Raw genomic sequence first — 72089 nt, 5'->3', positions numbered from 1 at the left:
AGGAGGACATGCCCGGCAGGTCAGGCTGGCTATATCCTCCACACCCAGAGGGTAAAAAACAGAAAAAGAGGGAAAAAACATTGAATTGGAACTGGAATTGGGATTGGAATTGGTCTATTATTGTCACATGTACCGAGGTCCAGTGAAAAACTTGTCTTGCATACCGTTCATACAGATCAATTCATTGCAACGGTACATTGAGTTGTAGAAGGGAAAAATGTAACAGAATGCAGAATAAAGTGTCACAGTTACAGAGAAAGTGCAGTGCAGGCAGACAATAAGGTGCAAGGTCATAATGAGGTAGATTGTGAGGTCAAGAGTCCATCTTATCGTACTAGGGAACCATTCAATAGTCTTATAACAGCGGGATAGAAGCTGTCCTTGAGCCTGGTGGAACATGCTTTCAGGCTTTTGTATCTTCTGCCTGATGGGAGGGGAGAGAAGAAAGAATGTCCAGGGTGGGTGGGGTCTTTGATTATGTTGGCTGCTTTACCGAGGCAGCAAGAAGTGTAGACAGAGTCCATGGAGGGGAGGCTGGTTTCCGTGATGCACTGGGCTGTGTCCACAACTCCCTGCAGTGTTTTGCGGTCCTGGGCAGAGCAGTGGCCGTACCAAGCTGTGATACATCCAGATGGGATGCTTTCTATGGTGCATCAATAAAGGTTGATGAGGGTCAAAGGGGACATGCTGAATTTCTTTAGCGTCCTGAGGAAGTAGAGGCGCTGGTGAGCTTTCTTGGCCGTGGCATCTGCTTGATTTGACCAGGACAGGCTACTGGTGATGTTCACTGCTGGGAACTTGAAACTCTCAACCCTCTTGACCTCAGCACCATTGACGTAGACAGGTGCATGTACACCGCCCCCTTTCTTGAAATCAATGACCAGCTCTTTTGTTTTGCTGACATTGAGGGAAAGGTTGTTGTCACGATACAGAGCTCGAGTTACCCACACCTGCAACCCCCACCCACCCCATCCCCACACACACACACTCACATATACAGTTTTACACATACACATGCATGCACACGCAAACACGCACACACATGTATGCATGTGCACAAACACAGATACAGACGCACACACACAGACACAGACACACACACACACACCACACACACACACACACACACACACACACACACACACACACACACACACACACACACACACACATGCACAAAGTGTATAAAATTATGAGGGGCATAGATAGGGTGGACAAGCAATATCTTTCTCCCATTATTGAGCGATCCAATACCAGAGGGCATGCATTTAAGGTGAGAGGGGGTAGGATCAGAACAGACGTGAGGGGTACGTTGTTTACTGAGAGAGTGGTGGATGCCTGGAATGCGTTGCCTGATAGGGTGGTGGAGGCAAATTCATTGGGGTCTTTTAAGAGGGGCTTGGATGGGCACATGAATGAGAGGAAAATAGAGGGATATGGGCATTCTGTAGGTAGGAGGGAATAGCTATGTCGGCACAACATGGTGGGCCAGAGGGCCTGTCCTGTGCTGTACTGTTCTATGTTCTATGTTCTAATCTCCAGCACACACACACCTTTCCTGTAATGGGGTGACCAGACCTGGGCACAATGCTGAGTTTGCGGTCTGACTAGTGTCGGACAAACCCCATAATATTTCCTCACTTACTATATTTATCCCAGCCAAGCTGCTTTATCCAGTCTGGTGACCTGGAATAAACGATTGGAGGGCACTGTGAAGGGATCTCAGCAAGGTCGAGAGCATCACAAGAACCCACCAGGGTGTAGACAACCCCTGAGTGTGGACAAGCAAACTGTGCTCAAGGATGTAAATGAATTTTGCAGGTTCATTTACAGTCATTTATAATGATTAAGGTCATAGTTGATTTTTATAGACACACCATAGAAAGCATCCTACCTGGATGAATCACGGCTTTGTATGGCAACTGCTCTGCCCGGGACCTCAAGAAACTGCAGAGAGTTGTGGACACAGCTCAACGCATCACGGAAACCAGCCTCCCCTCCATCGATTCTGCCTACATTTCTCGCTGCCTCGGTAAAACAGGCAACATAATCAAAGACCCCTCCCACCCCAGACATTCTCTCTTCTCCCCTGTCCCATCGGGACACTTGAACTGACCTCGTATGTTAAAGGTGAACTCTTGATCTCTCAATATACCTCGTCGTGGCCCTTGCACCTTATTGTCTGCCTGCACTGCACTTTCTCTGTAACTGTAACACTTTATTCTGTCTTCTGATATTGCTTCCCCTTTTGTACTACCTCGATGTACTTATATACGTAATGATCTGCCTGGATGGCACACAAACAAAAGTTCTTCACTGTATCTCGGTACATGTGACAATATTACAGTGCCAGCGACCCGGGTTCAATTCCGGCCGCTGTCTGTAAGGAGTTTGTACGTTCTCCCCATGTCTGCGTGGGTTTCCTCTGGGTGCTCTGGTTTCCTCCCACATTCCAGAGACGTATGGGTTAGGGAGTTGTGGGCATGCTATGTTGGCGCCGGAAGCGTGGCGACACTTGTGGGCTGCCCCCAGAACACTCTACGCAAAAGATTCATTTCACTGTGTGTTTCGATGTACATGTGACTAATAAAGAAATCTTATCTTAATAAACCAACTACATTCCTGTAGATGCCTGACATCTCAAGCAAAGTGGAGAATGATCATTGCTAGAGTCAGAGATATAGCACAGAAACAGGACCTTTGGCCCATCAAGTCCGTGCCAACCATCAACCATCCATTTACACTAACCCTACAATAATCCCATATTTCATTCTCCCCACATTCCCATCAACCCCCCCCCAGATTCCACCCCTCACCTACACACCAGGGGCAATTAACCCACCAACCCACAGGTCTTTAGGATGTGGGAGGGAACCGGAGCACCCAGGGGAAACCCACACGGTCACAGGGAGAGCGTGCAAACTCCACACAGACAGCGCCGGAGGTCAGGATCGAACCCCGGTCTCTGGTGCTGAGAGGCTGCGTCTCTACCAGGTGCGCCACTGTGCCGCTCCACAGACGGTCCTCTAGAGTTACTCGTTACAGGCAGTGGAAGCAACTTCCCGCTTGTGCTGAACTTGCAGAGTTCCTTGTAAGGAATGGCAAGCATGCGTATGCATGTAGCTCTGCACTGCCTGGCTCCAAACAGACTGGTGGTGAGTGCCATCTGGACTGTCAAACATGGACTTGAATAGATGACAGGAGCTGACATTGATAGGGAAGCCTTATGCAACAAGGTAGACACCTGCGGACCCACTGATATGTCAGACCATTTAGATCTGGTGAAGCCAGAACTTGGATCTCAGTAAACCAGATAAGCAGAAGGGCTGGTACAATGGCAGAGGTCACCATTTCAACATAGAAAAGGGTGCGTGCAGGGACCAAAGGTTTCCTCACCTTCTGCTGAAACTGGTGGAGTCAAGGAGGAGGCAGCTGGGGATGTTTCCTCTTGGTGGCGAAGTCCTACACTATCTGAGGCAAAGGAAACCGGAGCACCCAGGGGAAGGCGCGCCAGCGTCTTTAGTTTCATAGGTTAAGGAGTGTCGGCTCGTCACCGAATACTCCTACAGACTTCTACAGGTGTACTGTTCAAAGTGTCCTGACTGGTTGCATCACGGTCTGGGACGGCAATTCGAATGCGCATGAACGCAAGAAGCTGCAGAGAGTAGTGGACTCTGCCCAATACATCACGGGCACATCCCTCCCCACCATCAGGAGTATCTACAGGAGGCGCTGCCTCAAGAAGGCAACACCCATCATCGAAGATCCCCACCATCTGGGCCGTGCCATCTTCTCACAGCTCCCGTCGGGCAGGACATACAGAAGCCTGAAGTCCCCACACCACCAGGTTCAGGGGCAGCTACTTCCCTTCAACCATTCGGTTCTTGAACCAACCTGCACAACCCTAACCACTACCTCAGTACAGCAACACTGGGACCACTTTGTGCTCCAATGGACTTTGTTTTTTTTTGTTCTAATTGTGTTCTTTCTTGTAAAAATTGCATATGGTTTATGTTTTTCTTGTGAATGCTGCTTAAATAATGCTCTGTGCCTGTGATGCTGCTGCAAGTAAGTTTTTCATTGCACCCGTGCATTTGACAATAAACTCGACTTTGACACACACAGGGAGAATGTGCAAACTCCACACAAACAGCAGCACAAGGTTAGGATTGAACCTGGGACCCTGGGGTTACAAGGCAATGGCTCCACCAGCTAGACCACTGCGCCACCCTACAGATGGTTTTCCAGAGAAAAACTGCCAGAAAGATTGTAATTAGTGAATTGTTAGCTTTACAAATTTGTTGCAAACATTGGACTTATATTGACTGTATTTTATTCATGCCTTTTATCAAATGGACAAAGAAATGTGATAAACTTGGGGCACTTGGACCCATGGACTGTGCTCCTGTTATCACTGCTCTCTGGTGGATGAATAGAAAGTAAAGATGGCTGCTCTTCACGGCCAGCGATTGACCTCACAGTGATGACCCTGTTTAACGGGATACTCAGATCCAGTGAAGATGGTAACAATCCATTCACAAACTCAGCAAAGGGAGGATGATTTCTTGCATTAATCCAGGTCATTCTCTCTTCTCTCCTCTCCCATCAGGCAGAAGATACAGGAGCCTGAGGGCACATACCACCAGGCTCAAGGACAGCTTCTATCCCACGGTGATAAGGCTATTGATAAGATAAGATAAGATATGTTCATGAGTCACATGTACATCGAAACACACAGTGAAATGCATCTTTTGCGTAGAGTGTTCTGGGGGCAGCCCGCAAGTGTCGCCACGCTTCCGGCGCCAACATAGCACGCCCACAACTTCCTAACCCGTACGTCTTTGGAATGTGGGAGGAAACCGGAGCACCCGGAGGAAACCCACGCAGTCACGGGGAGAACGTACAAACTCCTTACAGACAGTGGCTGGAAGTGAACCTGGGTCACTGGCGTTGTAATAGCGTTATGCTGACCGAACGGTTCCCTTATACGATGAGATGGACTCTTGACCTCACAATCTACCTTGTTTGACCTTGCACCTTATTGTCTACCTGCAGTGCACTTCCCTGTAGCTGTGACACTTTACTCTGTGTTCTGTTATTGTTTTTACCCTGTACTACCTCAATGCACTGTGTAATGAATTGACCTGTACGAATATAATGCAAGACAAGTTTTTCACTGTACCTTGGAGCAAGTGGCAATAATAAACCAATACCAATACCAATAAAGAAGCATGGTCTGTTATACGCACTCTTGCAATCACATTCGATCTCTACATACATTGGAACCCTATAAAATAGGAACATCCTCATCAACCCCCAGATTCTACCCCTCACCCACACAGTAGGGCCAGTTTAGGGTGGCCAATTAACCTACCAACTCGCAGGTTTATGGGATGTGGGAGGAAATCGGAGCACCCGTGGGAAACCCATGCGGTCACAGGGAGGATGTGCAAGCTCCACGCACAGATAGCGCCCGAGGTCGGGATTGAACCCAGGTCTCTGGAGCGGTGGGGCAGTGGATCCGCTTGCTGTGCCGTTGCGCCAGTTGGCCTGGGGTCTCACCCGAGAGGACAGATGGAACCACAGTTTTACATTGTGTCCAAAAGATATCCACGGTCAACACAATAGGAACAGGAGGAGGCCACTCGGCCCCTCAAACCTGCCCCACCATTCAACACGATCACGGCTGATCTACACTGGCCTCAACTCCTCTTCTGTGCCAGTTCCCCACAGCCCTCAATTCCTCAATCTTTCCAGACCCAGGTTCAATTCCGGCCACTGTCTGTAAGGAGTTTGTATGTTCTGTTGCTCCGGTTTCCTCCCACATTCCAAAGGCGTACGGGTTAGGAAGTTGTGGGCGTGCTATGTTGGCGCCGGAAGTGTGGCGACACTTGCGGGCTGCCCCCAGCACACTCTACACAAAAGATGCATTTCACTGTGTGTTTCGATGTATATGTGACTAATAAAGATATCTCATCTTATTTTACCTCCAACTTCGCATCACCACAACCCTCTGTTATATCATACAGATAGATACACAACTACAATCCCATGCACTATATCAGTCAAGAAAGCACACCAATGTCCCTACTTGCTCAGAAGGCTAAAGAAATTCAGCTTGTCTCCGATGACCCTCACCAGTTTTCACAGATGCACCATAGAAAGCATCCTATCCGGATGCATCACAGCTTGGTATGGCAACCGTACTGCCCAAGACGGCAAGAAATTGCAGAGTTGTGGACACAGCCCAGTCCACCACGGAAACCAGCTTCCCCTCCACTGACTCTACAATTCTTGCTGCCTTGGTAAAGCAGCCAACATAATCAAAGTCCCATCGGGCAGAAGATGCAAAAGCTTGAAACCACCAGATTCAAGGACAGCTTCTGCTCTACTGTTATCAGACTCTTGAACGGACCTCTCATACACTAAAAGATGAACTTTTGATCTCCCAATCTACCTCATCGTGGCCCTTGCACTTTACTTGTCTACCTGCACTGCACTTTCTCTGCAACTGCAACAGTATACCCTGCATGGTGCTTTCCTTTCACTACCTTGATGTACTGATATACAGTACGTTATTCAAGAGGACTAGAATATAAAAACAAGGGTGTAATGCTGAGGCTTTATAAGGCGTTGGTCAGACCACCTTTGGAGTATTGTGAGCAGTTTTGGGCACCATATCTAAGGAAGGATGTGCTGGCGTTGGAGAGGGTCCAGAGGAGGCTTATGAGAATGATCCTGGAGATGAAAGGGCTAACACATGGCAAGCGTTTGATGCCTCTGGGCCTGTACTCAATGGAGTTTAGAAGGATGAGGGGGGAATCTCATTGAAACCTGCCATATATTGAAAGGCCTGGATAGAACGGACCTGGAGAGGATGTTTCCAGTAGTAGGAGAGTCCAGGACCAGGGGGCACAGCCTCAGAACAGAAGGACATCCCTTTAGAACTGAGATGAGGAGGAATTTCTTCAGCCAGAGGGTGGTGAATCTGTGGAATTCATTGCCACAGACGGCTGTGGACGACAAGTCATTGGGTGTATTTAAAGTGGAGGTTGATAGGTTCTTGATTAGTAAGGGTGTCAAAGGTTACGGGGAGAAGGCAGGAGAATGGGGTTGAGAGGGAAAAATAAATCAGCTGTGATCGAATGGCAGAGCAGACTCGATGGGCTGAATGGCCTAATTCTGCTCCTATGTCTTATGGTCTTATAGTTATGTATGAAATGATCTGCCTGGATGGCATGCAAACAAAGACCTTTCACCGTATCTAGGTACACGAATTGATCCAATCCTGTCGTATGCGCTGAGATATTCATTCCGGAATGCAACTGTTATTTTGTACATTATTACGTGGGTTAATAGAGCAACTGTTTTCTTTTCAGGTAAGTGCCCTGGAGTTTCCAACCGCTATAATAAAAGAAAAGCAATACATCCTGAAATTGAGGCACACCATTCCAGAGCAAGGGAAAACTTGGAAAGCTTGGGTCCTAGTGAAATACACCACATAATGAATATCCATCCCAGATAAAACATACATAACTTTTTATCCTTCAATGAATTGGCAGTGAAGGTCCTACAGTGGAGAGGGAGTATAAATGAGTTTGGGAATGGGTGTGGGAGGTGGTGGTGTGAGGAGGTGGGAGCGTCTGCACAGTTCCATGGATGTTGGAAGGCTCCCAAGGCCTGCTGGCTAAATTATCTTTGGACGTGCTTTATGTTTATCCAAGTGGTAAGTGGTATGTTAAACAGGTCAGTGAAGTAACGCTCATTAATAGATGAATGGGAACGTAGCAGGTTATCGGCAATTGTGCCTTCACTCTTTCTGTACTTCCAGCTCTTTGATGGGAGGCTGATTGATGAGGTGGTTTGGCTCCACACCAGCCTCGTACAGATTTACAGCTCTAAATACTTTAAGAGGTGAAATGAGAGTGAAATGAGTCCTGCTCAGATATAGGGCGTTTACTCCTCGTAAACTTTTAATGCGGTTTCCACCACCAAGGGAAAACATTGAAAAAAAACTGTTTTCAACTCTTAACAGCAGGGCCTTTAAGAACAAGTTGGGTCAGAGAGCGAGGCGGTCGCAAGGAGGATGGGGAAGGGGGCAAAATGGTTGGTGAATGCCCCGGTCATGGGCATTGTTGTCAGTGGGCACAATGGTCAATGAATAGCCCAAGGGCTCGGTGGTCAGTGAATGGCTTAGCTCGTAGGTGCACTGGTCAGTGGCCACAGTGGTCAATGTAAATTGGTAAATTAGTTTATTATTGTCACATGTACCGAGGTACAGTGAAAAACTTTGTTTTGCATGCCATCCATACAGATCATTTCATCACATCAGTACATCAAGGTAGTACAAGGGAAAACAATAACTGAATGGCTCAATAATGCAGGGACTTATTCGGCTGGGGGCCTGTGAGTAGTGGTGTTCCGCAGGGATCTGTACTGGGATCTCTGCTGTTTGTGATGTGCATAAATGACCTGGATGACTATGATGATGGATGGGTTAGTAAGTTTGCAGACAATACCAAGATTGGCAGAGTAGTAAATAGTGTGGAAGTCTGGCGATGGGTACAGCGTGATATAGATCAGCTGCAGATGTGGGCAGAGAAATGGCAGATGGAGTTTAACCTGGACAAATGTGAAGTGTTGCACCTTGATAGGACTAATGTCAAGAGGCAGTACACTCTAAAGGGCAAGATCCCTAACACTGTTGAAGACCAGAGAGACCTTGGGGTGCAAGTCCATGACTCATTGTAAGTGGCTACACAGGTAGACAGGGTGGTTAAGAAGGCTTATGGAATGCTTGCTTTCATTAATCGAGGTATTGACTATAGGAGTCATGATGGAGTTATGATGCATCTCTATAGAACTCTGGTTAGGCCGCATTCAGAGTATTGCATGCAATTCTGGTCACCTCACTATGGGAAGGATGTCGAGGCTTTAGAGAGGGTGCAGAGGAGGTTTACTAGGATGCTGCCTGGATTAGAGGGCATGTGCTATCAGGAGAGGCTGGATAAGCTTGTCTCTGGAGCGGCGGAGGCTGAGGGGTGATCTGTTGGAAGTGTATAAAATGATGAGGGGCATAGATAGGGTGGACAAGCAATATCTTTTTCCCATTATTGAGTGATCCAATACCAGAGGGCATGCATTTAAGGTGAGAGGGGGTAGGTTCAGAACAGACGTGAGGGGTACGTTTTTTACTGAGAGAGTGGTGAATGCCTGGAATGCGTTGCCTGATAGGGTGGTGGGGGCTTTTAAGAGGGGCTTGGATGGGCACATGAATGAGAGGAAAATGGAGGGATTTGGGCATTCTGTAGGTAGGGGGGAATAGCTATGTCGGCACAACATTGTGGGCCAGAGGGCCTGTTCTGTGCTATACTGTTCTATTACAATACAGAATAAAGTGTTACAGTTACAGAGAAAGTGCAGTGCAGGCAGACAATAAGGTGCAAGGTCACTGTAACACACTGCTACAGATGTACTGTTGAAAGTATCCTGACTGGTTGCATCACGGTCTGGTACGGCAATTCGAATGCGCAGGAATGTAAGAAGCTTCAGAGAGTAGTGTATTCTGCCCAATACATCACGGGCACATCCCTCCCCACCATCGGTGGTATCTACAGGAGGCGCTGCCTCAAGAAGGCAACATCCACCATCAAAGATCCCCACCATCCGGGCCATGCCATCTTCTCGCAGCTCCCATCGGGCAGGAGGTACAGAAGCCTGAAGTCCCACACCACCAAGTTCAGGAACAGCTAATTAATGGCAGGATTCTTGGTAGTGTGGAGGAGCAGGGGGATCTGGGGGTCCATGTCCACAGATCCCTGAAATTTGCTTCACAGGTGGATAGGGTAGTTAAGAAAGCATATGGGGTGTTAGCTTTCATAAGTCAAGGGATCGAGTTTAAGAGCTGTGAGGTAATGATGCAGCTCTATAAAACTCTGGTTAGACCACACTTAGAGTACTGTGTCCAGTTCTGGTCGCCTCATTATAGGAAGGATGTGGAAGCATTGGAAAGGGTGCAGAGGAGATTTACTGGGATGTTGCCTGGTTTAGAGAGTATGCATTATGAGGAGAGACTAAGGGAGCTAGGGCTTTACTCATTGGAGAGGAGGAGGATGAGGGGAGACATGATAGAGGTGTACAAAATATTAAGAGGAATAGATAGAGTGGACAGCCAGCACCTCTTTCCCAGGGCACCAATGCTCAATACAAGAGGGCATGGCTTTAAAGTAATGGGTGGGAAGTTCAAGAGAGATATCAGAGGGAGGTTTTTTACCCAGAGAGTGGTTGGGGCATGGAATGCGCTGCCTGGGGTGGTGGTGGAGGCAGGTACACTGGTCAAATTCAAGAGATTACTGGATAAGCATATGGAGGAATTTAAAAAAGAGGGACATGTGGGAGGAAGGGGTTGGATAGTCTTAGGCGAGGTTTAAAGGTCAGCACAACATTGTGGGCCGAAAGGCCTGTATTGTGCTGTACTGTTCTATGTTCGATGTTCTATGTTCTACCTCCCTTCAACCATTCAGTTCTTGAACCAACCGGCACAACCCTAATCACTGCAGTTTAACAACACTACGGCCACTTTGATCACTTTGCACAAGACTTTTATTTGTTCTAATTGTGTTCGTTCTTGTAAAAATTGTGTATAATTTATGTTTAATTTATGTTTTCCTTGTGAATGCTGCTTATCTGATGCTATGTACCTGTGATGCTGCTGCAGGTAAGTTTTTCATTGCACCCGTGCACACATGGACTTGTGCATCTGACAATAAACTCGACTTTGAATTTGCTTGCTGCGGGAGCTTGCTGTGTGTCAGACTTCCAGTATTAAGATACCTACTCAACTAATTAATCAGCTGTGATGCACTTGGAATTGACATGAGGTATAGAAACGTGAGTCAGAATCAGAATCAGGTTTATTACCACTGACATATGTCGTGAAATTTGTTGTTTTGCGGCAGCAGTACAGTGCAGGACATAAAATTACTATAAATTACAAATAAACAGCGCAAAAAAAAGGAATAACGAGGTAGTGTTCATGGACGATTCATAGACCATTCAGAAATCTGATGGCGGAGGGGAAGAAGCCGTTCCTTAATTGTTGAGTGTGGGTCTTCAGGCTCCTGTACCTCTTCCCTAATGGTAGTGACGAGAAGAGGGTATGTCCCAGGTGGTGAGGGTCCTTAGTGATTGGTGCCGCCTTCTTGATGGATGTCGCCATCTTGATGGATGTCCCTCTTGGTGAGGGTTGTGCCCGTGATGGAGCTGACTGAGTCTACAACCCTCTGCAGCCTCTTGCGATCCTGTGCATTGGAGCCTCCACACCAGGCTGTGATGCAACCAGTCAGAATGCTCTCCACCATACATCTGTAGAAACTTGCAAGAATCTTCGGTGACATACCAAATCTCCTCAAACTTCTAATGAAGAAGAGCCGCTGGCATGCCTTCTTCATGATTGCATCAATGTGTTGGGCCCAGGAACTTGAAGCTGCTCACCCTTTCCACCGCTGAGCCCTCAATGAGGACTGGCGTGTGTTCTCCTGACTTCCCCCTCCTAAAGTTTCCATAAATTTCACTCCTGTACCTGTATCCACGGTATAGCAACCTTCACACCAGCTCAGACCCAACAGCGACCCTGCAAAGAAGTTGTCAGAAAGGAATGAACCAGTGGGCACTGTCAGTGATTGCCCGAGGCACTTACAGTGATTGTCAATGTCAGCTGGGCCTACTTGAGCCACGGACTTGATACTACCTCACTCAGGCTACAGGGTGAGACACTGAGGACTGAGATGAGAAGAAACTCCTTCACTCTAGGTGATGAACCTGTGGATTTCTCTGTGACGGCGGGCAGTGGAAGCCAAGTCACTGAATGTATTCAAGGAGAAGCAGCAGATAAATTTCTCAGCTGACGATACATCCTCCCCTCCTTGGACTCTTGTCTTCACCTCTCGCTGCCTTGGTGAAGCAGCCAGCATAATCAAAGACCCCACCCACCCGGGACATTCTCTCTTCTCTCCTCTTCCCTCAGGTAGAAGATACAGGAGCCTGAGGGCACGTACCGTCACGTGAGAGCCTCTTGTTGGCAGCTCCTCTACCAGTCGGTGGCCACCATTCTGGCCTACACGGGATTTGTATCTGCTCACAAGGCGTTCTGGCAAAAAAGGTTGGGGGTGTTGTGGATAGTTTGGAGGGCTGTCAGAGTTTACAGAAGGACATAGATAGGATGCAAAGTTGGGCTGAGAAGTGGCAGATGCAGTTCAACCCAGATAAGTGTGAAGTGGTTCATTTTGGTAGGTCAAATATGATGGCAGAATATAGTATTAATGGTAGGACTCTTGGCAGTGTGGAGGATCAGAGGGATCTTGGGGTCCGAGTCCATAGGACGCTCAAAGCGGCTGCGCAGGTTGACTCTGTGGTTAAGAAGGCATATGGTGTATTGTCCTTCATCAATTGGGGAATTGAATTTAGGAGCCGGGAGGTATTGTTGCAGCTATATAGGACCCTGGTCAGACCCCACTTGGAGTATTGTGCTCAGTTCTGGTTGCCTCACTACAGGAAGGATGTGGAAGCCATAGAAAGGGTGCAGAGGAGATTTACTAGGATGCTGCCTGGAATGCGGAGTGATGGAGGATGAGGGGGGACCTGATATACATAAGATGATGAGAGGCATTGATCGGGTAGATAGTCAGAGGCTTTTCCCCAGAGCTGAAATGGTGGCCTCAAGAGGACACAGGTTTAAGGTGCTGGGGAGTAGATATAGAGGAGATGTCAGGGGTAAGTTTTTTACTCAGAGAGTGGTGAGTGTGTGGAATGGGCTGCCGGCAACGGTGGTGGAGGCGGATACAATAGGGTCTTTTAAGAGACTGTTGGATAGGTACATGGAGCTGAGAAAAATAGAGGGCTATGGGTAAGCCTAGTAATTTTTAGGGTAGGGACATGTTCGGCACAGCTTTGTGAGCCGAAGGGCCTGAGTTGTGCTGTAATTGTTCTATGTTCTATGTTCTAGACAAGGACAGCTTCTACCCCACTGTGATAAGACTATTGAATGGTTCCCTTATACGATAAGATGGACTCTGACCTCCCGATCTACCTTGTTTTGACCTTGCGCCTTATTGCACTGCACTTTCTCTGTAGCTGTGACTACATCTACCTGTACTACATCAATGCACTCTGTACTAACTCAATGTAACTGCACTGTGTAATGAATTGACCTGTACAATCAGTATGCAAGACAAGTTTTTCACTGTACCTCAGTACAAGTGACAATAATAAACCAATACCACTACCAAAGAGCGGGAATATGGTGCTGAGGTAGAGGAAGGGAAGGGTGAGCGGTAGGGAAAGCTCGATGGACTGTGCTTTTGACATGAACAACCAAGCCTTTTTTTTCAAGAGGATAAAAGTAGTTTCATTAACAAGAACCAAATCAACATTACTAAAGAACCGAGACGATACACAGACAAGTCCTCAAGGAAAAGCAATCAAATCTGAATATATAAGAAAAATAGTTCAGGTTTGAAAATTAACCCATGTTACAAAGCTGGTCGGGACTCCGTACAGTAATTGGATTACTTCCTCGCTTTAGCAAGGCCTTCAAAAATGTCCCACATGGTAGGCTGGTCTGGAAGTTTAGGTCCCATGGAATCCATGGAGATCGAGTTAGGTGGATTCAAAATTGGCTCGGAGGTAGGAAGCAGAGGGTGGTGGTTGAAGGTTGTTTCTCGGAATGGAAGCCAGTGACGCGTGGTGTGCCGCAGGGGTCGGTGTTGGGACCCTTGTTATTCATATCAATGATTTGGACGCGAATGCACAAGGCTTGATCAGTAAGATTGTGGATGACATGAAATTAGGTGCTGTTGACAGTGAAGAAGGTTATGGTAGACTACAGGGGGATTTGATCAGTTAGGGAAGTGGGCCGAGGAGTGGCAAATGGATTTCAATACAGATAAATATGAGGCGATGCATTTTGGAAAGTCAAACCAGCGTAGGACTTGTACTGTGAATGGCAGGGCAGGAGTGCAATGGAACAGATGGGCCTAGGGGTACAAGTGCATAGTTCGTTGAAAGTGGCATCACAGGTAGACAGGGTGGTGAAAAAGGTGTTTAGTACGCTGGCCTTCATCAGTCAGGGCGCTGAGTATAGGAGTTGGGACGTTATGTTGCAGTCGTATAAGTCGTTGGTGAGGCCGCACTTGGAGCACTGTGCACAGTTTTGGTCGCCCTGTTATAGGAAAGACGTGGTGAAACTGGAAAGAGCGCAGAGAAGATTTACAAGGAATCTTCCAGGACTAGAGGGCCTGAGTTACAGGGAGAGGTCGGCCAGGCTGGGTCTTTATTTCTTGGAATGTAGGAGAATGAGGGGCGTCCTTATAGAAATGTTTAAAATTATGAGAGGCATGGATAAGGTGGATGGTAACAGTCTTTTCCCCAGGGTAGGGGAGTCCAAAACTAGGGGGCATAGGTTTAGGGTGAGAGAGGAAAGGATTTAAGAGGGACCTGAGGGGCAACTTTTTCACGCAGAGGGTGGTGGGTATGTGGAACGAGCTGCCAGAGGAAGTGGGTGAGGCAGGTACAGTCATTGTATCACTTGGACAGGTACATGGAGGGGCAGGGCTTGGAGGGATATGGGCCGAACGCGGGAAATTGTGATTAGCTGGGTGGGCACCATGGTCGGCATGGACTGGTTGGGCCGAAGGGCCTGTGCCCGTGCTGTATTGCTCCGTGACTCTATGGGAAAGATGCTACATCAGCTCAGCGTCAGAGCAGATGTTGAGTTGATTAGCTCTTTCACAATCACATCATGTTTCATGGGTATAAACTGAGGGCTTAGCTTTAACATACCGATCAAGTGGCATCTAGGAACCTAACCAAGTATCCTCCCTACCAGATGTGGCTGTGGGGAAGCACCGGGTGTCTCTGTTTGCAAGGTGTGGCTGAAGCTGTGCACTCCCCAACAACTCCCCTGACGACTTGTATTGGGAGTAAGTGTAGGGTCGATTCAATTCAGCGCCCTTCCTGTTAACTAAACATCCAAAGCACCAAAAGAATGTCCCCTTTATACCACAAAAGTGGATGGAATGAGAATTTGTTTATTCTTTATTTACATAATTTATTCAGTTATGGGAACCCAGGATCATTTCCTGACTATTCCCCGAGCTCTCATAGTTGGGCACATCTGATTCCTTTCAGTCATCACTGACGGGCTGGATCATAGATTACAAGCCTTTTACAAGTGCGAATTTAAAATAAAAATAATTTCAGATTTGAAATAAGCCAGGGTATTTGTTTTTTCTGGATTTTTCCTCGGGAAGTGTTCCATAATTCATACTGAGGGAGGTGAATGGGGTGTGGTTAATTCTAACCTACCCCTGTCAGTTTCCTGATCATTCCCAGTTATTGCTAAGGGATCGGGAGGCTGACAGTTTTTCCGATGCTCCGCAAAATGAAGTCTCACCCCATACCACGAGCTACCACTCACCCAGTTGTTAAAATTGCTCCTTAAAAGTATCAGGGACTTGCACGTTTTACTTCTTCAAGGGAAGCAGCTACAAGTTATGGTAGGTTAGACAAAGAGCAAAGCCCCCTCTACACCATCTCGTCACACATTCCGAGCACGTGGGATACTGTACTGTCCCACCACACACACCCCAGCTTGGGATATCACAGGCTAAATACAGAGTAAGCTCTCTCTACACTGACCCATCAAACATTCCCAAGGAAGGGACAGACAGGTTAAAAACAGGGCAGGGATGGTATGGGATAGGTTCAAAATTAACCCTCTCACTATAATGTCCTGTCAAAAACTCAGTGGATCATTGGGATAAACCAATGAAGATTGAGAGGGGTTTAACGGGCAGGTGGATAATCGGGTAACCTCCACTTTAATCTATCATACCTTACGGGTCATAGAGAGATGCAGCACAGAAACAGGCCCTTCAGCCCATCGAGTCCATGCCGACCACCCACTTACATCAATCCTACGTTAATCCCATTTTATTTCTCCCCACATTCCCATCAACTCCCCCCAGATTCTACCCCTCACTTGCACACTAGGGGCAATTTACAGCAGCCAATCGGCCCACACGTCTTTGGGACGTGGGAGGAAGCTGGAGCACCCAGGCGGTCACAGGGAGAACGTGCAAACTCCACACAGACAGCGCCGGAGGTCGGGATCGAACCAGGGTCTCTGGGGCTGTGAGGCGGCGGCTCCACTGGTGTTGCAGGACTATGCTCCCTCCACTGAGAGCATTTGACAGGGCAGTGCAGAGGGAGTTTATTGTGTACCTTCCCTGTTCTGTATTTAACCCACCCTGCCCTTCTCCTTGGGGACCGACTGATGGGATAGGGTAGAGAGAGCTTTAGTCCCTTTCATTTTTATCTCTTCCGCACTCTGCTTTGGACATTCATGAAGTCCTTCTTGACTTGTGAGCACGAGCAAATCTACAGGCTGGGAAATGGCAACCCTGCTCCGGGGACAGTTTGATGGGACATTGCGGAGGGAGAACACCAGATTCAGCAGACACTGGAATCTGGAGCAACACACAATCTGCTGGAGGAACTCAGCGGGTCGAGCAGCCTCTGTGGGGGGGGGGGGGAAGGAATTGTCGACGTTTCGGGTCGAGTCCCTGCATCAGGACTTTGAGTGGAGAGGGGAGATGGCTGGGGAGAAGGGATGCCCATCAATCACCTCGGACTCCTGTCTCACCCCTCTTCCTTGTACCGCCCACCTCCCCTCTCCATGCTCGGTCCTGATGCAGGGTTTCGACCCGAAACCTCGACAGTTCCTTTCCCCTCCCACGGATGCTGCTCGACCCGCTGAGTTCCTCCAGCAGATTGTGTGTTGCTCCGGTATAGAGGGAGCTTTACCCTTCTATCTAACCTGTGCTGCCCCTGTTTGATGAACAGGAGTGTTACTCTGCATCTGACCCATGTGCTGCTGCCCTGGAGCACGAGGCAATACAGAGATAAGATCAGATCAGATGAGATTTCTTTATTAGTCACATGTACATTGGAACACACAGTGAAATGCATCTTTTGCGTAGAGTGTTCTGGGGGCAGCCCGCAGGTGTCGCCACGCTTCCGGCGCCAACATAGCATGTCCACAACTTCCTAACCCGTACATCTTTGGAATGTGGGAGGAAACCGGAGCACCCGGAGGAAACCCACGCAGGCACGGGGAGAACGTACAAACTCCTTACAGACAGCGGCGGGAATTGAACCCAGGTCGCTGGCGCTGTAATAGCGTTACGCTAACCGCTACACTACCGTGCCTGCCCACTGACATTGCACACTAACTCTGGATCTAACACTTTCCGTTACCAATTATTATACTTCTGCCTAATCTGTACAGTGCCTGCCTTGGTAAGAAAACGTTCAAGATATAATAGAAGATTATTTCTGGAAAAGCTTGGTGTACTGATCAGTGTAAGAATTCACAGTCTAGCTTGGCTGAGGGGACATCGTTACAGATGGTTCACAGTGAGGTGGTCTTCAACTTCCTTACTTGGACTCCTCACTGTCGACTGACACTTGGAGTGACCACTGGAAATTAAGAGGAATAGATAGAGTGGACAGCCAACGCCTCTTTCCCAGGGCACCGATGCTCAATACAAGAGGGCATGGCTTTAGAGTAATGGGTGGGAAGTTCAAGGGAGATATCAGAGGAAGGTTTTTTACCCAGAGAGTGGTTGGGGCATGGAATACGCTGCCTGGGGTAGTGGTGGAGGCAGGTACATTGGTCAAATTCAAGAGATTGCTAGATAAGCATACGGAGGAATTTAAAATAAAGGGATATGTGGGAGGAAGGGGTTAGATAGTCTTAGGCGAGGTTTAAAGGTCAGCACAGCATTGTGGGCCAAAGGGCCTGTATTGTTCTATGTTCTATGTTCCATGAAATCAGTGGCTCCGACTGTTCTGCTGTGTGTGAATGTGTAAAGTAAATACACTGTGGTGTAGAATCTGTGAACGCCTTGGCCAAAATAAATCTGACATTGAGGGACTTGCTGAAAGCCAAAAACAAGCCAAAGTAGAACCGACTGTGTTGGCAAGCTTGCTCAGTGGAACAGAGCAGAAATCAGACGAGCTCGAGACCACTGTTGTGTCTCCTTTCCAGTCGCCTTTCCTTGCCCAACAAACCAAATCTGCTCCCTGCGAGGACTCCCGTTGGTCCCGTCCTCCCGACACCCGCCACCACGCACGCAGGCAAACCCTCTTCCAGGTGCCCACGAGCTTAATCTGCCATTGCCAAGTGAGTAATTGGAGGTGAACCTTTATGTATTTGTACAGAGCCGTGACAGCTTGTTTGCAGGCATCAACCTAATCAACCTGGCTGAGTCTTTCACCTCCACAAGTTTACAAGTCAGAGTGATGACGAAAACCTGAAGTCTTGTCAACTTTGAGAGAGGTCTGAAGTGAGGCGATTTGGGGCAGGAGTCAATGTCAATCCCAGTGCTGCTCAGGGTGCTGTCAGTCTGTTATGGGCCCCAGACAGTCCGACACAAAGATTTACATTACTGTCACCGGGAGAGATCAATGCAAACATTGCAATCACCTTCACCCCTGCAAAATTACATATAATTGCTGGGCTTTTCTTTCAGTGAGTGTTGCGGGAGGTTTGACGATTAGTTACTGTCAACAAGAGCAGCAAGTGGCCATTCAGCCCACGACGACTGTTCCACAGTGAATTAAATCTGATAATAAGGAGAGGCTGGACAGGCCGGGACTGTTTCCCCTGGAGTGAAGGAGGCTGAGGGACGACACAATGGAGGTTTATAAAATCCTGAGGGGTATGGTCGCAGTCTTTCTCCCAGGATAGGGGGTCCCAAACCAGAGGGTGGAGGTTGAAGGTGAGAGGGGAAAGATTTAAAGATTTTCCACACAGAGGGGCTGGGGGTGTGGAACGAGCTGCCAGAGGAAGTGGTAGAGGTGGGTACAGTTACAATGTCAGACAGGTACATGAATAGGAACGGTTTAGAGGGATGTGGGCCAAACGCGGGCAAATGGGACTAGTCCAGGAAGGCACCTTGGTCAGCATGGGCGAGTTGGGCCGAAGGGCCTGTTTCCGTGCTGTATAACTCAATATAATCATTTTAACAGAACCAATGAAGTACACAGACTACTGTCCAGCGCAACCACTCTGTTCCGTGTTAACGTCTCACATTGGGATCCTCCCCACTACTTAGATTCATTAACAGGCCCTTCAGCCCAACTCGTCTATGCTGATCAAGACGTCTATCTAAGCTGGTCCCATTTGCCCGCGTTTGGCCCTTATCCCTCTAAACTTTTCCTATCCGTCTGCCTGTCCGAATGTCTCTTAAATATTGTAACTGTCCCCACCTCAACCACCTCCTCTGGCAGCTTATTCCACACACCCAATACCCTCTGAGTGAAAAAGTTGCCCCTCAAGTCCCCTTTAAATCTTTCCCCTTGAACCTATGCCCACTCGTTTTAGACCTCCCTACCCTGGGAGGAATGTAGGTGGTGACCTTATGCCCCTCATGATTTTTAACTCTCTATTAGGTCCCCCCTCAGCCTCCTTCACTCCAGGGGAAACAGTCCCAGTCTGTCCAGTCTCTCCTTATAACTCAAGCCCTCCAGTCCCGGTAACATCCTCATGAATCTTTACTGCGCCCTCTCTGGTTTAATCACATCCTTCCTAATAGCGTAGTGACCAGAACAGCGCACAGTAGGTCCCAGTCATTTAACCCTTCCCTTCCTGGCTCCCTTGTGATTTTCTTCTCAAGGTTTGACATCGAGCCCCCAATGGCCTTTAAGGCAGTGGGCCATCTTCAGCCCAATCCAGGTGAAGGGTCTTGACCCGAAACGTCGACCGTCCATTTCCCTCCATAGATACTGCCTGATCTGCTGAGTTCTTTCAGCATTTTGTGTGTGTTGCTCCAGATTCCAGCATCTGCAGTCTTGTGTCTCCGCTGGGCCATCTTCAACCACCGCAGCGAGGCCGATTTAGGTACAAGCATGTGGCTTGTGAGACCATTTCAGAGGGCAGTTGAGAGTCAACCACATTGGTGGGCTGGAGTTACCAGAGCAGGTAGGAGTACTACATCTCTGCTCCTTAAGTGTCTGTGAATCAGATGGGTTTTAATGACAAAATGGTAGTTTGTTGGTTACCATTTCGCATGTATGTCATTAACTGTTTAAAGTCTCCAGCCGAGCTGGATCCTTAGTGAAAGCCTCTAGATAGAACACAAGAGCACAGTACAGGCCTTTTGGCCCGCAATGTTGTGCCGACATTTTATCCTGCTCTAAGATCCAGTTAACACCTCTCTCCCACATAGCCCTCCATTTCTCTATCATTCATGTGTCTATCCAAGAGTCTCTTGAATGTCCCTAATGTATCTGCCCCCACAACTCCTGCCGGCAGTGCGTTCCTCACACCCACCACTCTCTGTGTAAAAGACTTACCCCTGACATCCCCCTTATACCTTCCTCCAATCACCTTAAAATTATGCCCCCTCGTGATAGCCATTGTCGCCCTGGGAAAAAGTCTCTGACTGTCCACTCGATCTGTGCCTCTTATCATCTTGTTCACCTCTATCAGGTCACCTCTCATCTTCCTCCTCTCCAGAGAGAAAAGCCCCAGCTCAACTTGTACTCGTAAGACATGCTCTCCAATCCAGGCAGCATCCTGGTCTCCCTGTAACTGCATCGACATTATTTCCCTCAAACTGAGTGCCATGGGGAACTGGCAAAGCAGAGGAGCCGAGGCCTGGGGCAGATCAGTCATCATCCATACTGAATGGTAGGACAGGCTAGAGGGGCTAAGTGGCCTACTCCTGTTTCCTTTTGTTCTACCACAGATGGCAGTGGTTACCACTGGCTAAAAATTCCTCCTGAAATGTTTATCAAATCAGTGAGTGCTCCCTTGCTTTATTCAGACCACATGGGGCTCTGCATCTTAACTCTATTTTCCCCACTTTGCTGTACATCCCCAACCAGTGTCCGGCAGACAATATAACAGTGATAAACGAGTCCATCAGGTACGAAAGAGGAGTTCCTTCAGGTGAGGGAACTTATTTAAAAAAAATAATAAAATTGGAGCTAGATTAACCAACAAGCACTTTTGCCACAAGGCAGAAGTCCAGAGATGTCCCTCTTTCAAAGGCTGTGGATGTGGATATCAATTGAGATATTGCTGGAAGCTGTCAGAATTATAAATTAAATTTTTTTAAATTAAATTTTATTTACAGCGTGGTAACAGGCCCTTTCGGCCCAACGAGTCCGCGCCGCCCATTTTAAACCCCAAGTTGACCTACCCGTACGTCTTTGCAACGTGGGAGGAAACCGGAGCACCCGGAGGAAGCCCACGCAGACGCGGGGAGAACGTACAAACTCCTTACAGACAAGCGACGGGAACCGAACCCCGATCGCTGGCGCTGTAATAGCGTCGCGCTAACCGCTACGCTACCGTGCCGCCCCAAAATCACGTTCCTGTTTTATACCTTTTTGTTTTTAGGGAATCCAGAGGTAGGAGTTAAAAAAAAATTAAGTGCAGATGGACACGATCTAAGTGAATGATAGTGCAGGTATGAAGCCCTGTAGGTCAGGTTTAAAGGCATGAAACAAAGCTCACATGAAATCTGATTCCAGAAGCTCTTTGGAAGTTGGTCATGGTGCAATACCAGGTGCAGCCACAGGGTGCCAGTAGACTTCACAATTACCATTGTGTGTCCGATCACAACTTATACTGAAAGACCAATTTTGGTTTAAGTACAGATAAGGGAATCTATTTATCCCATCTACTTTGCCTTTATTCTACAGAAAGGTATGGATGGAAGATAAGGTGCTATGTTGGCGCGGGAAGCGTGGCGACACTTGTGGGCTGCCCCCAGAACACTCTACACAAAAGACGCACCTCACTGTGTGTTTCGATGTACATGTGACATCTTTATTAAAGATATCTATCTATCTATATAGATGGTCTGGATAGCTGGGTAGAAATTGGCAAATTATACTTATTTCAGAGGAACAGCTGAAGCATATGGGTTGGTTCAACAAGACGTGGGACCATACATCAAATGAAGTTCGCAGGAACAAGGGAAACTTGGGAGTCCATGTCCCCGATCTTTAAAGGTAGCAGGGCATGCCAGTAAGATGAGTCAGAGAGTCATACAGCACGACCAAGATGTTTATCTAAGCTATAGATAGTGCCGGAGCGTGGTGACTCGTTGCAAGCTGCTCTTTGTAGATCTACTCATTACTTTCACTATAATCGTTCTACTCTTTTAAATTTAAACGCTATGACCTTGCAACCTCATCGTCTGCCTGCAATGCACTTCCCAGCAGCTGTGACACTTTGCTCTGTATCCTGTATTGTTTTTACCCTGTACTACCTCAATGCACTGTGTAATGAATTGATCTGTACAAACGGTATGCAAGACAAGTTTTTCACTGTACCTTGGTACAGATGACAATAATAAACCAATACCAATAGTCCTATTTGCACAGGTTCAGCCCATATCACTCTAAGCCTTTCCGATCAATCTATCTGTCTAAATGTCTTTTAAACATTATAACTATACTCGCCTTTACTGCTTCCTCTGGCAACTCATTCCCACTGCCTGCAAAAGCTGCCCCGTCAGGTCCCTTTTAAATCTTTCCCCTCTCTCCTTCAATCCATGCCCTCTAGTTTTAGACTCCCTATCCTGAAAAAAAAGACCGTGACCATTCACCTTATCTGTGCCTCTCATGATTTTATACATCTCTACAAGGTCACCCTTCAACCTCCTGTGCTACAGGGAAATAAGTCCCAGCCTGTCCAGTCTCTCCTTATAACAAGCCCTCCAGTCCCAGTAACATCCTCGTGAATCTTTTCTGTGCCCGCTCCAGCTTAACAGAGCTGGCTGACCAGAACCGCACACAATACTCCAAGTGTGGTCTCATCAACAACTTGTGACAGGATGTCCCAACTCTTGTACTCAGTGCCCTGACTGATGAAGGCAAACGAGCCAAACACCTTCTTCACCGCCCTGTCTACCGGTGTCACCACTTTCAGGGAACTATGTACCTGTACCCCTACGGTCTCTCTGTTCTACAACACTCTCCAGGGACCTACCATTCACTGTACAAGTCCTGCCTTGGTTTAACAGACCAAAATGCAACACCTCACACTTATCAGAGTTAAATTCCATTGCAATTCTTGACCACTTCCTCAGTTCATCTGGATCGTGTTGTAATTTTAAATAACCTTCTTCACTGTCCACTACACCACCAATTTTGGTGTCGTCTGCAAACTTACTAACCACATTAATGACACTGTCATCCAAACAGTTAACGCAGATGACAAACAGTGGACCCAGCACCCATCCCTCGTGGCACACCACTGGTTGCAGGCTTCCAGTCTGAATAACAACCCTCCACTACCACCCTCCGACTCCTACCAATTTTGTATCCAATTGGCTAGTTCACGCTGGATCCCATGTGATCTAACCTTCTGGGCCAGCCTACTGGGACCTAGTCAAAAACCTTGCTGAAGTCCATAGAGACCACAGCTACTGCTTCCCTCATCAATCTTCTTCGTCAGAACTTCAAAAAACTCAATCAAATTCATGAGACATGATTTCCCACACACAAAGCCATGTTGACTCTCCCTGATCAGACCACGTCTTTCCAAATGCTGGTAGATGCTGTCTCTCAGAATCCCCTCCAGTAACTTTCCCACCACTGATGTTAGGCTCACCGGCCTGTATTTCCCTGGTTTGTCCTCGCAGCCCTTCTTTAACAAAGATACAACATTAGCCACCCTCCACTCTTCTGGTACCTCACCCATGGCCAAAGTATCTCTGCCAGTGCCTTTGCAATTTCTTCCCTAGCTTTCAACAACATTGAAGAGCAGAGAGACCTTTGGGGTACAAGTCCATGACTCATTGAAAGTGACCACACAGGTAGACAGAGTGGTTAAGAAGGCTTATGGAAATGCTTAATCGGGGTATTGAGTATAACAGTCAGGAAGTCATGATGCATCTCTATAGAACTCTGGTTAGGCCCTATTCAGAGTATTGCGTGCATTTCTGGTCACCTCACTATAGGAAGGATGTCGAGGCTTTAGAGAGGGTGCAGAGGAGGTTTACTAGGATGCTGCCTGGATTAGAGGGCATGTGCTATCAGGAGAGGCTGGACAAACTTGGGCTCTTTTCTCTGGAGCGGTGGAGGCTGACGAGTGATCCATTGGAAGTGTATAAAATTATGAGGGGCATAGATAGGGTGGACAAGCAATATCTTTTTCCCATTATTGAGTGAGAGGGGGTAGGTTCAGAACAGACGTGAGGGGTACGTTGTTTACTGAGAGAGTGGTGGATGCCTGATGAGTGATCCATTGGAAGTGTATAGAATTATGAGGGTCATAGATAGGGTGGACAAGCAATATCTTTTTCCCATTATTAGGTGAGAGGGGGTAGGTTCAGAACAGACGTGAGGGGTACGTTGTTTACTGAGAGAGTGGTGGATGCCTGGAACGCGTTGCCTGATAGGGTGGTGGAGGTAAATTCATTGGGGGCTTTTAAGAGGGGCTTGGATGGGCACATGAATGAGAGGAAAACAGAGGGAACTTCTTGTGATTATATATATTAACTGATCTGATTGCTATTCTGATCACTTTGCACCAGATGTATGTTATATATATATTAGTTTGTACTAATTTGAAAATTAATAAAAAGATTGAAAAAGGAACTCGGGGTTGGCCGTGAGGACTGAACACAGGTGCTCCACAAAGCACTCAGTCTGTGTTTGGTTCCTCCGACGTAGAAGATAACACAAAACTGTACTTCTTCTCAGGCAGTCCCTCGGGGTCGAGGGTGACTGCACTTCCATTCTGGCTCTGTAAGTTCAGAGGTGTCTGCTGAGGCCAACGTGGGAATGACAGACTCTTCCACTCCTCTTACACAGGACCTTTGTGAGCTCTCAGTGCCGACCTCGAGGTTCCCACAGTACCACCCCACATGCTCCTTCACTGTGAATGGTTGTAGGCCAGAGGTTCCCAGATGTTGCATTTCTTCAGGAAGGCTTGGACAACACCCTCAAACCTTCTCTGCCATCCTCCTGGCAACTTCCTCCCATAACAGAGCTCAGAAGAGTCTGTCATGGGGAGTCTGATGTCAGGCATGCAGGCAGTGGCTTCACACTCATCATCCACTAGACAAACTTACTCTACCAACCTGTTCCCACTACACAACACTGTCCTCTGACAATGGTTCAAGTGTAAGATCCTAAAAAAAACTTGCACCATGTCCCACATCCCAGGAACCACCTCTTGAAGAAGGCAGACATCGTTGATGAGATTCACTACCAACTTCAAAGTGACATAGTCTTTGGTCGATTTAGGAAAAGTGTGTGAGATGATTTCAATCTTAGACCGGGCATAAAACTCATGAAACACTGCCCTCCTATATACTTGCAGTAGGTCAGATGTATCTCAAGGTGCTGGAAGGATAAATCAACTAAAGTTCACATTCTCTCCCAGGCCAATGTTCCCTAATTACACTCAGTCAGTAGGGGCAACACAGTGGGTAGAGCTGCTGCCTCACAGCGCCAGAGACCACGTGTTCAATCCGAACCTTGGGTCCTGTCTGTGCGGAACACAGAACAGCGCAGGAACAGGCCCTTTGGCCCATTGTGTCTATGCTGACCACAATGCCAAATTGAACTAATCCTACCTGCCTGCACGTGATCCATATCCTTTCATTTCCAGCCTGTTCATGTGCCTGTCTCAACGCCTCTTAAAAATTCCCTAGTTGATCTGCTTCCACCCCGGCAGTGTGTTCCAGATACCTCCCATCATGCATTAAAAAAATACTTACCCCGCTACGTTCTCTAGTATTTGACATTTCTACCCTGGGACAAAGACTCTGGCTTATCTACCCCATGTGTCCCATACTTTTATAAACCTCTATTAGTTCTCCTCTCGGCCTCCAACGCTCCAGAGAAAACAAGCCAAGTTTGTCCAACCTCTCCTTATAGGTAGTATTTTCAAATCTAGGCAACATCCCGGTAACGTACTTCTGTTCTCACTCCGAAGCCTCCTATAACGCGGCGACCAGAACTGCAAGCAATATTCCGAATGTGGCCTGATTAAAGTTTTGTACAGCAGCAACATGACTTCCCAAATTTTATACTCAATGCCCCGACCAATGAAGGCAAGCGTGCCTTACACATTCTTCACCACCCTATTTACTTGTGTTGCCACTTTCAGAGTTGGACCCCAAGATCCCTCTGTACATCAATACCCCCAAGGGTCCCGCCATTAACAGTATACTGTTCCCTTGCATTTGACCTCCCAAAGTGCAACACCTCATACTTCTTCAGATTAAACTCTATCTGCCATTCCTCTGTCCATATTTCCATAAGATCTATATAATTTGACAAGCAGATGATCCACATCATTTGGCTGTATCCTTTGACAAGCTTCTACACCATCCACGACTCTGCAAATTTTGGTGCCATCTGCAAGCTTGCTATTCAGCCCAACTACATTTTTGTCCAAATCATTTTTGTTGCAAACAGCAGAGTTCCAGGCACCGATCCCTGTGGAACATCAGTGGTCAAAACCTCCAGTCAGAGAGACACTTCTCCACCACGACATGATGGCCAAGCCAGTTTGGAATCCAAGTCACCATCAAGTGGAGTTTGCACATTCTCTTTGACCGTGGGAGGGGGAGAACTTCCCCTCGAGTCCTCCAGTTTCCACCCACATCCCAAAGACATGAGGGTTGGTAAGTTAATTGGACAGTGTAAATTGCCCCTAGAGGCAAAATCTGGGTGGAGCTGATCTGAGAATAAAATGGAATTGGTGTTCACTGTGTATTCAATGAGCTGAGTGGCCTGGCTCTGTGCTGTAATACTCTGTGACCTTTCATTATAGGACTAGATGATTTGAAGATGGAAATAGGCAGCTCTGGAGATGGATAATGAATGGGAAGTTTAAGCCAGTTTATCAAACAGAACACCATTTAATGTCCAAGCTTCTTGGTGTGGCATCTAGTATACAAGTTTACTTCTCAAAGCTCCCTTCCATGTCCAGATTTATTTCCGATTTTGCTAAGCGTAGCTTAGAGTACAGAGAATTTACACCTCAGACTGTGTTTCAGGTACAGTTCCCTGAAGCTTCTAACAATTCCAGCAATACGTCATTAAACACATTATCGATGCATCGTAAACATACACCAGCAGCAATGATGCCCATACCTCAAATAAATGAGCTTTTATTTCCTTAGTGTTGCTGAACCAAGTCACAAAAATATTCGGCAAAACGCAGCCTTTGAATCGCACCATTTGAATATACATTTTATCTACGCTTTATTTTTACACACCGACAGTTTAAAAAAAACTTTAGGCACAAGTCCATAATCCCCATGATTCCAGCTGACCAAGGAATTTGGTCCTTTAGCCGAATCTGGATCCGGGTTCCACACTTTTACCCCCGATTAACCCAGAGAGATCCGAAATGCAGAAACCAGTCGCACAACCATTTACAAAAGAAGCTAAGAATTAAAATGGGTGACAATCATTTGCTTGTTTGGGAGGTAGTGTTTAGTGTTACAGATGTCCAGTAGCTTTATCTCCTGAATCAAAGCCTGGGGTAGATTCTTCAATGTGCTGCAGTGTGCACCCACATGAGTCACTCACTTGGGGAACAGAATGCCCATCACACTAGCAATGGCCTCTGTCAGGCATGCCTCAGCAGGGGCATCAATGCTGAGAATACAAGTAATGGCCCAAGTGGGTTGCTCTTCAAGTGTCACTGGTTAATCAGGGTGGGTCATTTTGCCCCAACATCCGTACCCAGCCCAGCAGGGTTCAGTGGAATCCGCACACCAGAGGGAACCTGGCTGATATTTTCCCTCGCCTCTACGTTAAAGGGTTCACTGATGTAGTGTATCGAGGCCACATCGAGTTAAGTGACAGATCATCTCCAGTCTCAGTTAAGGGCAGAAGAGGCTGTACTTCCATCCTCTAAGGGAGGGGGGGGGGGGGGGGGGGGGGGGGAGGAGGGGAAGGAAGGACTCCAGCTAAGTGTAGCCTCATGACTTGCTGACTTTGGGTTCCTTTCCTCAATAAGCTGCACATTATTCTCTTCCGAGAGCACACACCACCACACGGCACAGACTAAACTTGTGCCGGGGGGGGAGAGGACAAGCAGCTGAACAACAAACTGCTTGTGTCGTGCTGCGTGGTAGCATTCCCATTTTGCTCAACAAGGCTCAGGAACCATCGCCCCGCGCCCCCGGCATGAGATAACAGCTCCGCAGGACTACTGGGTCAACATTTCGAGCAGCACACCATTAAAATGCAAGCTAGATACGGCTCACTCTTTCCTTCTCTATTACGACTGCTTTACCTGAACCCGCCTTAAGCTGATGTTTGAGTAGAGAGCGAGGAGCTTCGAGCTGGGCCTCGATCCAGACATTTACCTCGTCCCACTGCTTTCTGCCTGCATCGACCCTGCCGCTGAGAGACACGAGGGAGGGGGCTCAGGGTCAGGGGGGAGGGAGAAACAAGAGCAGCACGCGGGAGAGGCTGGCACTTGGCAGTGAACTTCTGCAAAGTGAACGGCTTCAATCTTCAGCTCGCAGAAAGCAAAGAGAAGTCCTCAGGTGTGGGAGGGAGACAATTTCCGGTGAAGTGACTGCACCACAGTCAGAGCACAGGTAGACGACAGTCAGCCTTTAACACAGCAAAAAAAAAACTGCTAGAGGAACTCAGCGGGTCAGGCAGCATCTGTGGAGGGAAGTGGACAGTCGATGTTTCGAGACCCTTCATCTGGGCCACTTCCCTCCACAGATGCTGCCTGACCCACTAAGATCCTCCAGCAGCTTGTCTTTTGCTCCAGGTTCCACCATCTGCAGTCTCATTGCAGAGTTTTCAGACTCAAAATATTGCTTTGTTCATCCAGCAAAGCAGAAATCAGAGAGGGCACCAGAGGAACATTTACTGCCCCCTTTTATTTTTGGTGAATTCTCCTCCTATAGTTCTGGTCTTCCTGAGGCAACCACCCTTTCTCTGCTTCACCTGCAAGCAGCATGGAATCCCCTGGAGAACTGATGCCAGGGTAAAGAAAGCTTCACACCTGTGTTGTCAATCCATGTGTTACCGACTTACCCACCTCAGCCAGGGTACAATGGAAAGGAAGCAGAAGCCATTTTCAGTAAGAGAAGGGATTTCAGAGGCAGGATCACGACACCATTTTTGGCAGCAGGGTCCAGACTACTGAAGGGTAAATCTTTGGATCTAGCCTGGGCATTGAGGTGCGCGTGTAGAACAGGAACAGCCAGAACTAGGGGCTATTCACATATGCCGCACTATGCCAGCCAGATAAGGGGGTAAGAACACGCTGGTGTTGAGTTAATGGACCAATTCCCTAGAGGGATTTAAAAAACCACCCCATTCCCACCCCCTCCCCAATCCATCCACACCTCCCAGAAGATACAAACCAGGATATTAGTCCAGGACCGGTTAAGAACTGAACATAACCTGCTGAGAGGCAGTGAGAAGATTTAAAAACTCCAGAGCTGGAGAGGAAAAAGCTCAACTTTGGATAACTGACAGTAGGCTCTGCCTTGGATAGTGCAACTCCCTGGAATACAGAATGGTTTGTTCCCAGGGGAACCAGCACCGGTGGATCAACATTCAGCTTCCAGTACGCGGGGTGGGGGAAACAACAGTGTCCATAATTAACCACTGGCAAATTATCACCGTGTCTAATTGGTTTCAGGGAGCTCTGGTGGGACATCTTGCCCGGGAAACAACAAACATTTACATTCTGCAAGCCCTCCGTGACAAGATCATCAGCCTACTTGCCACTGACCCCCACCAACATGCCTTTGGTAATTTCATAATCTATCTCAAAGCAGCATACTCAACATTCCAGACCACTAAAAAAATAAGCAAAACGATTAAAATAGCCTAATTCAGACCATAAAATGGCAATTATGTATCCTGCATAGGAGCTTCATTCTACCCACCCAAGGGGCCTCGGTCCACAAAGCTTTGCAAAAGCACCTGCCAGGAGCAAGTTTTCTCCTTTTTGTAAAGTCAATCATGGGGCTTCAGCCCAAACTTGGCAAGGAGGGACAGATGGTCAGACGAGCAGATGCCATTGGGTAAACCATTGGCCAGCCAGACGTCATGCTCGGAAAGCAGGGAAAGCCGACCCAGCAGCTTGAGAGGTCCATCCTGGTACCGCCGGCGACCTGGCCGGGAAAGAACATAAAGGTAAGTTGGTTTATTGTTGTCACTTGTGAAAAACTTGTCATGCATACCATCCATACAGGTCAATTCATTACACAGTGCATTAAGGTAAAACAAGAACAGAATGCAAAGTGTCACAGCTACAGAGAAAGTGCAGTGCAGGTAGACAATAAGGTGCAAGGTCATAATGAGGTAGATTGTGAGGTCAAGAGTCCAGCTTATCGTACTAGGGAACCATTCAATAGTCTCATAACAGCAGGATAGAAGCTGTCCTTGAGCCTGGTGGTACGTGCTTTCAGACTTTTGTATCTTCTGCTAGGAGGCTGGGAAGTTTAGGATCCACCTTCATAATCTTTCTTCCTTTCATTTGTATATTCTGGCTAAACTATACAACATTAGAACACGTCACAGGGGCAAAAGGTGTTTAAATGTCCATCATTTCACCCTCCCTTTGTTCTGCTCATTGCCCTCCTTCACCATTCTGTTGTTTCATGCTCATTGCTGTATTTGTTGAAGTCATACAGCACAGAAACAAACCCTTCAGCCCAAACGGTCTGTGCCAGACATGATTCCCATCCAAGCTAGTCCCATTTGCCAGTGCCCTGCCCATACTCCTCTAAACATAAGAGCATAAGAAATAGGAGCAGGAGGCGGCCATCTGGCCCGTCGAGCCTGCTCCGCCATTCAATAAGATCATGGCTGATCTGGCCGTGGACTCAGATCCACCTGCCTTTTCCCCATAACCCTTAATTGCCCTACTGTGCAAAAATCTATCTAACCACATCTTAAGTATATTTAATGAGGTAGCCTCTACTGCTTCCTTGGGCAGAGAATTCCACAGATTCACTGCTCTCTGGGGAAAGCAGTTCCTCCTCATTTCCATCCTAAATCTACTCTCTTGAACCTCAAGGCTATGTCCCCTAGTTCTAGTCTCACCTACCAGTGGAAACAACCTTCCTGCCTCTATCTTATCTATCCCTTTCATAATTTTATATGTTTCTGTAAGATCCCCTCTCATTCTTCTGAATTCCAGTGAGTATAGTCCCAGGCGACTCAATCTCCAGAACCAACCTGGTGAACCTCCTCTGCACCGTCTCCAAAGCCAGTATATCTTTCGTCAAGTAAGGAGACCAGAACTGCACGCAGTACTCCAGATGTGGCCTCACCAGTACCCCGTACCGTTGCAGCATAACCTCCCTGCTCTTAAATTCAATCCCTCCGGCAACGAAGGCCAACATTCCATTTGCCTTCTTGATAACCTGTTGTACCTGCAAACCAACCTTTGCGATTCATGCACAAGCACTCCCAAGTCCCTCTGCCCAACAGCATGCTGAATCTTTCACCATTTAAAAAAATAATCTGATCTATTTTTCCCTTCCAAAGTGGATGACTTCACATTTACCAACGTTGTACTCCGTCTGCCAGACCTTGGCCCACTCACTTTAACCCATCTATATCTCTCTGCAGACTCTCCGCATCCTCTGCGCAATTTGCTTTTCCACTCAATTTAATGTCATCGGCAAACTTAGATACGCCGCACTCAGTCTCCTCTTCCAAATCGTTCATGTATATCGTGAACAGTTGTGGGCCTAGCACCGACCCCAGCACCGACCCCTGCGGCACCCCGCTCACCACTGATTACCAACCAGAGAAACACCCATTTATAAACCTTTCCTATCCATGTACCTGTCCAAGTACCTTCTAAATGTTGTTAATGTACCTGTCTCAACCACTTCCTCTGACAGCTCGTTCCATATACTGACCATTATCTGGGTGAAAAAGTTGCCCTCTCAGGTTTCTATTAAAATCTCTCCCCTCTCACCTTAAACCTATACCCTCTAGTTCTGGATTCCCCAACCCTGAGAAAGACTGTGCATTCACCCAACGCCCCTCAATTTTATACACCTCTATAAGATCACTCCTCATTCTCCTACACGCCAATAAAAAAAAGTCCTAACCTGCTCAACCTCTCTCCATAACCCAGTCCCTCGAGTCCCTGCAACATCCTCGTAAATCTCCTCTGCACTCTTTCCAGCTTAATGACATCTTTACTATAGCAGGGTAACCAAAACTGAACACAATATTCCAAATGTGGCATCACCAATGTCTTGTACAACTGCAATTTAACATCCCAACTTCTATACTCAAGTTATTGTATTATTACCACGTATACTGTTTACTCCGTGAGCTTCACACAAGCAAGGAATTTCATTGCATCCTGGTGTATGACAATGAACTAATCTAAGCTTAGCCCAACTTGCTTTCTCAGTTCTGAAGGGTCTTCAACCGTTTCTCTCCCCACAGATACTGCCTGACCTGCTGAGCCTTCCCATCATTTTGTGTTTTTATTTCATGATTGCAGAGCTGGGATGAACATTCATGCCTGGTTAAAGGGCAGGGCAACATACACACCAAACACTGTGGCACGTTCAGGACACACAGTATCAGAGCATAGGTTTCACCGATATACTGGTACTTATCTATTTATATATCAGTCAACCAGATATTTTCAAGCACAGTCACTGCTCTAATGGCAGAGACATCACAGCTATTTCAACCACTGAAAGATCTCACAAGCAGCAGTGTGGTAACTGATCAGATAATTGTTTCTGAAAACAAAAGGTTGCGAATAAATATTAGCCAGGACAATGGATACAACAGAACTGTTCTTCTTTGAAGATGTGAAAGATTCCATGAGCTATTTCAGAGAGCAGACCAGAACCTCAATTTGGTGCCTCATCCAAAAATTGGCACCCATAGCACTCCTTCAGTCTGCACTGCAGCGTCAGTCTGGACTTCAAATGGAGCTTCAACTCACAAATCTCTGACTCAGTTATCTGTGGTCAGGAGAGTATTGGAAAAATTCTGTGGGACAGATTTAATCTGCACTTGTAGAGGCAGGGACTAATGAAGGATTCTCAGCATGGTTCTGCTACAAGGGGAGATCCTGCCCGACTAATTTGAGTGACTAAGTGCATTAGTGAAGGTCGTGCAATTGGCAATACATTTAAACACTGTAACTGTACCCACCTCTCCCACTTTCTCTGGCAACTTGTTCCACATACCCACCACCCTGTGTGTGAAAAACTTGCCCCTCAGGTCCCCTTTAATTTTTTTCCCCCTCTCACCTTAACCCTATGTCCTCTAGTTTTAGACTCCCCTACCCTGGGAAAGACTTTGACCTTTCACCTTCCCCATGCCCCTCATGATTTTGTATACTGCTATAAGGTCACCCCTAAGCCTCCTACGCTCCAGGGAAAAGGTCCTAGCCTATCCAGCCTCTCCTTATAACTCAAGACCCCAGTACCAGTAACATCCTCCCAAATCTTTTCTGCACCTTCTCCAATTCAGTGACATCCTTCCTACAGCTGGGTGACCAGAACCGCACACAATACTAAGTGTAGTCTCACCAATGCCTTGTACAGTTGTAACATGACAATGGCCTCAATGCATTGACCAACGAAGGCAAGCATGCCAAACACCACCTTCACCACACTGTCTACTTGTATCACCATTTGTATCTTCTTCCTATTACAACTATTCGTCTGCCTGTACGCATAGACCGGACTCCCTTTGACATCTCATCCTAGGACTGGCACTTCTGACAGCTATAGTGCAGTATGACACTACATCAGGACCAACACTAGCTCTGTTGTGGCCTTCAGTTCTAATGGGAGGAAAGATACACTGGAGTGGTAGCTGGGATGAGGGGCTTCGATCACATGGAAAGTCCAGAGAAGATGCATTTATTCTTTCTACAGTAAAGATGTAATAACAGTGCTCAAAAGTATGAGAGACTTTGGTAGAGCAGGAAAAGGAGAAAGAATTTCACATCATGTCATGTCTGAAAACAAGAGTTTTCAAAGAAAAGTTAAATGGGTAAATTGAGGAAGATGAGGAGAATTTTCTTTTAAAAGGCACAGTTAGAGAGAAAGATATGCAGAAATAAGGGGGAGAGCGGAGAGATTGACAAAAATATGATGGGCCAACTTTAGGCACTGCTAAGTTATGGAAGACACCACCTATTTGATTTCTGGTGGAAAATCCAGTCAAATCTATCCTCTGGTAGTTAACCAACACCATGCTCTCCAAAGTTTCCTGATTTTGTTTTATTTTAAAATTCTGTTGTTGTCATTATTACATAATTACTATACAGATGGATGAGCTTTTGTGTGTAGAGGATGGATCTCCATTTTGATTCTATAATTGTTGCCAGTGGCAGGGAACAGCTGAAGCATTCTCTGAGGGCAGGGCAGCACTATGAGTTACTAACAAAGACCAGGCAGAATCCATCAGTTGTAACGGTCAATGGCCGGACAACACTGGAGCAGGAATGCTGGTTCAAGTTGTCAAACACCATACCGGACACCTACTGCACCTTCATGGTCTAGAGATAACCCACCAACCTTTTCCACTCTTATCAGCGACTGGCTGCGCAGAGTAGAAGATGTAATCCACTGTGAGGCCAAAGCCAGACGAGCAGGTGGTGACCTCGGGTCGTCCCGTGTCAGACTGATAATGACTGTAGACTGAGGTCAGGTTGAGGTTATGACGGATGGTGGTGGGAGACCTGAGTGTAACAGACGGAGAAAGGTTGGTGAGGATTATTTACTTCAGCCGGGATACACAATCACTACGAGTCATGGTCACAGCATGGAAACAGGCCCTTTGGCCCACCAAGTCTGTGCCAACCACCGCACACCCATTTTTACATTAACCATACCCTAACCCATTTTATTCTCCCCATATTCCCATTAACTTCCTGAAGATTCTACCACTCACCCACACACTAGGGACGTGGAAGGAAACCGGAGCACCCGGGGGAAACCCACACGGACAGCACCAGAGGTCGGGATCGAACCTGGGTCACTGGAGGTCTACCAGCTGTACCCTTGCGCTGCCCCAAATTATTTTGGATGAGGAGCAAGATTCACCCATGTAGCTATAACTAGAATGAGAGATGTGAAGATCCTGTTGTATATAAGATTTCTTTATTAGTCACATGTACATCAAAACACAGTGAAATACATCTTTTTGTGCAGTGTTCTGCGGGCAGCCCGCAAGTGTCGCCACGCTTCCGCCTTAAATTATCACAGTGGACAAGATACCCAGTTACAGTTGGGAGCTCAAATCCCATCACCTTAGTTGTGTAGAACATTAGTGCGTACCTTTTACAGAAAAGCTCTTCCTCTGGTTCAGACACACTGACATAGCGCTCTGACCCATCTCCAGGAGGCTCTGAATGGAGACAGAGACACCAAAGCAGCATCAACAGAGAAGATGTAAAACAGTATACTCAAAGAAACAATCGCCTCTGTATTAACTCACCACCCCTTCCCTTCCCTTCCCCCGCTCCCCCCCCCCCCCCAACATATTGTACACATAGTATCATGCACGGCTCTGGCCACCATGCTATAGGAAGGATGTGATTCAGCTAGAAGGGGTGCAGAGAAGGTTCACAAGAAGGTTGCCTGGACTGGAGGTCTTGGAGTTACAAGGATAGGCTGGGACTTTTCTCCTCCCCCCGCCACCTTGCCCCCCCTCGCCAGAATGTAGAGGGCTGAGGGGTGACCTTATAGAGGTTTATAAAGTCATGAGGGGCATAGATAGATAGTCACAGGATGTCCCCCCCCCCAGGGTAGAGGGGTCGAACACTAGAGGGCATAGATTTTAAGGTGAGAGGGGAAAGGTTTAAAGGGGACCTGAGGGGCAATCTCCCCGCCCCCACTACTACAGAGGATGGTGGGTTTATGGAATGAGCAGCCAGAAAAAGTGGTAGACACAGGTACAATTACAACATTTAAAAGACATTTGAACAGGTTCATGGATAGGAGAAACAAATGACAATTCCCTCCAATAGACGCTGCCTGACCTGCTGAGTTCCTCCATGTGTGTTGCTCATGGATAGGAAAGATTGAGAGGGAGGTGGGCCAAACACAGGCAAATGGGATTAGCTTAGATGGACACCATGGTTGGCATGGACGAGTTGGGCTGAAGGGCCTGTTTCCGTGGTGCATAACTACAGATGTCAGAAGACTCAAAGGGGGATTAAATGACCCAAAAAAAAAACCAGAAGTTCATAATAACTGGGCAACGCTGTGACCTGATCATTGTCCGCAACACTCGCCCTGCCCCACCCAACACCCCTCAGTCTCAGTGTCGGCATCAGGGCTTCACTAGAAGAGTGCTGGGAAACAGGACCAGCACGTCAGCCTGGCTATACCTGGTTGAGCATCCGTTACGCCCTCGATGAAATCGAGATGCTCTGGCCGCTCAAGTGCTGGTGCGGAATATCGAAGCTGGAGGAGAAACTCACGGCCGTATCTCAGCGTTCCTGAAGACACAAACAAAATCAGTCACTGCCGGCACACCACTGGAACTAACAAGACAACAGGTAGCTGTAGAATCCTGCAACAAGATGGATACAAAGAGTTAATCCCAATAGGGCATTTGGATACTACCAACTAATTACGAAGCAAGAATAGGCTGGGATAGTTTTCCTTGGACTGGAGGTGGCTGGGTGGGACCTGATAGAGGTAGACAAAGTTAGATAGATAGGGTAGATTGTAGGAAACTTTTCTCCATAGCAGACATGTTTAAAATTAGAGGGCATAAGTTTAGGGCCAGGGTGAGAGGTTTACAGAACCATAGAACACTACAGCATAGAAGACAGGCTATTCGGCCCTTCTAGTCTGTGCCGAAACTTTATTCCGCTAGTCCCATTGAGCTACACCGTCCATAACCCTCCAGACCTCTCCCGACCATGTATCTATCCAATTTATTCTTAAAACTTAAGAGTGAGCCCGCATTTACCACGTCAGACGGCAGCCCGTTCCACACTCCCACCACTCTCTGAGTGAAGAAGTTCCCCCTAAACCTTTCCCCCTTCACCCTAAAGCCATGTCCTCTCGTACTTATCTCTCCTAATCTAGGTGGAAAGAGCCTACTCGCATTTAGTCTGTCTCTACCCCTCATAATTTTGTAAACGTCTATCAAATCTCCCCTCATTCTTCTACATTCCAAGGAATAAAGTCCTAACCTGTTCGATCTTTCCCTGTAACTCAACTCCTGAAGACCTGGCAACATTCTAGTAAATCTCCTCTGCACTCTTTCAATCTTACTGATACCTTTCCTATAGTTAGAAGGGAATTGTGGAACTTTCTCTCACCCAGAAGGTAGTTGGAACCTGGAACACACTGCCTGAGGACGTGGTGGAGGCAGAGACTCCCACAACATTCCAGTAGTGCCTGGACGAGCACTTGAATCACCAAGGCATAGAAGGCTACAGACCAGGTGCTGGTAAATGGGAAAAGTATAGATGAGTACTTGATGGCCAGTAAGAACATAATGGGCAAGAATGCCTGTTTCTCCGCTGCACAAGTCTATGGCTCCAACTGCACAGGGCAAATGTAGCTGATAGGGCCAAGGTAATCAAGGCAATACATTAAAAGTGACAAAACCATACACCAAAATAGTTGGGGTAAAGGTATTGACAAGGGAATTTATGCATGAAGCCCGAGGAAGTGGATGAGGTCCTTAATAAGTACTTTGCATCAGTATTCACCAAGGGGAGGGACATGGATGATGGCGAGATCAGGAAGCAGTATCTTCCAAGGCACGAAGGAGGAGGTGGTGTTGGGTGTCTTGAAAGACATCAAGGTGGTCTGCTAAGATCTCTCTCAAGCAAGGAGATTGCTGGCGCCTTGATGAAGCTCTCTGGATCCTTTCTACCCAGAGTGGAGGCGACAGAAAACTGAAGAACAGTCCGTGATGTTCCTGTCTAAGAAGGGTAACAGGAACAAAGGAGATTTGAGAGGCAATTTTCAAACAAAAAAACCAACAGTGGCAAGGGCTGGAAGGCACTGCAGGAGAGGTGAAAGAAGCAGATGTGATAACAATGTTTAAGACAGACTCATGGAATAGAGTGAAAGAGACCATGTGCAGGAAGATGGGATTAGTTTCCATTGGCATCATGGTTGGCACAGACATAGTAGAATGAAGGTCCTGTGTCATAGAGTACCACAGCACAGAAACAGGCCCTTCAGCCCATCTATCCTATTCTAGGTTCTGTGCAGCCATTAGTATTCCAATGGCATCTCACCACAATGCAATTCATGACCACCTTTCTCTGAATCCAACTGGATGCCAAGTGAATAACTGGGATCAAGAAAATGAGGCTTTCCAGGGTGAAGGCTTTTTAAAGACTGAAGGACAGAGCGAAAACAAAATCTCAATCCTAAAAGTACCCACCAACGGAAAAGAAAGGGTATCAGCAGACAGCGCAGAGGAAGGAACTCTGTAGCTAACCTGTAGTCTTCTTCTCATATATGCCCACATACTGACAGCTGTCAGTTATCCGGAGTCTGCTTGGCCACAGAGGGCCATACAGTTTCCTTGGACACACCTGATGGGAGCAGTCCTCCTGACAGGATACCTGCCAGAATATTAATTATAACAAAACAGGTTACTGACATCCTCTCAGAGAAAGGCCCAGAGGCATTTCATTAAAAAAGAAATCAATAACTTTGGAAAGATTCAGATCTTATACTTCCTAGTTACCTTCCATGTAGGCATTCCATAATAGTACAGCTCTCCATTCCGGATGAGTTTATATAGGGGAGAGTCTGGGACAGAGTTCAGATCGCCACAGAGGATGACTGGGCAGTGTGTGCCATCACCATGAGCTGCCTGCACCACCTGCCGAATTTCAGCAAACAACACAGCCAGTTGGGTGAGCTTGATATCCCCCCGCCTTGGGTTGAAAATGAGGTGAGTGTTTGCCACGCAGATGTCAGGCAGCTTCGAGCAGTCTTGGCCGGAGTCTGGAGTCAGGGGGCGGAGCAGAGCTATAAGCGCCACGTTATCCCTGTTCAACGTTTCCACGATGGGTCGAAAATATTCCACAGGGTGCTCGGAGAGGAGGCTAAACCGGTCCCGTTTATAGCACACGGCACACCCATCTGTCTTTATACCAGTGCGCCGTTTGTAAATGCAGTCGTAACCTGGGGAGAAAACAACCAGATTTGCACTTGGGAAGCCCAATCACTTCACTCCACAAACAACCTTGTGGAGAGACTGCTGAACCAGAGGTGATATGTTTCGAAAAGATATTAAACTAAGGCACCATCTTCCCTCCCAGACAAGAGACTCCATGACACCATTTTAAAGAGGAGTAGGGGAGTTAATTTGGGTGCCCTGACCAATATGCATCTTTCACTCAGCATTACCAACATAGATGACTTGCTCGTTATCATTTTGCCATTTATGGGAGCTTATTGCTGGCAAACTGGCTGCTGCATTTCCTACAAGTAGCTTCACTTCAAAATGTCTCGCTGGCTGTGGTGCTTTGCAATGTCTTTAAATGGATAACATGGGGCAGTAAAACAAATTAAGAAATAAATTCTAGCAACATATTCATAATTATCCTTCCATCTGCTCTTTGGCATTTTCTCAGTTGACAGGTTTCCAGTTACAATAATAAATTTATCTTGCAGCATTTAATATTCAAACACCTCAAGCACTGAACTCTAAGGAGACATTTGCACAAAAGAATGTGCAGCAGAAATACTGCATCAAAAGTAATGAGACAAATGTTAAAGATTTGGCCATTTACCTCATCAAGTCGGTTCTGCTATTCAATTGAATTGACTGCTTTTGTACTTTACCTGCCTTGCCTTAGCAACATTTAATGCCCTCACCTAACAACCTACTATAGGCAGCTTTCACATACATCTTTTCTTTAAGTTTGGCCTGAACACATTCGGGCAAGTTAAAATTAGTCAAGAGCAGCAAAGCCCAGAGCTCTTAAAAAAAACTTACCAAAACTGAGCAAATCATTGTGTACAGTTTTGGTCATCCTGTTACAGGAAAGACATCACTAAACTAGAAAGAGTGCCGAGGAGATTTACAAGGACACTGAGTTATAGGGAGAGATTGAGCAGGCTAGGTCTTTTTCCTTGGAATGCAGGATATTGAAGGGTGACCTTATAAAGGGGCATAGATAGGGTGAACACACAGTCTTTTTCCCAGGGAAGAGGAACCAAAAACTAGAGGGCATTGGTTTCAGGCGAGAGGGGACAGATTTAAAAGAGACCCAAGGGGCAACCTCTTCACAGAGGGTGGTCCGTATATGGAACGAGCAGCCAGAGGAAGTGGTTGAGGCAAGTACAATAACAACATTGAGAAGGCATTTGGACAAGTACATGGATAGGAAAGGTTTAGAGGGATACGAGCCAAACGTGGGTAAACGGAACTAGCTTGGGGGAGCACCATGGTTGGCATGGATGAGTTGAGCTGAAGGGCTTGTTTCTGTGCTGTATAACTTTATGACTGACTCCATTTCTTGCCGAAGATATCCAACTAGACCACCAAGATCACTGAGAATAGAGAACTTGGTGAGGTTGGTTGAAAAAAAACAATGCTGAACTGAACATCAAGCCCCAACTGCCTTCAAGCACTGCCATGGGAAGTTTGCTGGGAGTGCTGCAAAAGCCCTGGGTGCTCAGAGGCACTTCCAGTCCTAGTTGCTATCCAATGATCCCTGCTGGAAAGTGTACACGTGTGGTTGCTGGGTGTGTGGAGCATTCACTTCCCAAGATCTCACAAAAAAAAAATTCTTGTAATTATATCCTGCATTAGACAAGACTTTCTATGTTGCAACGTTACAAAACGCAGGTCAGATCACACTTGGAGTACTGCGTGCAGTTCTGGTCGCCACGCTATAGGAAGGATGTGATGGTGCTGGAGAGAGTGCAGAGGAGATTCACTGGGCTGTTGCTTGGACTGGAGGACATTAGTTATGGGGAGAGACTGTATACGCTGGGCTCGTTTTCTCTGGAGCAACGGAGGCTGGGGGTGGGGGAGGGACATGATAGACATAAAATTATGAGAGGAATAGGGTAGATAATCAGAATAATTTTCCCTTGGTAGGGGTATCAAAAACAAGAGGGCATGGGAAGGAGTTTTAATGGGGATCTGAGACAAATGTTTCTTTAAATTATACAGAGAGTGATTAACATCTGGAGCTCGCTGCCAGAGGTGGTGGAGGAACCAGATACAATCGCTATGTTTAAGAGGCAGTTAGAACCGGCATGGCGTAGGAGACAGACCTAATGCAGGCAAATGGGATTAACGTAGATGAGTAAAATGGTTGGCATGGGTATATGGGCTGAGGGGCCAGTTTCTGTGCTTGTTCAACTCTGACTGCAAAAGGGAAAGAATATGCCAGTATACCATGGGTCACTCACCCCTTAGTTGGAGAGCTGGTCGAAACTGCTGATAGTAATGGTTTTCCTGAACTTCCTGCAGGCACATGATCTGATAGAGAAATACAAGATATCAGGTCATCATAGGAGCCGAGGGACGAGTAGCAATTTAAATTTAATGTCTTCAGGTTTGCATACACACAGGCACTGGGCTGAAGCAAGGAGACACTTGGGTATTAATATGAGAAACATTAAAGAGGTTTGACACAAGGTGCGTCATGGGCAATTACCTAGCAAAATTTGTCACAGTGCCACATTAACTGACCAGAGACAAGTTTTAAGTAGCATCTTGAAGGGTGTATTGGGAAGCAACCCACCAGCTGAAGCCACAGCTGCCAGTGGTGGGGCGATTACATACAGGCGTTCTCGAGAGACCAAGGTTAGAGGAGAATAGAGATTACAAAGGCAGATATACAACATTATGAGGGGGTTATATAGTAAGAATTTTTATTCCCCATGGTGAGGTGTCTAAGACAAGACAGCACAAGTTTAAGGTGGGAGGTTTATAAAGGGATCTGACGGGAAATTTCTGCGCCCCCCCCCCCCCCCCCCCCCACCCCAAGAGAGCGATTGGAACTTGGAAGTGGTGGTAGAGGCAGAGACTCTCAAAACATTTCACAAGATCACAAGGCAAAGGAGCAGAAGTAGGCCATTTGGCCCATCGAGTCTGCTCCGTCACTTCACCACAAGCTAAACTATTTTCCCATCTAGCCCCAATTCCCGGCCTTTTCCCCACATCCATTGATATCCTGGCTAATTAGATACTTAGCAATCTCCTCCTTAAACACCCCCAATGATCGGGCCTCCACAACTGTATGTGGCAACGAATTCCATAAATCCACGACCCTCTGGCTAAAGACATTTCTCCTCATCTCTGTTCTAAATGGGTACCCTCTAATTCTAAGACTGTACCCTCTAGTCCTGGACTCACCCACCAAGGGAAACAACTTAGCCACATCTACTCTGTCCAGTCCTTTCAACATTCGAAACGTTTCTATGAGGTCCCCTCTCATTCTTCTGTATACCAATGAGTAGAGTCCAAGAGAGGACAAACGCTCCTCGTATGCAAGCCCTTTCATTCCAGGAATCATCCTCGTAATCATTTCAGAAGCATCCAAGAGAAACATTTGAATTGCCAAGGTATAGAAGACTATGGACCTAATGGAGGTAAATGGGTGCAATGGTTGGCAAGGACTTGATTGGCCAAAGGACCAGTTTCTGCACTGTACGACCATGACTCCATGAGATTACAGATATAGGGAAGGATAAAAAAATTGAAGAGATTGCATATTCCCACATGTAATTTTAAAATAGATCTAATACATTGGAAAGGGTGCAGAGGAGATTTACCAGGATGCTGCATGCATTATGAGGAGAGACTAAGGGAGCTAGGGCTTTACTCTTTGGAGAGGAGGAGGATGAGAGGAGGCATGATAGGAGGTATACAACATATTAAGAGGAATAGATAGAGTGGACAGCCAGCGCCTCTTTCCCAGGGCACCAATGCTCAATACAAGAGGGCATGGCTTTAAGGTAATAGATGGGAAGTTCAAGGGAGATGTCAGAGGGAGGTTTTTTTACCCAGACAGTGGTTGGTGCGTGGAATGTGCTGCCTGGGGCAGTGGTGGAGGCAGGTACATTGATCAAATTCAAAAGATTACTAGATAAGCACATGGAGGAATTTAAAATAGAGGGATATGTGGGAGGAAGGGGTTAAATAGTCTTAGGCAAGGTTTAAAGTTCGGCACAACATGATGGGCCGAAGGGCCTGTATTGTGCTGTAATGTTCTATGTCAATATTTAAGTGTGGGCCAATATAGCTCAGCAAGACTCAGTTAAGACAACAGCAGCTGTGCATTGGATGACCCCAGGTCCACAGAGGATAAAATTTAAGAGGTTAGCCAGGTATGCAATGTCATAGTTCAGTCTTCAGCAGCAGTTAAGCTGAGACAGGAGTGCAGCAGTGTTAGAGGGGTCGAATAGGTGCCCTTCGTGATAGCTTTATTATACCCAAAGCTTGAAAACAATCCAGTTCAGATTTAGACAGATGTAGACATGGAGTGTGGCTTATGACAGTTACCAAAGCCACCAAATCTTCCTTACATTCAGACAGAGGAAATTTCCATTCATCAAATACGAAGTTGGACAAGAAGTCTGACAACCTGCCGACAGAGGAACGGTCAAGAGAGGTGGTGGTGTGGTAGAGCTGGATGCACTCGGTATATATTTGGAAAATGATGCCACATCAGACAGGAATGTAACCCAGTGATAACGTCAAGTACTACCAGCTCAGCTATAGAAGGCAGCCGCAAGTTCAACCTCCAAAGAAGTTGTGTTAGGAAAACCCTTCCAGTTCATGACTCAGCCAGCTCCGTAGCTGTCTGAAATAGAGATCCAATTCAGTGTAATATGGGCCATTTCTGACCCACACCGAGTACGATGATAAAACTGGCAAACAACCACTCTGCTTGGCTCTGTCATTCTTTTATGCTGGGCAGATATGAAGTTATGAGTTCGAACACTCCTGCTTTATACCCGTGAAAATGCAGTTTCATGAGCTGCTTAATCCCTTCAGAATACAATCCCAACCTCAACAGTGCAGTGGTGTGAGGAGCCAAGGAGAGGCTGGGTATCACCAAGGAGAGCCACACACTGACAAGCTACTGAAGGCATGCAGCTCAGGAGGCTCCATTCAATCACAGACCTTCATTCCTAGCAATATTTTTCCTCCTCACCTCATCTCAAAAGTACCCTGTGCTTACATTATACTTAGTTACAACCTCAGCAGATGAAAACTGGTCAAAGCTCTCAACATTACACTGCCTTTTGGAGGTAGGAATCTACAGTGACCTCTTTGCAAGATCAAAGTAGCTGTTGTTCTTTGAGAAGCTATACCGAGGGGAGCGTCAGACAGATTATTCAGCTGTGGAGAGCACTGTGGTTAAAGTAGAGCCCACGTGCAGCCCTCCCCTACCTTTCTTACCAAGCCCCTGAGAACAGCTGTGGGAGTCTGAGAGCTTATAATGGATGTTTGTTGTTAACCTATCCCCAGAGATTAAATCAAACTCATTTATTTCTATTTGTGCTGTCAACTCATCTATCTTGTTACAGATGCTGTGTGCTTTCAGATAATGGGTCTCAAGCTTTTTTTTTTACAATTTTTACTTACTCTGCATTCAATTTCTGCCATACAGTTGCTTATATTTTCTACCCCTTCATGCCATGCTTTATGTGACACTGTCACTATCCTGTGACACTGTATGTACTCTCATTTCTTTTATTTGTTAAACTTCTCATCACTTAAGATTTCTTTATTAGTCACATGTACATTGAAACACACAGTGAAATGCATCTTTTGCGTGGCGTGTTCTGGGGGCAGCCCGCAAGCGTCACCACGCTTCTGGCGCCAGCATAGCACGCCCACAACTTCCTAACCCGTACGTCTTTGGAATGTGGGAGGACACCGGAGCACCCGGAGGAAACCCACGCAGGTACAGGGAGAACGTACAAACTCCTTACAGACAGTGGCTGGAATTGAACCCAGGTCGCTGGCACTGCAATCGCGTTATGTTAACCACTACACTACCGTGCCTGCCCTGAAACTTGAACCCTCTCTCCCCAACTCCAATTAATTTAATTTAACGCCATCTAAGTGACACAATACACCAAGATACTAGTGCCAGCATGGTTCAAATGAAGCCTGTCCCAATGGAATAGTTCTTTTCCCCCCAGTACCAGTGCTCGTGCCCCAGTGAATCAGACATATCTCCCACATCTCTGGCCACACCGCAACCTTCCATACGTATATTTCATCCTACTACTTCAGGCATCTCACTTTTCTTGTCTGTATCAGAACTGGTGTTTTCTGCTGTTTAGTTACTTGTGACATTGGCTCAGTGCTTTTCTCTCTGTCAGCACAGCCAGACCAGCATTCCACACCTTTTCTCATTCATTGCTTGCCCTTGTTCATTTACTTGCTCTCTCGTCGTTCCCATTAATGCATCGACCAGATGACCCTACAACTTAGCCCCTACCTTTCCCCCGTCCACCTCCTCTGTGACTTAAACCAATTTGTTCTTTCTTCCCCAGTTCTGACGGAGAGACTGACCCAGTATCCCTGTTTCTGTTTCCACAGATGCTGCCCGTCTTGCTGTTTCCAGAATTTTTCATTTCATATTTAAATAAAACTTGGATGTGTACTTGAACCGTAAGCTATAGGGCTACAGACCTAGTGCAACACACAAAATGCTGGAGGAACTCAGCGGGTCAGGCAGCATCTATGGAGGGAAATGGACAGTCGACACTCTGTGTCGAGATCCTTCAGCGGGACTGGAAAGAAAAAGGGGAGATAGTCGGTATAAAAGGGTGGGTGGGGGAAAATGGTAGAGCAAAAGCTGGGAGGTGATAGGTGGATCCAGGTGAGGGAGGGAGGGAGGGAGGGAGGGAATGATGCAAGAAGCTGGGAGGTGATAGCTGGAAGTGACAAAAGGCTGAAGGTGGAATCTGACAGGAGAGTGGACCATGGAATAAAAAGGGAAGGTGAGGAGGGGAACCAGAGGGAGGAGCGTGTGGGTGATGGCAGGTGGAGAGGGTGGGGGAGGGAAAGAGAAGGGCTGATGGGAGCCAGTGGGATAAGGGGAGAAAAAAAGGGACAGAAGGGAGTGGTCACCGGAAGTTAGAGAAATTGAAGTTGATGCTGTCAGGTTGGAGACTACAAGGCGGAATATGAGGTGCCGTTCCTTTAACGTGTCCAGCCTCAACTTGGTAGTAGAGGAGGCCGTGAACAGACATGTCGGTGTGGGAATGGGAAGTGGAATTAAAATGGCTGGCCACCGGGAGATCCCGGCTGATACGGTGGACGGAGCGAAGATGTTTGAATAAGCGATCCCCTAATCTGCGTCAGGTCTCACCGATGTAGAGGAGGCCACACCAAGAGCACCGGATGCAATAAATAACACCAATGGATTCACATGTGAAGGACTACCTCACCTGGAAGGACAGTTGAGGACCCTAAATGGCCCTAGTACTGGAAGATGGTATTAGGCTGGGTAGTTCTTTTATTACGGTGGGTTGAATGGGCTTCTACATCGCAAATTTTCTATGATTCTAGGGAACACGAGCCCTTGTTGACCACCCAAGATGGTTAGTGAGTATTGGTTATTTATGTCGTACTCACATCAGGATCCCAGGTCTCAAATTCCTGCATGAGATTCTGGAATCGGAATTCCCATGTCAGAAACTCCGGCTGGCAGTGAGAGTACAGATCACTATTGGTCTCCAGAAGGTCCTGAGACAGGATATTGTATGACATGATGGTAAATTCAAATAGGCTGCCTTCACTGGCATTGTCCGCTTGCTGTCTCGTTAAAGTCTCCCACATTCTGGTTAGTTGGCCTGGGAGGGAAGCAAACCAGCACATCAGTGATCCTGAGACTCAGCATGGTCATCAGCACAACAACAGGAAGGTTTTAAGGGAGGCAATGGTTATGACGGTGCACATTAATAAATAAGGTCTTTTATTCTCATGCACCCACGACATAAAAGACTATGGACCACGTGTAGGTGAATGGGATCAGTATAGCGGGCAGCACAGAGGTGCAGCTGGCAGAGTCGCTGCCTCATAGCTTCAGCCACCCCATTTCAATCCTGACCTCCGGTGCTGCCCATGTGGAGATTGCACGTTCTCCTTGTGACCGCGTGGGTTTCCTTCCACATCCCACAGACGTGCGGGTTGATATGTTAATTGTACACCGTAAGTTGCCCCTAGCATGTAGGTGAGCGGTGGGATCTTGGGGGGCAGCTGATGAGAATGTGGGGAGAATAAACAAAGGATTATTGTGGGACTGGTGTAAATGGGTGCTTGACGGCCAATGCAGGCTCAATGAACCAGAGGGCCCATTTCCACGCTTGAAGGTTCTATCACTCTAGATGCTGACTTGCTACTTAGCATGCACATGTTGGGCCAAAGGGCCTGTTTCTGTGCTATATGATTCTCTGACTGGTATGGGAATTCAGGGGTCTGTCTCAGCTATCTGGTCTCGGACTACAGAACTAAGCCAGTCAAGAATATTGATATCTTGAACAGGTGCAAAGACACATTTTGACCCCAAGCAGGGATAGCTTATCCTACAGTACCTTATGAAGGACATCTCTCTGGGGTTACAATTAAAGGTACATCTTGCACTCCCAGAGTCGGTAAAAATTCTCACCATTGATTCAGAGGTGATTTTGAACCACGTAATGACTAAGCAACTGACTTTCAAACATGTGGTTATTTTCAAGGGTGGTATGGGGAAAACACTCATGGCCTTGAATTGTTGAGCATGGCATAGTCTGAATTGCATTACTTTTCTGTTGAAAACAGTCATTTACCTATCCCATGATAAAATAAAACTTTTTCTTGGATTACAACTCTTAGTCCAAATTGAACATGCATTCAAGCAGCCAAAGGAGATCAGGAGAATGTTATGGGAGCATGGGTTACACTCCAGCAAGTCTCTGCCTGATCTCTGGATCTATCATAAGGAAAGCGTGTCAGCGTCTTTACTCTCTTAGCAGGTTAATGAGGTTCAGCTCATCACCAAACTTTGATGTACTGTTGAAAGTATCCTGACTGGTTGCATCATGGTCTGGTACGGCAATTCAAATGCACAGGAACACAAGGAGCTGCAGAGAGCAGTGGACTCAGCCCAATACATCACGGGCGCATCCCTCCCCACCATCGGGAGTATCTACAGGAGGTGCTGCCTCAAGAAGGCAACATCCATCATCAAAGATCCCCACCATCCAGGCCATGCCATCTTCTCGCAGCTGCCATCGGGCAGGAGGTACAGAAGCCTGAAGTCCCACACCACCAGGTTCAAGAACAGCTACTTCCCTTCAACCATTCAGTTCTTGCACCAACTGGCAAAACCCCAATCACTACTTCAGTATAGCAACACTATGACCACTTTGATAAATGGACTTTGTTTGTTGCAGGTGTTATTTCTTGTACACATAAATTAAACAATTTTTTACAAGATGATAAGAGGCATAGGTCGAGTGGACAGTCAGAGACTTTTTCCCAGGGCAAAAATGGCTAACATGAGGGGATATAATTTTAAGGTGATTGGAGGAAAGTATAAGGGGGATGTCAGAGGTAAGTTGTTGTTGCTGTTGTGTGTTTTTTTTTTTACACAGAGGGTGGTGGGTGGTGGAACGCACTGCCGGCAGAGGTTGTGGGGTAGATACATTAGGAATGTTTAAAAGACTCTTAGACAGCCACATGAATGAAAGGAAAATGGAGGGCTATTTGGGAGGGAAGTGTTAGATAGATATTGGGCAGGATAAACTGTCAGCACAGCATCGTGGGCTGAAGGGCCTGTACTGTGCTGTTGTGTTCTATGTTCTATGTTCAGGTTTTTCTTGTGAATGCTGCTTATACGATGCTATGTGCCTGTGATGCTGCTGCACGCAAGTTTTTCATTGCACCTGTGCACACGTGTACTTGTGCACATGACAATAAATTTGACTTTGACTTTGTCACTTATTAAAGATGACGAGAAGATAAAGTGGAATACCAAATCATAAAAAACTTGAAGCCTGTTGACTCTGCAACTGGGTATCCAGACATACACCAGCTTTGTAAAGTCAGTGCCAGTGATGGAATTGGAACTCAAGCCACTTAATTGACAGAAGCGACAAAACCATCAAAATGCAGCACCGTCTCATGGCCATCTCAGTTCTATGGCTATTTTAAAGGTATTGCCTTCAAACTATTGATCTCCTCACCTGTGTTCATCATAAGATCGCCTTCATTTTGGAACTGCCACAGCGCATTTGCTGTTGCTTCGTTCACTCCTAACGCGGTGGGCAAGTGCCACATCATGCTGCCTCCTGGCTGATTCATGCCATGCGATGACATCAACTGCCAATCAATCATACCCATCTCCTGGCGATCATGCTGTTGAGGTTGGAACTGCCAGCCAGTTGGAGGCTCAATCCTATCTGCATTTTGGGGAGGTGCTGGCATCCAAGCTGGGGTCCCCTCCTTTGCCCCACGAGAGGAGGGTGGCCAGCCTGTGACAGCCGCTGGTGTAGATGTCAACTGCCATCCTGGGACACTCTGGTCCTCATCATTACTCTGTACTGCAGCAGGCTGCCACAGATCCGACTGCTGGCTCACTGCTGGCATGCTCCTCGCTTGCTGCCACGTCATGGTGGCCTCTTCTACCTTCCAGATCTCCGTCAGAGAAGGCTGGGGGGGTTTATCAGCATCGACACTTGCACCCTTCTCCTCTACTGACTCCCCTCTTGAAACTGCACTTGACCCTTCTTGTAGCCAATCCTGGAGCAGGGCAGTTTGGTCTTTGCTAAGTGGTAGCCATGGAGTGGAACTGCCATTGGATACTTCATCACTTTCCAAACACGAATCCTCTGAACATTTTTCTTCAGCGTCATCATCAATGTAAGGACCTGGGAAATAAACCGTGGAATTGAACCATTTCACTTGTATAAGCAATTTTAAAAATTACTTATGGAAATTGAGTGCCTAGACAGAGTGAACAGGAAGGACCCATTTGTCACTGCAAAGGAGTGATTCAGAGAATTAAAGTAAAATGGTTAAAGGGAAGTTCAAGGAAAATGTTTTCACCCAAAGGACAGTGTGGATTCAAAGGCATAGCCCAAAAAAATGCTGGAGGCATTAAAGGTTTAATTGCTTATAAGGCAGAGTTCAATAGCATCTCTGTGCCACAAGTTTCCACAATTCTATGAATTCCAGGAAAATTTACCTCCAAATTTAAAAACTCATCCTGTTATCAAGTTATCTATTATTTTATGTCTTCACCAAAGATTTCCCAGCAATCTCACAATTCATCGCTTTACCTTTTACTGAAGTTTCCCCAGGACTGTACTGCTATGAAATTCCTTAACTCCTAGTATTAAGTAAGATCCTTTAAAAACTCAAGCTTCACCTCATCCAAACCACCTCTTCCTCACTACACATTCTTTGACACCCAGCTAAACAGGCAAGTAAAGCCTCAGCTTAACATCACATCTGAGAAAGAGCACTCCTGACAATGCTGTGATTCACCTCCACAAACCAAGGCTACCAGCCAAAGTTATAAACTCCTACCTTTCAGGTAATGGTCCACAGACATAATACCCCTTTCATCCACTTAACTTTTCCCCAAGTCCTCATGACTCATATTAGATCAGCACAACACAGGAACAGGCCCTTCAGCCCACAATGTTCGTCGACCATAATGCGAAATTGAACTAAACCGATCTGCCTATACATGACCCTGATCCCCAAAAGAAAGGATAATGTTCTGCAAGTTTTCCTGATTACTTGCTGTACCTGCACATTAGCCTTTTGCAAAATATGTAAGACTCCCAAATCCTCCTGCATCTCAGATCTATGCAATTTCTCACCATTTCAGTAGTACCTTTTATTTTTAACTTTCCCTGCAAAATGGTCAATTTCAACTTTTTCATTATTTATACTCCAGATTGCCCACTTATTTACCCATTGAAATCCCTTTGTAACCTCCTTATGTCCCCTTCACAACTTAGTTTTCTACCTATCTCTGCACCATCTGCAAATTTAGCATCCACACCCTTCACCCAAGTTATACGTAAACTGTAAAACGTTGAGGCCCCAGCACCAATCTCTGCGGCACACCATTTATTTCATCGCCAACCAGAAAAAGACCCATTTAAGCCCATTTCCCAAAACATCTTCTATACACACCACTGTTACCTCCTATACCATGGGCTTTTATTTCCTGCATTAACTTTTGATGCAGTTCTTTCATGATCTCAGGAAGTCCCAAACTACCTTAACAGAAAAGTGATCATTGCAATTTTGAAAATGCAGCAGCCAATTTTCACACGAGGTCTCACAAACAGCCATGAAGTAAACATCCTTTTTTTTATAAAAACACAGTAGTTATGGGATACAGTGGCCAGGAGAATGTGGAAAACCACCCAGCGTTTGTTCAACGTTATCTTTTAATCAAACAAAGAGGGGGTATTCAAAACACAACACAAACAGAATGCTGGAGGAACTCAGCAGGTCAGGCAGCATCTACGGAGGGAAATAAACAGTCAAGATAAGCATGCAGCGTTCCCTTAGCCCAGCACTGAAAGAGCTACAGCTTTAGTGTTTGGACATCAGAGGTTTGCAGCAAGGTGCAAACCTGGGAATACTCTGGCTTAGACACAGAACCTCCAGTAATTTAAGAAAACTATCAAGTCTCAATGAACTTGGAAGAAAACTCAGCACAAAAGGGGTGGGAGGGGGAGGAGGTGGGGTGGGAGGGGGAGGAGGTGGGGTGGGAGGTGGGAGGGGGGAGGAGGTGGGGTGAGAGGTGGGAGGGGGGAGGAGGTGGGGTGAGAGGTGGGAGGGGGGGAGGAGGTGGGGTGAGAGGTGGGAGGGGGGAGGAGGTGGGGTGTGGGGTGAGGGGTGGGAGGGGGGAGGAGGTGAGGGGGTGGGGGGGAGGGGGGAGGAGGTGAGGGGGTGGGGGGAGGGGGGAGGAGGTGAGGGGGTGGGGGGAGGGGTGAGGGGGTGAAGGGGTTGGGGTGAGGTGAGGTGGTGTGAGGGGGTGAGGGAGGATGCAGGGGGTAGAGGGCTCGGGGTGAGGTGAGGAGGTGAGGGGGAGGGCTAGGGGAGGGGTAAAGTGAGGTGTTGTGAGGGGGTGAGGGAGGATGAAGGGGGTAGAGGGCTCGGTGAGGTGAAGGGGGAGGGGGTGAGGTGTTGTGAGGGGGAGGAGGATGAAGGGGGTAGGGGGTGAGGTGAGGAAGGGGGTGAGGTGAGGTGTTGTGAGGGGGAGGAGGGAGGATGAAGGGGGTAGGGGGTGAGGTGAAGGGGTGGGGTGAGGGAGGATGCAGGGGGTAGAGGGCTCAGGGTGAGGTGAAGGGGGAGGGGGTGAGGTGAAGGGGAGGGGAGGTGTGGGGGAGGTGTGGGGTGAAGGGGAGGGGGTGAGGTGAAGGGGAGGGGGTGAGGTGAAGGGGGAGGGGGTGAGGTGAAGGGGAGGGGGTGAGGTGAAGGGGAGGGGGTGAGGTGAAGTGGTGTGAAGGGGGTGAGAGAGGATGCAGGGGGTAGGGGGTGGGGTGAGGGGGAGGGGTGAGGTGAAGGGGAGGGGTGTGAGAGGGAGGGGAGGGGAGGGGGTGAGGTGAAGGGGGTGAGGGGGAGAAGAGGGTGAGGTGAAGGGGAGGGGGTGAGGTGAGGGGGTGAGGTGAAGGGGAGGGGGTGAGTTGAAGGGGAGGGGGTTAGATGAGGGGGTGAGGTGGAGGGGTGGGGGAGGGGGTGAGGTGAAGAGGGAGGGGGTGAGGTGAAGTGGTGTGAAGGGGGTGAGAGAGGATGCAGGGGGTAGGGGGTGGGGTGAGGGGGAGGGGTGAGGTGAAGGGGAGGGAGTGTGAGAGGGAGGGGAGGGGAGGGGAGGGGGTGAGGGGGAGGAGAGAGTGAGGTGAAGGGGAGGGGTGGGGGAAGGGGAGGGGTGGGGGAGGGGGTGAGGTGAGGGAGGGGGTGAGGTGAGGTGGTGTGAGGGAGGATGCAGGAGGTAGAGGGCTCAGGGTAGGGTGAAGGGGGAGGGGGTGTGAGGGGGCAGGGGAGGGGTGGGGTGAGGTGAGGAAGGGGGTGAGGTGAGGTGGTGTGAGGGGGTGAGGGAGGATGCAGGGGGTAGAGGGTGAGGTGAAGGGGGAGGGGGTGAGGTGAGGGGGAGGGGGTGTGAAGGGGGTGAGGGAGGATGCAGGGGGTAGAGGGCTCGGGGTGTGAGGGGGGGGAGGGGGTGAGGTGAGGAAGGGCGTGAGGTGAGGTGGTGTGAGGGAGGATGCAGGGGATAGAGGGCTCAGGGTAGGGTGAAGGGGAGGGGGTAAGGTGAAGGGGGAGGTGAGGTGAGGGGGTGGGGAGGTGAGGTGAGGGGGTGAGGTGAGGGGGGGAAGGGGTGAGGGGAGGGGGTGAGGTGAGGGGGGGAAGGGGTGAGGGGAGGGGGTGAGGTGAAGGGGAGGGGGTGAGGTGAAGGGGGGGAGGTGAAGGGGGGGAGGTGAAGGGGGGGAGGTGAAGGGGGGGAGGTGAAGGGGGGAGGTGAAGGGGGGAGGTGAAGGGGGGGAGGGGGGAGGTGAAGGGGGGGAGGGGGGAGGTGAAGGGGGGGAGGGGGGAGGTGAAGGGGGGGAGGGGGTGAGGAGAGGGGGGGAGGGGGTGAGGAGGGGGGAGGGGGTGAGGAGGGGGGAGGGGGTGAGGAGGGGGGGGAGGGGGTGAGGAGAGGGGGGGAGGGGGTGAGGAGAGGGGGGGAGGGGTGAGGAGAGGGGGGGAGGGGTGAGGAGAGGGGGGGAGGGGGTGAGGAGAGGGGGGGAGGGGGTGAGGAGAGGGGGGAGGGGGGTGAGGAGAGGGGGGGGAGGGGGGGTGAGGAGAGGGGGGAGGGGGGGTGAGGAGAGGGGGGGAGGGGGGGTGAGGAGAGGGGGGGAGGGGGGGTGAGGAGAGGGGGGGAGGGGGGTGAGGAGAGGGGGGGAGGGGGGTGAGGAGAGGGGGGGAGGGGGGGTGAGGAGAGGGGGGAGGGGGGGTGAGGAGAGGGGGGAGGGGGGGTGAGGAGAGGGGGGGAGGGGGGAGGTGAGGGGAGGGGGGAGAGGTGAGGGGGGAGGGAGGGGGGGAGGGGGGAGGTGAGGAAGGGGGTGAGGGGGGAGGTGAGGGGGGTGAGGGGTGAGGTGAGGGTGAGGGGGTGAGGTGAGGGTGAGGGGGTGAGGTGAGGGTGAGGGGGTGAGGTGAGGGGGGAGGGGGTGAGGTGAGGGGGGGAGGGGGTGAGGTGAGGGGGGGAGGGGGTGAGGTGAGGGGGGGAGGGGGTGAGGTGAGGGGGGAGGGAGGGGGGAGGGGGGAGGTGAGGAAGGGGGTGAGGGGGGAGGTGAGGGGGGTGAGGGGGTGAGGTGAGGGTGAGGGGGTGAGGTGAGGGGGGGAGGGGGTGAGGTGAGGGGGGGAGGGGGTGAGGTGAGGGGGTGAGGTGAGGGGGGGGGAGGGGGGGAGGTGAGGGGGGTGAGGTGAGGGGGGGAGGGGGTGAGGTGAGGGGGAGGGGGGGAGGGGAGGGGGTGAGGTGATGGGGAGGGGGGGAGGTGAGGGGGGGAGGGGGGGAGGTGAGGGGGGGAGGGGGTGAGGTGAGGGGGGAGGGGGTGAGGTGAGGGGGGGAGGGGGTGAGGTGAGGGGGTGAGGTGAGGGGGAGGGGGGAGGTGAGGGGGGAGGGGGTGAGGTGAGGGGGGGAGGGGGGGAGGTGAGGGGGGGAGGGGGTGAGGTGAGGGGGGAGGGGGTGAGGTGAGGGGGGGAGGGGGGGAGGTGAGGGGGGTGAGGTGAGGGGGGGAGGGGGTGAGGTGAGGGGGGGAGGGGGTGAGGTGAGGGGGGGTGAGGTGAGGGGGGGAGGGGGTGAGGTGAGGGGGAGGGGGGAGGTGAGGGGGAGGGGTGAGGTGAGGGGGGTGAGGTGAGGGGGGGAGGGGGTGAGGTGAGGGGGAGGGGGTGAGGTGAGGGGGAGGGGGTGAGGTGAGGGGGAGGGGGGAGGTGAGGGGGAGGGGGGAGGTGAGGGGGAGGGGGTGAGGTGAGGGGGAGGGGGCAGGGGGCTCGGGGCAGCTCCCCGGACACCCCGACACTGCAGCCCGAGGCCAGGCCTCACCCCGGCCGTTGCTCGGGGCAACGGGTCCGGGCGGCCGAGGACACGGGGTGTGGGAGCGAGGGTTCCCCCCTCCCGGGGCCGCGCCGCCTCCCCGCCCGCCCGCTCGCTCGCTCCCGGAGGGGCCCCGGCCGCCGCCCACCTGCGATCCGGCGGAGAAGGTCGGCGAGCGGCGCCAGGACATAACACAGCAGGGAGCCCACCATGCCGCCGCACCGAGCATGCGCCCCAGCCCCGGGTTTATTGGCCGCCGCGGCGGGCGGAGCGGAGCGTCGCTGGTCCCGGGGGTGGGGGGGATCCCCGGGTCCGGGGAGGTGGGGGGGGAATCCCCGGGGGGGGGGGATCCCCGGGTCCGGGGAGGTGGGGGGGAATCCCCGGGGGGGGGGATCCCCGGGTCCGGGGAGGTGGGGGGGAATCCCCGGGTCCGGGGAGGTGGGGGGGATCCCGGGGGGGGGGGTATCCCGGGTCTGGGGGTGGGGATCCTGGCGGTGGGATCCGGGGGGGAGGGTATCCCGGGTCTAGGGGAGGAGGGGGTGTGGGGCGATCCCGGGGGAGGGGGATCCCGGAGTGTGGGGGGGGGGGGGAAGGGGATCCCGTAGTGTGGGGAGCGGATCCCTAAGTGTTGTGGGGAGGGGTCCCAGAGTGTAGTGGGGGGGGGGGTCCCGGAGTGTAGTGGAGGGGGGATCCTGGAGTGTAGTGGGTGGATCCCGGAGTGTGGGGAAGGGGATCCCGGAATGTGGAGGGGTGGGGGATCCCGGAGTGTGTGTGGGGGGGGGGGGGGGAACCCGGTGGGTGGGCTGGGGAACCGGGAGGGTTGGGGGGGAGGTGTCCCTGAGTGGGGGGGGGAGGGGATCCCGGAGTGTGTGGGGTTTTGTCCCGGAGTGTGGGGGAATGATCCCGGAGTGTTGGGGGGGGGGGTGTCCATGTGTGCACAGGTGCAGTGAAAAACTTGCAGCAGCATCACAGGCACATAACGTCAGATACACAACGTTCACAAGAAAAATGTAAATTAAAAATTATACACAATTTTTACAAGAAAGAACATAAAGCAGAAAAAAACAAAGTCCATCCTAGTGCAAAGTGGTCAAAATGTTGCTCTACTGAGCTAGTGATTAGGGTTGTGCAGGTTAAGAACATAAGAAAGAACATAAGAAATAGGAGCAGGAGTCGGCCATCTGGCCCGTCGAGCCTGCTCCGCATTCAATAAGATCATGGCTGATCTCGCTGTGGACTCAGCTCCATCTACCTGCTTTTCCCCACAACCCTTAATTCCCCTACTGTGCAAAAATCTATCTCACTGTCTTAAACATATTTAATGAGGTAGCCTCTGCTGCTTCCCTGGGCAGAGAATTCCACAGATTCACGACTCTCTGGGAAAAGCAGTCCTCCTCATCCCGTCCTAAATCTATTCCCCTGAATCTCAAGACAACGTCCCCCAGTTCTTGTCTCACCCACCAGTGGAAACAACCTTCTGCCTCTATCTTATCTATCCCTTTCATAATTTTACATGTTTCCTTAAGATTCCCTCTCATTCTTCTGAATTCCAGCGAGTATAGTCCCAGGCTCATAGGCTAACCCCACATCTTTGGAATCAACCTGGTGAACCGCCTCTAAAGTCAGTATATCCTTTTTCAAGTGAGGAGACCAGAACCGCGCGCAGTACTTCAGGTGCAGCCTCACCAGTACCCTGTACAGTTGCAGCATAACCTCCCTGCTCTTAAATTCAATCCCTCTAGCAATGAAGGCCAACGTTCCATTTGCCTTCTTGATAACCTGTTGCACCTGCAAAAACAACCTTCTGCATTTCATGCACAAACACTCCCAAGTCCCTCTGCACAACAGCATGATGCAATCTTTCACTATTTAAATAATAATCTGATCTTCTATTTTTCCTTCCAAATGACCTTGCATTTACCAACATTGTACTCCATCTGCCAGACCCTTGCCCACTCACCTAACCTATCTATCTCTCTCTGCAGACTCTCCGCATCCTCTGCAAAATTTGCTTTTCTACTCAATTTAGTGTCATCAGCAAACTTAGATACACTACACTCAGTCTCCTCTTCCAAATCGTTAATGTATATCGTGAACAGTTGCGGGCCTAGCACCGACCCCTGTGGCACCCTGCTCACCTCTGATTGGAATTTCACTGTTCCAAATGACTTCTCCAACTACAGTGACTTTCTTCTTAGTGAACACAGATGAGACGCATTCACTTCAGACTTTGTCCAGTTCAGCTTGTCACTGAACATTCCAACAAACCTCTACAGATGTAGTGTTGAATTTATCCTGCCTGGTTGCATCACTGTCTGGTATAGCAATTCGACTGCGCAGGAACGTAAGAAGCTGCAGAGAGTAGTGGACTCTGCCCAATACATCACAGGCACATCCCTCCCCACCATCGGGAGTATCTACAGGAGGTGCTGCCTCAGGAAGGCAACATCTGTCATCAAAGATTCCCCACCATCCGGGCCATGCCATCTTCTCGCAGCTCCCATCGGGCAGGAGGTACAGAAGCCTGAAGTCCCACACCACCAGGTTGAGGAACAGCGACTTCCCTTCAACCATTCGGTTCTTGAACCAACCGGCACAACCCTAATCACTACCTCAGTATAGCAACACTATGACCACTTTGCACTAAAATGGACTTTGTTTTTTTTGTTCTAATTTTCTTTACTTGTAAAATTGTATATAATTTATGTTTTTCTTGTGAATGCTGCTTATCTGATGCTATGTGCCTGTGATGCTGCTGCGAGTAAGTTTTTCATTGTACCTGTGCACACATGGACTTGTGCATCTGACAATAAACTCAACTTTGACTTTGACTTGTACAGATTACCTCTTTGGTTCCTAATGCACCCTATTCTTTCTCTGATTCCTCTTAAATATTCTTATGAAATGCCTTAGAAATTTTCTTAAACTTATCTGCCAGTGATATTTAATGGCTTCTCTTTCTTTTTTTAATTTCTTTTTTAAGCACTGCCCTCTACTCTCTCTCTACCCCTGAAGAGCCCTCCCACCCCCGCATTTTCAATACTCTTTTTCTGTCAAATGCTTTTTCTCCCCTTTATCAAACCCTCAATATCCTTTGACATCCAGAGTTCCCTCGACTTGCCATCCTTGCCCTTCACCCTAACACCAACAGGTTGGCCCAGAACTCTCACTTGTAAGATCTCCAACTTCCGAAATGTTGATCTGCCAGCAAGTCACTTCTCCCAGTCTGCGTTTACCAGGTCCTGTCTAATGACATTGAAGTCCGCCTTCACCCAATTCAAACACTTAATTTCTGGGCTACCCTTACCCCTTTCCATAACTACTTGAAACTTACCGAGTTAAGGTCACTATTCCCGAAGTAAATTTAAAATTGGTAAATTGGTTTATTATTGTCACTTGTACCAAGGTATAGTGAAAAACGTGTCTTGCATACCGTTCATACAGATCAATTCATTACAACAGTACATTGAGGTAGTACAGGGTAAAACAATAACAGAATGAAGAATAAAGTGTCACAGTTACAGAGAAAGTGCAGTGCAGGCAGACAATAAGGTGCAAGGTCATAACAAGGTAGATTGTGAGGTCAAGAGTCCACCTTGTCACACTAGGGGACCATTAAATAGTATTATAACAGTGGGATAGAAGCTGTCCTTGAGCCTGGTGGTACGTGCTTTCAGGCTTTTGTATCTTCTGCCCGATGGAGGGGAAAAGAGAGATTATGTTGGCTGCTTCCCCGAGGCAGCAGGAAGTGTAGACAGATTCCGTGAAGGAGAGACTGGTTTACATGATGTGCTGAGCTGTGTCCACAACTCTCTGCAGTTTCCTGCGGTCTTGTGCAGACCAGTTGCCATACCAAGCCATGATGCATCCAGATAGGATGCTTTCTGTGGTGCATCAGCAAAGATTGGCGAGGGTCAAAGAGAACATGCAAAATTTCAGTGCTCACCTTCTGACCCTTCATCCACTTGCCTGGCTCCATTCCCTAAGATTAGCACTGGCACTGCCCCAGCTCTCGACCATCGATGTCCTGGCCAAAACATCTCCTGAATGCACTTTAAAAATTCCACCTCATCTAATCCTTCCAATATTAGGGAAGCCGAAATTCGCTGCTATTATAACCCTATTCCTCGTAGACAGCCCTGTGATTTGCCTGCATCTCCATCTTCATGATTGTTAGGAAACCTGTTGCATAATCCCAACAAAGTGGTTGCCCCCTATTTATTCCTGAACCCATATGGCCTCAGTTGAGGAGCCTTCTGAGCAATCCTCCCTTAGAACATAGAACATAACAGCACAGTACAGGCCCTTCGGCCTACAACGTTGTGCCAACATTTTATCCTGCTCTAAGATCTATCTAACCCTTCCCTCCCACATAGCTCCCCATTTCTCCATCATTCATGTGTCTATCTAAGAGTCTCTTAAACGTCCCTAACGTATCTGCCCCCACCACCTCTGCCGGCAGTGCGTTCCATGCACCCACCACACTCTGTGTAAAAAAACCTACCCCTGACATCCTCCTTGTACCTTCCTCCCCTCATGTTAACCATTGTCGCCCTGGGAAAAAGTCTCTGACTGTCCACTCGATTTCTGCCTCTTATCATCTTGTACACCTCTGTTAAGTCACCTCTCATCCTCCTTCTCTCCAAAGAGAAAAGCTCAAGCTCACTCAACCTATTACTGTAGTGAAGGTCTCCTTGATCAATAATGCAATGACCCCTCCTCTGTTACGCCCCGTCCTCTGTTACACCCCCCTCTGTCTGAAACCCCTGCACCCTGGAATGTTGAGTCACCAGTCCTGCCCTTCTTCCAACCACATCCCAATGATTGCTACAATATCATGCTCCCACATACTGATAAATATCCTTATCAACATAAAAAGGAGCTCAAAGTGGACAGCTCAGTTTAGGGCCACCGCAATTATGTTTACTTGAGATTTAAAGAAACTTGCCGACACCAGGAGAGCTGACTACAGACAGCTCCTAAGGTTCTCAGAGCATGGTATAGTGTCTGGTATCTAGCTGCCAAACTGCTCATTCACTGGGTTGCCTGAGACCATGTGGATTTCCTCCGGGTGCTTCAGGTCCCAAAGCTTGCAGGTTGGTGGGTTAATTGGCCACTGTATATTGCCTCTGGCATCGAGAGTTTCGAACCCCTAGCGTTTAGAGGCTAAAGGAATTTGGCACGTCCCCATTGACCCTGACCGATTTTTTACTGATGCCCCATAGAATGCTTCAGGGCTTGGTACGGCAACTGCTCCGTCCCGTGACCACAAGAAACTGCAGAGAGCTGTGGACACAGCTCAGCACATCACGGAAACCAGCCTCTCCTCCATGGACTCTGTTTACACTTCTCACTGCCTCTGTAAAGCAGCCAGCATATTCAAAGACCCCACCCACCCTGGACATTCTCTCTTCTCTCCTCTCCCATCAGGCAGAATATACAAAAGCCTGAAAGCACGTACCACCAGGCTTAAGGACAGCTTCTATCCCGTTGTTATAAGACTATTGAACGATCCCCTAGTACGATAAGATGGACTCTTGACCTCAGTCTACCTTGTTATGACCTTGCACCGTATTGTCTGCCTGCACGGCACTTTATCTGTAGCTGTTACACTTTATTCTGCATTCTGTTATTGTTTTACCCTGTACTACCTCAATGCACTGTGTAATGAATTGATCTGTACGATCGGTATGCAAGACAAGTTTTTCACTGTACCTCGGTACAAGTGACAATATTAAACCAAATTTTAGGCAAGTGCCAGAATCTGGGGAGAAGTTGATGGGAATAAAATGGGATTAATGTTGGGTTTATATCAAAGGCAAAGTCAAAGTTGAGTTTATTGTCATATGCACAAGTCCATGTGTGCACAGGTGCAATGTAAAACTTACTTGCAGCAGCTTCACAGGCACATATCATCAGATAAGCAGCATTCACAAGAAAAACATAAATTAAACACAATTTTTACAAGAAAACACAATTAGAACAAAAAGAAACAAAGTCCATTTTAGTGCACAGTGATCAGTGTTAATGGGTGGTTGAAAGTTGGCGCAGACTCGACGGGCTGAAGGGCCTGTGTGACTCTGACTTTCTATGACCAACTAACATTCCAGCCTCACCATCTGGATGGAGGAGATGCGGTCAGAGCCATCAGAGAACCAGGATAGTTGTGGCAAGTGTTTCTGGTACCTGCTCAACATCAAGCACCTCATTTCCCAGCTAAGCAGAGCAGCGAGGCGTTGTCTGCAAAAGCAAAATGGGACCGCCCGATAGGAGATTCCTTTGGAGAAACATCCCTAAACGATAGTCCCTGGTGCCGGCCAACTAACATTCCCCATGGTCCAAGCACCACCAGGAACAGAGTGCCTCAATACAGAGAGAGCCCAGATGATGCTCCTACCCCTGGTAACCAATTCCAGGCACCTACCACACTCTGCATAAAAATTTGCCCCTCACGTCACCTTTAAACTTGCCACCTCTAACCTTAAAAGCATGTCCTCTGGTGTTTAACATTTCTACCTTGGGGAAAAGATTCTGACTGTCTACCCTATCTATGCCTCCCATAATTTTAAAAACCTCTATCTGGTCTCCCCTCAGCCTCCAACACTCCAGGGAGAACAACCCAAGTTTGTCCAACCTCTCCTTATAGCTCATACCCTCTAATCCAGGCAGCATCCTGGTGAACCTCTTCTGTGCCCTCTCCACAGTCTCCATATCCTTCCTATAACGGGGCGACCAGAACTGCACACGATGCTCCAAGTGCGGTCTGACTAAAGTTTTATACAGCTGCAGCATGACTTCCTTACTCTTATAACTCAGCACCCCCTACCAATGAAGGCAAGCATGCCATACACTTTCTGTACCACCTTATCCGCTTGCAAAGCCCTTTCCGTGAACTATGGACTTGGACCCCAAGATCTCTCTGTACTTCAATGCTATTAAGGGTCCTACCATTAACGGTATACTTTCTCCTTTCATTTGACCTCCCAAAATGCAACACCTCACACTTGCCTGGATTAAACTCCATCTGCCACTTCTCTGCCCATATTTGTAACTGATCTATATCCCTCTGTATTCTTTGATGGTCCTTTACACTGTCCACAATTCTCCACTGGCTGGATGAGCGCAGCCACACTCTGAAAGCTCAGCACCATCTGAGGCAGAACAGCCCAATTGTATTGCACCGATCCACCATCCTGAACGTTAACTCCTTCCCCCTCCAGTGCACAGTGACCCCAGTCTGCACCCTCCACAGTTACTTGTATTTGACTTCGCCTCCAAAACCTCTATCTCCTGAGAAGGTCACATAGGAATACCACCACCTTCCAAGTCGCTCACCTTCCTAACATGGGCATCTATTGCCATTCTTTCATCATTGCTGGGTCTCCCCTTCCCCACAACCCCCAACAAACTCTACCGCATGCAATAGAGCAGTTCAAGCTGGTCGTTTACCACCATCTTCTCAAAGTTTGGGATGAGTTAGGAATTCCTGTCTTGCCAGCAATGCCCAAATTCCAAAAATTAATCAAAGGACCATCAATTCTAAGTAGTTGATTTTAGAAGGTAATACTGTTACTTAAATTAAAACAACTTTAAGACAAGGGACAGGAGAATTTCGCATCAACATATTGAACTTTTTATTACAAATAACAGTGTCATTCATATTTCCAGGTGAGATTGAAGGAGACTGGAATCTGGAACAACGAACACGATGCTGGAAGAACTCAGCGGGTCAAGCAGCATCTGTGGAGGCGAAAGTGTGAGTTGATGTTTTGGGTCAGGACCCTGCATCGGGACTTCAGGAGGAGGCCCACTGAGTTTATTCTGGCTCTCAAAGCAGTCCCAGTTTACCACCTATTTCCCTGCAACCTAATCTGCCATACATTCCTATTAACCATCACGACTTACTCCCTCCCCTGTCCCTCCTGCTTACACCAGGGGCAATTTACAGTAACCAGTCAACCTACTGACCCGCACATCTCTGGGATGTGGGGGGAAACCAGAGCACCCGGTGGAAACCCACGCGGTCACAGGGAGAACGTGCAAACTCCACACAGACAGCGCCCGAGGTCAGGATTGAACCCGGGTCTCTGGTGCTATGAGGCAGTGGCTCTACCAGCTGCGCCACTATGCCAATACATTTTGCAAAGTTCTGAAGAGTTCTTTCAGTTGCAGGAAGCTGTATTATATTTCTACAGTCTATTTAGTGTATTGGTTTCATTTAAATTATTCACTGGTAGGGGTGCCTCTTGTTCCGTGTAGTGTACAGTAACAGAAGCTGTGACTCATTGCATCTCCTGGGTCCTAGTGTGCTGTCAATACAACAAAGCCCCACAAAGCATTGATTAGACTAACTCCAGTGATAAATTATTTATTCAGCAAAGATAATGGTTGCTCTTGGCATCTTATTGTATTCTTCTTTAATTATAGTAAGTAGTAAGTTTTATCCTCAGTGCAAATATAATCAGTTCCTGTTTATTCAACAAAGTAAGCCTTAGGTAGTGTAACAACTATGACAGCTTTTCACCCAACTGTCCCTGAGTCTTTTACCATATCGTGATTCAAAGGGTGATAAGTGCTGAGAAGTTGAGGTGATTTATAATGACTTGGAATGTTTAACTGGAAAAGGGGCTGGAAGCAAATTCAGTAATACCTCCCGAAGAGACTGGATAAGTACAACAACCTGTGCAGCGCAACGACAGCACAAGCAGAGCTGCTGCCTCACAGCTCCGGAGACCTGGGTTCGAATCCAAGCTCGGGCGCTGTCTGTGTGGAGTTTGCACGTTCTCCCTGTGAGTTTCCTCCAGGTGTTCTGGTTTTCTCCCACATCCCAAAGACGTGTGTGGGTCGGCAGGTTAATGGGCCCACTGTAAATTACTCCTGGTGTGTAGGTGAGTGGTAAAATCAGGCAGGAATTGATGGGAATGTGGAGAGAATAAAAAATGGCAATGATGTACATAGAACGTAGAACACAGAACGTAGAACAGTACAGGCCCTTCGGCCCACAATGCTGTGCCGACATAGCTAATCCCTCCTAACTACAGAATGCCCATGTCCCTCCATTTTCCTCTCATTCATGTGCCCATCCAAGCCCCTCTTAAAAACCCCCAATGAATTTGCCTCCACCACCCTATCGGGCAACGCATTCCAGACATCCACCACTCTCTGAGTAAAAAACGTACCCCTCACGTCTGTTCTGAACCTACCTCCTCTCACCTTACATGCATGCCCTCTGGTATTGGATTGCTCAACTATGGGAAAAATGTAGGATTGGTCAATGGGTTGAAGCCTGTTTCTGTGCTGTGTCTCTCTCTGACTCTTATGCCTCTATGCACATAAATGTAGCATCTTTAAAGTACGAAAAAGTCCCAGGGCTCTTCACAGGAAAAGTCTGACACATAAGGTAAATTATTGGTAAATTGGTTTAGTATTGTCACTTGTAGAGAGGTCCAGTGAAAAACTTGTCTTGCATACCGTTCATACAGATCAATTCATCACACAGTGCATTGAGGTAGTACAGGGTAAAACAATAACAGAATACAGAATAAAGTATTACAGTTACAGGGAAAGTGTAGTGCAGGCAGACAATAAGGTGCAAGGGCCATGACGAGGTAGATTGTGAGGTCAGGACTCCATCTTATTGTACTAGGGAACCATTCAATAGTCTTATAACAGCAGTATAGAAGCTGTCCTTGAGCCTGGTGGTACGTGCTTTCAGACTTTTGTATCTTCTGCCCGATGGGAGGGGGGAGAAGAGAGAATGTGCAGGGTGGGTGGGGTCTTTGATTATGTTGCCTGCTTTACCAAGGCAGCAACAAGGGAGAAGGATATTCAAGGTGGTCAGTTTTAAGGATGGAAGAGAGAGGTAGAAAAGCAGAATAGTTTGAGGAGGAATTTCCAAAGGTTTAAGTCCCGGAACCTGAAGACATTGGTATTGGTATTGGTTTATTATTGTCACTTGTACCAAGGTACAGTGAAAACTTGTCTTGCATACCAATCATACAGGTCAATTCATTACACAGTGCAGTTACATTGAGGTTAGTACAGAGTGCATTGATGTAGTACAGGTAAAAAATAATAACAGTACAGAGTAAAGTGTCACAGCTACAGAGAAGTGCAGTGCAATAAGGTGCAAGGTAGATCATGAGGTCAGAGCCCATTTCATCGTATAAGGGAACCGTTCAATAGTCTTATCACAATGGGGTAAAAGCTGTCCTTAAGTCTGGTGGTACGCGCCCTCAGGCTCTGTAGCTTCTACCCGATGGAAGAGGAGAGAAGAGAGAATGTCCCGGGTGGGTGGGGTCTTTGATTATGCTGGCTGCTTCACCAGGACAACGAGAGGTAAAGGCATGGTTAATAAACTGGAGAACGAGGGCCAGAATTGGAAGAGGTCAGATATCTCTGGGGCTGCAAGAATAGAGGAGGTTATAGACTACGAGAGGGTGTGGTTATGGAAGTGAAAATTTTATGGCAGGAGGGTTACATGAGCAAGGATCAATGGGTCAGTAGGTGAGTGGGTGATTAGGATGCGAACAGCAACATTTGGGATGAGCTCAGGTTTGTAGAGATTGCAAAATGGGGGACATTAAAGGCAAATTCTACAATATGAGAAAAAGAACAAGGTAGATCTAATGAATTACTCTTTCAAAGAACACAATGGGGATAAAAAGCCTCCTTCTATGAATCTATGTTTCACGAATAAAGTATTAAAACCTTGATTAGAGCTAAATGAACTCTCTGTAAAAAAAAGTATATTAAAATCATTTGACACCCGTAATTTTGAGCTGGTTTGTTAACCGGTACGATTCCCGTAATGGCAGCTTTATTCCTGGTCATCCAATATTTATCACATGACTGTTCTAAACCATATGCCTCCACTAGACATGTGATTGGTCAATAGTAATAATGTGACCACACTTTTGTTTTCCAGCAATACCTCTGGGAAATCATAACCAAGTGACTCATAAATCTCTCGACCTTCAAAAGTGATCACAAGTCCATTGTGTGTTTGACTAACTTGGCATTGAACATATTCCAGCAAAGAGCCATCAAGGAAAGGTTTATATAGTAATTATAACAGCTTTGATAAATACCATGCAGCAGATTTTGACTGCAACATTTGTTCTGTTTTTCTTCCCACAGTCTGACCTGCTGAGTGTTTCCAGCACTCTCTGTTTCTGGAGTCCAAGAGAGTGATAGAGTCAGATAACACAGACACAGGCCCTTCAGCCCATCACTGATCTTTTTGCCCACTACACTAATCCCATTTGCCAGCATTAGGACTATATCATAGAGTCATACAGCACAGAAACAGGCCCTTCAGCCCAACTGGTCCATGTTGACCAAGGCACCCATCTTAGCTAGTCCCATTTGCCCACGTTTGACCCATATCCCTTTAAACCTTTCCTATCCATATCTTTCTATGCCTTGCCTATTCAAGTGCCTGTATAAATGCCTCTTAAACATAGGCATTGATATTGGTTTATTGGTATTGGTTTATTTTTGTCACTTGTACCAAGGTACAGTGAAGAACTTGTCTTGCATACTGTTTGTACAGATCAATTAGTTACACAGTGCATTGAGGTAGTACAGGGTAAAACAATAACAGAATACAGAGTAAAGTGTCACAGCCACAGAGAAAGTGCAGTGCAGGTAGACAATTAGATGCAAGGTCACAACAAGGTAGATTGTGAGGTCAAGAGTCCATTTCATGGTATAAGGGAATCATTCAATAGTCTTATAACAGCGGGATAGAAGCTGTCCTTGAGCCTGGTGGTATGTGCTTTCAGGCTCTTGTATCTTCTGCCTGATGGGAGGGGTGAAGAGAGAATGGGTGGGTGGGGACTTTGATTATGCTGGCTGCTTTCCCGAAGCAGCGAGAAGTGTAAAGAGAGTCCATGGAAGGGAGGCTGGTGTCCGTGATGTGCTGAGCTGTGTCCACAACTCTCTGCAGTTTCTTGCAGTCCTGGGCAGAGCAGTTGCCGTACTAAGCCGTGATGCATCCAGATAGGATGCTTTCTATGGTGCATCGATAAAAGTTGGTGAGTGTCAAAGGTGGCATGCCAAATTTCTTTAGCGTCTTGAGGAAGTAGAGGTGTTTTCTTGGCCATGGTGTCTACATGGTTGGACTAGGACAGGCTATTGGTGATGTTCACTCTGAGGAACTTGAAGCTCTCAACCCTCTCGACCTCAGCACCTTTGTCCTATGTGTTTCCAGGGGAACAAGTGGTGCTGCTGAAGCCATCACTGACCTCACTGTGACATCAGTGCTTGTGATGCAGATAAAAGATGCGCTGGGATTTTTTCAAGATTTGGTTTGTCATCCACCAAGAGCAAGAACGACCGAGTGGTGCAAGAGGGAACTGACACAACTTCAAAGCTAGATATGATGGATAGGGTAAGGGTAAAGCAATGGATGGTGTTTCCAACTCTCCCAGATTGTCCTGGAGTTTCCTGGACAAGGAATTAATCTACTGAGTTGTTTGCGTATAAAATCGTGAGGTGAATGCACACAGTCTATTTCCCAGGGAAAAAGAACCAATAACTAAAGGGCATAGGCTTAAGGTGAGAGGGAAAAGATTTAAAAAGGACCTGAGAGGCAACTTCTTCATGCAGAAGGTGGTGGGTATATGGAACAAGCTGCCAGAGAAAGTAACACACGAAGCACTGGAGGAACTCAGCAGGTCAGGCCGCATCTATGGAGGGAAATGGACAGTCGATGTCTGGGTCTCAACAAAGTTTGGAGTTTGAAAAACACAATGATGCTGGAGGAACTCAGTCCAGTATCATTGTGTTTTTCATCTAGATTCCAGCATCTGCAGTCCTTTGTTTCTCTAAAGTTTGGAGCATGGTTGGAGCTTGACATCAAGCCCCCAACGGCCTCTGAGGCAGCAGGTCATCTCCGGCCCAGTCCAGATGAAGGGTCTCGACCTGAAACATCAAGTCCATTTCCCTCCACAGATGCTGCCCGACCCGCTGAGTTCCTCCAGCACAATGTGTGTTGCTCCAGATTCCGGCATCTGCAGCCTCTTGTGTCTGCCAGAGGAGGTAGTTGAGGCAGGTAAAACAACATTTAAAAGACATTTGGACAGGTACATGGATAGGAAAAGTTTAGAGGGACATGGGCCAAACGCGGGCAAATGGGACTAGCTTAGAGGGCACCTCGGTTAGCATGGATGTGTTGGACCGAAGGCCCTGTTTCCATACTGTACGACTCTATAACCCTACTCAGGAGATTAGTTCCAAGGGAAGTTTTCAGGAATGAGATTTATTACTTTTTAATGAGGAAAGGTGGAACAGGGAGTTTGACGGGGCATGTCGGGAGGTCACGTGATGTCACCTCCAGGAATATATCCAATCAGAATTAGCAATGCTTAGCGTGGGGACCGAACATGATTCATCCTCAGCTGTAGTCTGATGGGTCAACAGAACCCTGTGATATGGACCAAAGATTTTTACGTAAGAAACACAAGCAAGAGTAGCAAGGACAGAATTTATTGCCCACCCTTAATTGCCCTTGAGAAGTTGGTGGAGAGCCATTTTCTTAATCATAGAATTATAGAATCATAGAACAGTACAGCACAATACAGGTCCTTCAGCCCACAATGTTGTGCTGACCTTTAAACCACACCTAAGACTATCTAACCCCTTCCTCCCACATATCCCTCTATTTTAAATTCCTCCATATGCCTATCTAGTAATCTCTTGAATTTGACCAGTGTACCTGCCTCCACCACCACCCCAGGCAGCACATTCCATGCCCCAACCACTCTCTGTGTAAAAAACCTCCCTCTGATATCTCCCTTGAACTTCCCACCCATTACTTTAAAGCCATGCCCTCTTGTATTGAGTATTGGTGCCCTGGGAAAGAGGCGCTGGCTGTCCACTCTATCTATTCCTCTTAATATTTTGTACACCTCTATCATGTCTCCTCTCATCCTCCTTCTATCCAAAGAGTAAAGCCCTAGCTCCCTTAGTCTCTCCTCATAATCCATACTCTCTAAACCAGGCAGCATCCTGGTAAATATCCTCTGTGCCCTTTCCAACGCTTCCACATTCTTGAACCACTACATTTCCTCTTCTGGAGGAACTCACACCATGCTGCTGTGGAGGGAGTTCCCTTGATCAGACTTCATCCTGCTTCTCCCTCTATGATTTGATTCGAATGGACCTCCCTTGGCTTTGCTTATCGTGTTAGCCGAACATACTCCTTCAGGACCAGAGATCAGTGACACAGTGGTAATATCCTTTCTATTCCGCAACACCAATTGTCCACCGCAATCCAACTGCACGGTAACCAATACCTCCTTAGATTCACGGCCACTGGGAGTGGCACATTGGCGCAGCTAGCAGAACCACTGCCTCACTGTGCTAGAGACCAGGTTCAATCCCAACCTCCACTGCTGTCTGTGTGGAGTTTGCATGGGTTTCCTCCAGGTGCTCCAGTTTCCTCCCACATCCCAAGGACGTGCAGGTTGGTCGGTTAATTGTCTGCTGTAAATTGTCCCTGGTGTGTGGGTGAGAGGTAGAATCCAGGGGAATTGATGGGAATGTGAGGGAGAATTAAAAAATGGGATTAAGATTTCTTTATTAGTCACATGTACATCAAAACACACAGTGAAATACATCTTATGCATAGAGTGTTCTGTGGGCAGCCTGCAAGTGTCACCAAGCTTCTGGCGCCAACATAGCATGCCCACAACTTCCTAACCCGTACATCTTTGGAATGTGGGAGGAAACCGGAGCACCCGTAGGAAACCCACGCAGACATGGGGAGAAGGTACAAACTCCTTACAGGTTGTGGCCGGAATTGAACCCGGGTCGCTGGTGCTGTTAAAGCGTTACACTAACCGCTACACTACCGTGCCTACGCATTAACGTAGGGTTAATGTAGGATTGGTGTAAATAGGTGGTTGATGGTCGGCATGGACTCAGTGGGCCGAAGGGCCTGTTTCTGTGTCATTACTCTCTCCTTGTAGTCAGTGACCCTGTAACTATGCCTCGAACCCATCCACATTTCAGGAAACGTGGACCACTAATCCCTGCACTCCGGTACTTCAATGACCACAGGGTGGTCATTACAATAGCTGTGTCTAGGATAGGTTTACTAAAATGTGCGTGGTTGACATTTATCTTGTGAGGATGTGCCTGGAGTAAAGGATTATCTGCGTACTATGATTGGTGCAAAAAAAAACACACAAATTAAAAAGTCGGGAATGAAAAGCTTGCGTTTTAAACAGTGTCTTCATTCGTCTCAGGATGCTCCAAAGCAAATTACAAGTTCTACTGGACACTAGTCAGTGCTGAAATGTAGGGCCGAGCAGCCACTCGTTCAGTTGTCAGGTTGATGCCAGCATTTATTGCCTATCCCTAAGTGCCCTTGAGAAGGTGGTGCTGAGGTGCCTTCTTGAACCGCTACAAGGTGCTCCCATGTGTTGGGGAGGGAGACCCAGCAACAGTAATTGGTATTGGTTTATTATTGTCACTTGTACTGAGGTACAGTGAAAAACTCATCTTACAAACCGATCGTACAGGTCAATTCATTACACGGTGCAGTTACGTTGAGTTAGTACAGAGTGCATTGAGATAGTACAGGTAAAAACAATAACAGTACAGAGTAAAGTGTCACAGCTACAGAGAAAGTGCAGTGCAATAAGGTGCAAGGTCACAAAAATGTAGGTCGTGAGGTCAGAGTCCATCTCATCCTATAAGGGAACCATTCAATAGTCTTATCACAGTGGGGTAGAAGCTGTTCTTAAGTCTGGTGGTACGTGCCCTCAGGCTCTTGTATCTTCTACCTGATGGAAGAGGAGAGTAGAGAGAGTGACCCGGGTGGGTAGGGTCTTTGATTATGCTGGCTGCTTCACCAAGACAACGAGAGGTAAGGACAGAGCCCAAGGAGGGGAGGCTGGTGTCCGTGATGCGCTGGGCGGTGTCCACAACTCTCTGCAGTTTCTTGCGGTCCTGGGCAGAGCAGTTGCCGTACCAAGCCGTGATACATCCAGATAGGATGCTTTCTATGGTGCGTCAATAAAAGTTGGTGAGAGTCAAAGGGGACAAACCGAATTTCTTTAGCCTCCTGAGGAAGTAGAGGCTCTGGTGAGCTTTCTTGGTCATGACATCTACGTAATTTGACCAAGGATTAGTGATGCATTTCCAAGTTGGAATGAAGTGCAAGGGGACGTGAAATGAAGTTTCCCTGTTGCCTTGTCCTTCTTGCTGGTGGAGGTCGCGGGTTTGGGAGGTGCTGCCAGAATGGTCTTGGTGAGTAAAAGGCAGTGCATTCTGTCAAAGGTACACACTGCAGCCACTGTGTGCCAGAGGTTGAAGGGACTGATATATAGGGTGGTAGATAGGATGAGTTGCTTTTTACTGGATGGTGTTAAGCTTCTCTTGGAGAGAGAATTCCAATGATTTGTCACCTCTGGGTGAAGAAATTCCTCTTCACCTCCATCCTGAATAGCAAACCCTTATTTTGAGATCTAAGATAAGGTAAGATTTCTTTATTAGTTACATGTACATCGAAAAACACAGTGAAATGCATCTTTTCCGTCGAGTGTTCTGGGGGCAGTCCGCAAGTGTCGCCACGCTTCCGGCGCCAACATAGCATGCCCACAACTTCCTAACCCGTACATATTTGGGAGGTGGGAGGAAACTGGAGCACCTGGAAGAAACCCATGCAGACAAGGAGAAAACGTACAAACTCCTTACAGACAGCAGCCGGAATTGAACCCAGGTCGCTGGCGCTGTAATAGAGTTACGCTAACCGCTACACTACCATCTGTGACCCTTGGTTCAAGACCCCCGCCAGGAGTAACATCAACTCTGCATCTATCCTTAAGAATTTTTTTTTGTTTTAGAGAGATCACTACTCCTTCTAATCTCTGAAGAGTATGGGGCAATCTCGCCTCAAAGGAAACAAGACATTGCAGAGAGTTGTGGACACAACACATCATGAAAACCAGCCTCCCCTCCTGTCTACACTTTTTGCTGCCTTGGTAAAGCAGCCAAC

General features: G+C 48.0%; 1 protein-coding gene across 1 annotated transcript; it reads right to left on the bottom strand.

Moving 5' to 3' along the window:
- Positions 1-29429: 29429 nt before the first annotated feature.
- Positions 29430-55335, bottom strand: angel1 (angel homolog 1 (Drosophila)). The gene is made up of 10 exons (XM_052019287.1): positions 55230-55335; positions 49230-49913; positions 46636-46853; positions 41442-41511; positions 38755-39197; positions 38503-38629; positions 36419-36529; positions 35364-35433; positions 34602-34765; positions 29430-30197 (listed from the first exon to the last, which is right to left on the bottom strand). Exons 1-10 carry the CDS (start codon positions 55291-55293, stop codon positions 30040-30042), a joined length of 2109 nt encoding a protein of 702 aa, XP_051875247.1. The 5' UTR covers positions 55294-55335; the 3' UTR covers positions 29430-30039.
- Positions 55336-72089: the final 16754 nt, after the last annotated feature.

Source organism: Pristis pectinata, chromosome 1, assembly GCF_009764475.1.
Source record: "Pristis pectinata isolate sPriPec2 chromosome 1, sPriPec2.1.pri, whole genome shotgun sequence".
Classification (NCBI taxonomy): domain Eukaryota; kingdom Metazoa; phylum Chordata; class Chondrichthyes; order Rhinopristiformes; family Pristidae; genus Pristis; species Pristis pectinata.
The sequence above is the reverse complement of the archived record's forward strand: the minus strand, read 5'-3'. Positions and strand labels throughout refer to the sequence as shown.

Excerpts from the sequence above, each read along its gene's own strand:
- angel1 (XM_052019287.1), bottom strand. The coding sequence starts at position 55,293 with ATGGTGGGCTCCCTGCTGTGTTATGTCCTGGCGCCGCTCGCCGACCTT. Across the intron at positions 39,198-41,441 it reads ACCAGCTCTCCAACTAAGGG|GTTACGACTGCATTTACAAA; the intron begins GTGAGTGACCCA and ends TTTTCTCCCCAG. Across the intron at positions 35,434-36,418 it reads CGTAACGGATGCTCAACCAG|AGCCTCCTGGAGATGGGTCA; the intron begins GTATAGCCAGGC and ends GTCTCCATTCAG.